Genomic DNA, 72,089 nt, shown 5'->3' on the forward strand with positions numbered 1-72,089 from the left:
ATGCCATTTGGTCTAAAGAATGCTGGGGCTACTTACATGAGGGCCATGACCGCCATTTTCCATGACATGATGCATCAGGAAATAGAGGTGTACGTGGACGATGTGATAGTCAAGTCCAGGACGCAGGATAACCACATCCAAGACTTGAGGAAATTCTTCGAGAGGCTAAGGAAGTATGACTTGAAGCTAAATCCAGCCAAATGCGCTTTCGGAGTTCCGTCGGGCAAACTTTTGGGTTTCATCGTAAGCAGGAGAGGTATCGAGCTAGATCCAACTAAGATAAAATCCATCAGAGATTTGCCTCCTCCAAGAACAAAGAAAGACGTAATGAGTCTGTTGGGCAGGTTGAACTACATCAGTCGGTTTATTGCCCAGCTGACAAGCACGTGTGAACCCATATTCAAGCTGTTAAGGAAAGATGCGGCGATCAAATGGACAACTGAATGTCAAGAAGCCTTTGATAAAGTCAAAGAATACCTTTCGAATCCCCCAGTCTTGGTACCTCCAGAACCAGGAAGGCCACTTTTCTTGTATCTGACAGTCTTGGAGAACTCTTTCGGCTGCGTCCTCGGGCAACACGACGTAACCGGAAAGAAGGAGCAAGCAATCTACTACTTGAGCAAGAAATTCACCGGCTACGAGGCCAAATACACTCTGCTGGAAAGGACATGTTGCGCTCTCACATGGGTTGCACAAAAGCTGAGGCATTATCTCCAAGCCCACACTACATTCCTCATAAGCAGGTTGGATCCCTTGAAATATATATTTCAGAAACCAATGCCTACTGGGAGACTGGCTAAATGGCAAATCTTGCTTACGGAATTCGACATAGTTTATGTCACTCGCACGGCAATGAAAGCCCAGGCGTTAGCAGATCATTTGGCCGAAAACCCGGTCGATGAGGAATACCAGCCATTGGATACCTACTTTCCAGATGAAGAGGTAAACACCGTAGAAGTGATCTCGGAGGAAGCTCATGTTTGGAAGATGTTCTTTGACGGAGCCGTGAACGCCAAGGGTATAGGGATTGGGGCAATTTTGATCTCACCTGCCGGTCAGCATTATCCCGCCACAGCTAGACTTCGTTTCTTCTGCACAAATAATACAGCTGAATATGAAGCCTGCATTATGGGCATACATATGGCAATCGATCAGGATGTCAAAGACTTACTGATTATGGGAGATTCTGACCTGATCATCCGGCAAGTTCAAGGCGAGTGGGAAACTCGGGATGTCAAACTTATCCCATACCGACAACATGTGGAGGACCTCAGCAAGCGCTTTACCTCAATAGAGTTCAGGTATATTCCGAGGTGTCACAATGAACTGGCAGATGCACTTGCTACTCTGGCTTCTATGCTACCCTACCCGGGCAACGCCCACGTCGATCCTTTGGAAATCCAAATCAAGGAAAGACACGGTTACTGCAGTGTAATCGAGGCGGGATCAAATACGCAGCCTTGGTACCATGACATCAAGAGGTTCCTGAAGACGCAAGAATACCCAGAGCATGCTACTGGAGATCAGAAGAGGACCATTAGGCGACATGCAAGTGGTTTCTTTCTAAGCGGTGAATTGTTATATAAGAGGACCCCGGACCTCAATCTCTTACGATGCGTCGATATCGAGGAGGCAAGAAAGATCATGCACGAAGTACACGCAGGTGTGTGTGGACCTCACATGAACGGGTATGTCTTGGCGAAGAAAATCCTTCGAGCAGGTTATTACTGGATGACCATGGAAAAGGATTGCTTTAGTTTCGTTCGGAAGTGTCATCAGTGTCAGGTGCACGGTAATTTGATTCATGCACCTCCCACGGAACTGCATCCCATGTCCGCACCTTGGCCATTTGTCGCTTGGGGCATGGACGTCATTGGACCAATTGAACCAAAGGCTTCGAATGGACACAGGTTTATACTGGTTGCCATCGATTACTTCACAAAATGGGTAGAAGCTGTCACTCTCAAGTCGGTCACTAAGAAAGCTGTGGTGGATTTTGTACACTCAAATCTTATCTGTCGCTTCGGTATTCCTGCGACTATCATTACAGATAACGCAGCGAACTTGAACAGTCACTTGATGGGGGATGTATGCGAGCAATTCAAGATAACGCACAGAAATTCCACTCCTTATCGGCCGAAAGCCAATGGTGCTGTGGAAGCTGCAAATAAAAACATCAAGAAGATTTTGAGGAAAACAATACAAAGTTCCCGACAGTGGCATGAGCAGTTACCTTTTGCATTATTGGGGTACCGCACTACGGTACGCACATCTGTGGGAGCGACTCCTTATCTTTTGGTTTATGGGACCGAAGCTGTAATACCGGCAGAGGTGGAGATTCCTTCGCTTCGAATCATTGTCGAGGCAGAAATCGAGGACAGCGAGTGGGTTAAGACTCGTTTAGAGCAATTGACGTTGATTGATGAAAAGCGGATGGCTGCAGTTTGTCATGGACAGTTATACCAACGAAGGATGGCTCGTGCTTACAACAAGAAAGTCCGACCCCGGAATTTCGAAGTAGGTCAGTTGGTACTAAGGGGTATTCTGCCGCATCATGAAGAAGCAAAAGGAAAGTTTGCTCCAAATTGGAAAGGCCCATACATCGTAAGGAAGACATTGCCGAGAGGAGCACTGTATTTAGGCGATATCGAAGGAAATGACCCCGACACAGCAGTAAATGCAGATGCAGTCAAGAGGTACTACGTCTAAATCATACTCCGGTGGTCCTGACACATTTGAAAATGGCGAAGGTTTTATTCCCCACTACTCCCCAAACACTACCCAATCCTCTCTACAAAAAAAAAGAAGAAGAAAAAAACAAAAAAAACAAAGAAAGAAAACAAAAACAAAATTTGATTGAGGCCTGAACTACGTTTGACTTGATTCCGAAAGGATACGTAGGCAGCCTCTCCCTGAGGTTCAGTCACACCAACAATAAAATCCCATCCACCCTGAAATTGAAAACCGGGGCACGTCGAGCAGTTGAGAAGTTAGTATCACTACCTCTCTTTACCAAGCACAAGCCTTCAAATCAATTACCAAATATGGTGGGGAATCAATAAGCGTCACAAACGAAGACCATCACACTCTGAATTGAGAGAGATAAAATGAGAGAGTCTCGGCGGTGAAAACCTTCGGGCACCACGAGGCGACGGGAGAAGAGAAACCAAAATGAGAGAGCTTGTTTAGTAAAAACTCGCAAAGAGTGCTATCAAGCGACGACAGGAAGAGAAATGAGAGAGGTCAGCCAGCGAAAACCCGCAAAGGGCGCTGTTGGCCGAAAAGAATGACGCCACCCCAAGAAAGTCTCGGCAGAGTGCCACCAGTTTGGAATCACAGATCTGTTCTGGTTCAGGAAAACACAAACTTTTAGAAGGTCAAACGTCCAGTCCAAAAAGCATGTCATGTCATTTAAAGCCATCTTTATCTTCCTCAGATAAGTCTTTCTCATCCCGAAAAGGTTATGCCTTTTCTGATTTGTTTTTCCCTTTCTTCGTTTTCCTTTCGAATCCCTTTCGCATTTTAACCCCGAGTTCAGGACACACCGGAAAGGACAGGTGGCAGGTTTGTTTGCACGGAATCCCGTCTCATGAAGGAAAGCACCTCATCTCGTTGATATGATTACCCAAACATGATGAATCATGACGTTTGATGGTGTTCCGGAGTAAAGGAAAAGAGAGAAATCTTGAAATCTTCCCCAGCAAGTCCACCTTCGGACAGATCCCCACAGAGTCTCCCCCTGTACAAAACCCCACAGAGTCTCTCTTTTTGTACAATCTCCCACAAAGTACACCAAGCATTAAAAAAAAAATCCCTGTTGGAATTTCATCAGCACATCCCCAGCGAGTTCTTTTGTAAATATTCCCCAACAAGCTTACCCCAACAAACCCTGGGAAGCCCGTTTTGAAACCAAAACCCAGCATACCCCATTGTACAGAATCCGCACAAAGAATCCGCTTTGTAAATATTTCCCCCACATAGCTTCCTCTTGTACAAGTTCCCACAGAACACCTTCAATAAAATCCCCGTTGAGAACCTTCAATCAAAACGAGACAAAAAGAAAAAAGGGCCTTACGAGGCAAATCATCACAGAATCTGGAAATACAAGCCTGAGCAGTCTAAAGGTTTCGCCATTCAATTCGAATCAATGGCGGGACTTCGCAACAGAAGTAAAGACGCAACGAAGCAATTGGGAACGATCAAGGTCACCAAACCGACCGTCATTTTCGAACTAACAATTGTTCTTTGTCTGAGAAGTTGAAACAGGTGTTAATCCAAGACAACCGTGCAAGAAGTAGGTGTCGCCCAAAGAAGTAGGTACAGGGGTACAAGAAACATTTTGGCAATAAGGAATTCACTCAAAAGATAAGTTCCCGCAAAACTCCCTTGTATCTTCTATTAAAACAAGAAAACTCAAAAAATGGATCGTGTAGTATTCTCGAGCTTTATCCCCAGCCAATCAGCATTAGGGTTTTAAACCCTAAACTGAATTTTCCTTTTAGTCAGCATTAGGGTTTTAAACCCTAAACTGAACTTTTTCCTTTCAGCCAGCATTAGAGTTTTAAACTCTAAACTGAGCTCTTCCATGCAATCAGCATTAGGGTTTTAAACCCTAAACTGAATTTTCCTTTTAGTCAGCATTAGGGTTTTAAACCCTAAACTGAACTTTTTCCTTTCAAGCCAGCATTAGAGTTTTAAACTCTAAACTGAGCTCTTCCATGCAATCAGCATTAGGGTTTTAAACCCTAAACTGAATTCTCCTCTTAATCAGCATTAGGGTTTTAAACCCTAAACTGAACTTTTTCCTTTCAGCCAGCATTAGAGTTTTAAACTCTAAACTGAGCTTTTCCATGCAATCAGCATTAGGGTTTTAAACCCTAAACTGAATTCTCCTTTTAGTCAGCATTAGGGTTTTAAACCCTAAACTGAACTTTTTCCTTTTTAGCCAGCATTAGAGTTTTAAACTCTAAACTGAGCTTTCCCATGCAATCAGCATTAGGGTTTTAAACCTTAAACTGAATTCTTCCTTTGTTCGGCGTTAGGGTTTTAAACCCCAAACCGAACCTCTCCCCAGCTAGCCGGTGTTAGGGCTCCAGCCCTGAACTGAGCATGCATATCCTCTTTCATCAATTTTATGAACTTCCTGGTGAATAATTAACGAAATTTTCCTAGTGAAACTGGGGCAGAAAATTTCGTTCGTTTGTTTGTTTTTTCCCGCAGGTCTAACCTCGAGCCACACGGATCGAAATGACCCATGAGATGAGTCTCAACTCAAAATCAAAGAAGAAAAAAGGTGTCCCAAGATTCGGATTAAATGGAAGGCGGATTGACTCCAGCATTTAATTAAGGTCCTGAACCCTGCCAGTCGCGCCTCACTCAGTATCCCAGAGATTAAACAGGTCACCACAACTCGCAAGCATCAAGATTCAGATCGGAGTCTGCAAGCAGAATCAGCTAAGACCCAAGATCAAGTCGTAAAAGAATCATAGATAGGAATCTTGTAACTAGTAGTTGACATACACACAAGTAGTTAGCTCAATTTCCAATTTCCATTTGGTTGTAATAAGGCAGTCAGTAACGTAGCAGTGACAACAGCAGCAGCAGTAGCAGCAAGCATTGCAATCCCATGGTAGTCCCAGCTACCAAAACCTCCCGAACTACATTGACCTGATTCCTGTTTAGCCCAGGATATGTAGGAAATCTTTGAAGCAAGATTCGGTCAGATCTTTCAAAAAATGCTTCATACGGAGTGGTCTATAGGCAAAAATCGCTCATACACGCTCACTTTATCTTTGCACGAAAACCCTTCGTGTTTCCGAACAAAGAGGGGCAGCTGTGAGCACGTGATTTTTGTTTTCGCACGACAATCGCTCCAAAAAGAAATAAAAAAATATAATTGGCCCTGCTGTACAATTTCGGATTTTCTGTGCGGCACCTTGTTGATTTATTTGTGACTTTGGCCCATTTTTATTTATTTACTTTATTAAAATAAAATTCAAAAATATATGTGTCCTGCATAATTCAAACCGTAATCCGGTCGTTAAATAGAAAATCATGAATAGGCATTTTCGTCCGTGATTTTATTTGGTTTGACTTTACCTGTTTTGAAATATTTTAGTGTGTGTGCAAATAATTGTATTGAGTGTGTATTTAATTTTAATTTGATTTTTTGGCTTAGTTTTGTTTTAAAATAAATAAGAAAAAGGAAATAAATAAATAAAAAAAATAATAAAAAAAAATAAAGAAAAGACCCCTTCCCTTCCGGACTTGGGCCAATTTTAACAAAATTGGCCCAAACAAACAGCCCAAGACCCAGGCCTGCCCGGTCCAGGCCACCTGATGCCCAGGACGTCCAAACGACGTCGTTTGAGTCGTGCCTGATCTGGGCCGTTGATCTCAGAGTGATCAACGGCCAAGATCAATTCCCCATAACCCATCAATAAACCCGACCCATCTTACCCGGACCGACCCCAACCCTTTACCCTTGAAACGACACCGTTCCACTTAAGCTATCAGATCCAGACCGTAGATCTAGATTGATCTAACGGTCGAGATCAATCCACCCATTAACTATATAAGGCCATAATCCTACCCTGCCCCCCCTATCTGAACCCCAACCTTCGTCCCCAAACACATCCCCTTCAAACCCTAGAGCCGCCCTTGTATCCCCCACCATGAAAACCGGCGGCATGAACGCCGGTGACCTCGCCATGAACACCATAGAACCCCCTCACCACCCTGAACATAGACCTGTTAACCGTTTGGTTCGAATCACCCCCCAGGTCCTCGAATCTTCATTTGAAGATTCGAGTCAAAACTCGATCTACACCAAACAACCCCAGCTTCATACCAGACACTCCCCGGACCTTCCTCGTGACCAAACCATACTTGGTTTGGTCCGAATCTAACCAGGGAAGCACGAATATTAGATCTGAGTTTTGAAACCACAAGGTCCCTCGTCACTGGTTCAAACCGGTTCAAACCAAAGAGGTTAAGGTCTGATGGACTTTAATCAAAGTGTTTCTCATTTGAGAAACACTTCGATTAAAGCCCGTTCAGCCTTAAGAAAGTTGTCCGAGTCCGAGTTCGAGGTTTTGATTTTTCAAGATTTAAGGTGAGTTTCTTTCTCTTCTTTATTTGTTTTGGCCCATTTGATTGCGTTAAAGTCTGTTCATGCTTTGATTTTGTGTCTTTGAATTTTGTCAACTGTGCCCCGTCCATTTGCCTGAACTTCTGTTTGTTTGAATAAGTCTTTCCATTTGCTCTGATAATGTATATAAATGTTGTGCAAGTAGCGGATTTTCAAGTTTGGACTGACTAATGACTCCTCGAGTGTATTTCTGCTTAGTCAGTATAATTCGAACCATGTTTAAATGTCTGATTTTTGGCTACGATTGTGTATGTTAATGCTAATATAGTCGAGTCGACATGTGTCGTCAATTAGTTTTCAACTGTCTGAACAAAGTAAATCGATTTGCTTCTGATGAACATTTGCCTTGAGCCAATTAAGAACCAGTTTTTGCTTACTTATAGATTGTTTGAATTGATCAGTTAATGTAAAAAGGATTGTTTATGTTTAAATTCTGAATTGGAAGGCATGTGCACTCGTGCACAGCATGTGCATTGGTGCACCTCATGTGCCTTGTGCACAGCCTGTTTTTCTGCTTAAGAAGGCTTTTAAGTTTTAAACAATTTGACAGCATATGCTGTCAGACATATTCTACTGCCCATACCTTGCTTTAAGTTTAAAAAAGTATTAAACCTTTTAAAAGTAAGTCTGTCAGGGAATGTTGATGGAGGTTATATACTTAAATAACTAATTGGGATCTGAAAAGGTAAAAGACACATGGGAGGGGTACTGTGACATTTGGAAAACAGGCTGTTAAAAGAGATGGTGTTGAGGCTTATAAAAGGAGACAGAATTGGGCAGGAGAAGGAGGGCATTAGGAGATAGACATAAAAAAGGGGATAGAATCAGAGGAGAGGGAGGATCAGACCTGAAAAAGAAAATATACACACACAGTGGGGGGATTGGGAACCTTAAGAGCTGAAAAGGAAAAACAAAAACACAGATAGAGAGAGGTTAAGGGATAGAAGCTATACAACCAACAATCAGAAACTTTTTCCTCCTATCATTATTGGTTTTCAGTTGTTCAACTGGTTCAGATCAAATTCTGATCCTTATGAAATTCCAGTTGTGTCCTTTAGTCGAGTGTTTTCATTGGTTTACTACTGGTTTGGTCTGTCTGGAGTTCTGATTCTACTCCACTGGGTGTTGCTGTTATTTGGCTATCGATTTCTATTGGCCATAGTTGCATTTCTGCACTCGAGCCTGTTCTTGCTGCTGCTATTTTGCTCACTATTGTTGCTGCATTTCTGTCCTGCTGCTACTGCTATTCTGCTTCCTGCTGTTGCTGATTTCCCTATCTTCTTCCTCTTCTCTTTGGCATTTTCAGCTTGTTTCCAGGTACACATCTCAAGTCTCACATTGGTGTAGCTGAATGTAACATTGAAAAAGCATGCATAGAAAGATTTGAAGGAGTTATAATCACCCGTTTACTGACTGCATTTTCATAAATGTTGTTAAGTTTATGTAAATTGTAGTTTGTAGCTGATAGAGAATACATTATTAAGTTTGTACTTGTTGATTTGAACTGTGGTGTTCGATTCGTTTATTGGCATACAGAATGTGAATGGAACTCTTGGAATGTGAAATTATTTAATGTGATTGTTAAAAATTAAAATTCACTCCTTCAGCATGTATTGAATAAGTAAGGGCAAATGACTATTAAAATAATGTGGTTTTGAACTGCCCGGTCTTCGATTTCTTTAGGCCTTTACAGGATTAGTTTTTATCGGCAGTATTCTTCAATAAGGAATCCTATTAACCCTGTTTAAGCAAGTTAATCTAATTTTTGACCTAAAGATATTTGTTCGGATTAAGTGTCGTATTTCATCAGAATAAGCGGATTTTTCTCTGTCAAACTAAAGCAATTTTCCATTGAAAAGTAGTGTTTTCTCTACTTTGTAAATAGTTAATCAGGTATTGGTAAGGATCCGGATTAGGCAAAAGTATATAGTTAAATTAGCATGTATCTTTTCTTCTAGTTTAGAGACAAATGCATTAGAAATGTAGCCACTTTAGGACGTCCTCTCTAAAATAGAGATGAGCCTCGCCGAATAAAGATGCAAAATTGCGGGGCCCTCAATAAATAACCATGATAATTATCTAGAATTCAGGATAGGCCATTTAATAAATTTCATGGCCTTCTACAAAATAATAACGCGTTAGACTCTTTAGGCGCGGCTTAATTAAATCATATTCTTAAATTCGGGTGCACATTGATGTGACCCAAATCCGAATCTCAACGGAGTCAAAATGTGTCGACGACCACGGGTGCATTGATTGTGACGTGGTTCGAGATGCATTTTCACGACGTTGCAATTCTATAAAAATAAATGATAATAATAAAAGCGGTTTAAACTTAATAAAAGCACATAAGTCACAACATGTATTTAAATCAGATATTTAGCCATTATAACAATTTAAGCGACCGTGCTAGAACCACGGGATTCGAGGGTGCCTAACACCTTCCCTCGGGTCAACAGAATTCCTTACTTAGAATTTCTGGTTCGCAGACTTCATTTGGAAAAGTCGAAAATTTCCTCGATTTGGGATTCAAGATAAACCGGTGACTTGGGACACCAAAAGCCAAACCTTTCCCAAGTGGCGACTCTGAATTAAATAAATAATCTCATTTCGAATATTGTCACTTAAATTGGAAAAACTCCACCCGCGTATCTAACCCTTCGGGGCGGGGCGCGCAAAAAGGAGGTGTGACAAAAATTATATACCATTATTATTTTTCTTATTGTAGCACCTCGAATTCTTTTGTATTACGAATTTCAAGCTCATTTAGAGTCTAATGGATATTTAAAATTTCGTTTTGCAATCCAAATATTGCTCAATGATAAAATTATACTATGAAAGAGTAGAAAATATTTGTACAATAATTTAAAGGTGTATGAGTGCATATAAGTATGTAAAAATACTTAAAGATATCAACATTAAAAGGTTGGAAAAAATTGAAGGAATTTATGATGCATCCGAGTTTATTCATGCTGTAGCGGCTGAATTTTATGAAGGAAAAAAGGCCATTTGGACAGAATACTTGCCCAAGGCTATCGCTGTAGTGCTAGGTTTTATCACTTCAGCCGTGAGTCGAAATATGAAACTTTAGTTTTCTAGGCCTGGCGCTACAACCGTGATTCTTGGGGCCACAATAATGTTCTTGTTTTATAAATAAAGAAGAAGCAACAACATAGAAAAAGCAGCAATCCACAGCAAAGAAGAAGCATCAATAGAGAAGAAAACGTATATGAAGTTACCAATATTGGGTATTAGTTAATTATTTTTAAAATTGGATACATATTAAATGACAGACTAAATAGGACGTCTCGTGAAATTTTTACCAACGTGTGTAATTTTTCTATTAAAAAAAAGGAAATTTTACATATTATAGCTAAATAATGCACCATATTTATTATAAACCAAAACACTTTAAAAATATTATGATTTATAGCTATTTTTTGTATTTTATAGCAAAATACAAATTTAACGTGTATTCTACTGTTAAGGCGTAAAAAATGCCATTTTGTATTTATCCGACAATCCCTCTTTCACTCTCTAACTCCATGATTTCTCTTGCTTTCTCTCTGTTAGTACAAATATGAATCCTTCAACAAGCGCACGCATTTCTCTCCACGTTTTCAAGCACGATTTTGTTCTGGCACAAATATTTCTTTATCAAGATCGAGCACTTGGTGGTGGACTCGACTGGGTTTTCTGAGCAGTGGAATCATAATCATAAGTGTCTCTTATTGTGCGCTTGTTGCCTTCTGCCGTCCTTTCGTTTTTAGTTCACTCGTGGTTTGTTTTTCAGCTGAAAAGCGTGCACCCTCTCATGTCTTCGACATTGAAGATTGGGTGGCTCGCGTGTTGCCTCATGTGGTAGGGATTCGTGATTGGTCGGCTTTCTACAAGAGTTTTGGACCTAAGGTTCCGTCTGGTAAATGTTTTTGCTGCAGCTTTCTGTTGTTTACCATTTCCTGTTAATGCGACCTCCTCTGGTGCTAGATCGGCGAATTTCTAAGAAGAGGGCTCCGGTGCCGGCGTTTCACCAAGCTATTGCATCGGCTGGGATGCAGTTTGCTTTGACCGAATCCGTTCGTGGAGGTCGTACTCAAACTCCATCGACGAGGGATTCCGCCCCTCAGACTGTTATGCGGGATGAGATCTCTTCCCGGCCAGTCTATCATTTTGTAGACGATTCGTCTAATGGAGAGGATTCGCCTTCGAGAAAAATGCGAAGGGTGGAGCTTGGGAAGGCCGTTGTCACTAGTATTGAATCGGAGGAACTCATTGCTCCGGAAGCAGCACCTGCACTTGCACCAGATGTAAGTGCCATTGTTATGGTGGATGCCGTAATGAAGAGGAGGTTTTCTAGGGCCGAGGAGGTACATGAAGGCGGGAGCCTGTAAGGACCGTGGAAGGTGGAGCGTCGTCGGTGGCCGGGGGAGATGGAACGGTACCTGTGAAGGACGACGGTTCTGGTTCGAACATCGACCCTGAAGAAATGTGGGCCTTCTTGGAGAGGAACACTCGCATGGAGGTAAGGACGCAGGGGCCCAACCTCCACGTAATCATCCCCATGGATTATGACCTTTTGGGTAACTCGGAATGGGCGGTGCCGTCCTTTGCCCCTTGTGTGCGGCTTCTGAGAACACGGCGCTACAGGCGATGACCGATGCTAAGTTATCGCTGAGTATATCTGGCATGGCCCTACGAGTAATTACTTTTTATTGTTAGGATATGTTTCTTACATGTAATCCGCTTATACTAACTCTTTTTATTGCATATCAGACTCTTATCATGGGGATTGAGCGTGAATGGAGGGAAGGGCGGAGGACGGCCCTCGTTAAAAAGGTGACTTACAAGTATAAGGAATACCATACTAACACCGAACGTTGGCCGATGTTTTTACCCAGGATAAGAGTGGAGGCATACCGCTTTCGTTTCGCTGAGTCCCTGTGTGCAGCCTGGATGTCCCTTCCGTATGTCGAGGGGATGGTGGAACAGTTGTTCTGACGTAAGGTTGATGTCTATCTCGGTTGAGGTGTGGGCCTGGTTGATCTCTTCGACTGTCGTTACGATGATCTTTCATTGGCTCTGACTGGATCGTCGTCAAGCGTTGGGTTGGGACGTTAAGGTCGTCATCGTCTGCTCGCACCTTGGCGCAGTAGGCGTTATGAATTTCTTCCCAAGTGGTGGGAGGGTATTTCAAAAGTCTGCTTACCAATTTCCTGGTCGCCCTCGACCCATTCCTCTTCAACCCGTTTTGGAAGGCTGCTATTGTCACACCTTTTTTTTCTACCACCCCGGAAGGGGTATAAGGGAGTTTTTTTCAATTTAAGTGACAATCGAAACAGGATTTATTTATTTATTCAGAGTCGCCACTTGGGATAATTTATGGTGTCCCAAGTCACCGGTTTAGAATCCCGAATCGAGAAAAATTTGACTCTAATTATGGTCCGCGAACACAGAAATCCGGGTAAGGAATTTTGTTAACCCGAGAGAAGGTGTTAGGCATTCCTGGATTTTGTGATTTTAGCACGATCACTCAACTATTATTATTGGCCTAATTATCTAATTTTTACACGTTTTAAACTTATTGTACATTTTTTAACTTTTTAACCGCTTTCAATATTTCGGGAAAACTTCAAGGTTATTTAAAACATATCGTAAGCCACGCTACATGAAATGCACTCGTGGTTCACGACACATTCTATTTAACCTTGTTGGAAATTAGAATCGGGTCACATGAAATGTACACCCGAATTTTAGCAATTATAAATCACAACTACATCACGGGAACCGTACTCGTAACCATGATAATTGATGTAGCGTGCCTAAAGCAACTACGGAAATTCATTTTTTAATATCTAAGTTACAATATTTGTGAGGGCCATGGATGATCTAATTTATGGATGACACACCTCAAACCTTTTTCTTTTTAAAGAGAATGTATTTAACTATAGCAACTACAAATGTTAGCTCTTAATCTTATTTATGAGGGCCATGAGTTATGAGTCTTGTTTGGTATGACACACCTCAATTTATTTTAAAAAATTTGTACTTAATTAAAGCAATCTACGGATGTTCATGATTTTCCTAAAACTAATTATGATATTATTGCGAGGCCAAGAATTAGGGATTTAAAATTGTGGAACAACAGTATTCGGCCACTATATTGCAAAGAATCACATTTGGAATTGTATACTACGGCCTCGCCGCATTTTGAGATGAAATTTTGGAATCACTACAAATATGCAGCACTCCAGAATCAAAGCTCCCTTGAATTTCTTATTTGTGTATGTTATTGACTGTCATTGTTCAATTTATTAATATTTAATGGGCTGACAAAAATGAAACTTATATTTCAAGATTCTTGGCAGTAATCAAACCAACAAGAAAACTTGGCAACAAATTTTTTAAAATGAACCATTAACTCAAGCAATCCAAATCCAAAACCTAAAACGGCCCAATCATCTCATCTAAAAGCCGATATGGTAAGACAACCCATTATTAATCTTGCAAGTTCTGGTTTACATCAAAGATTATAAACGTTTACTCAATTCTAAGCCAATCTAATTTGAAACAAAACTATATCAATTAAATTATTTATCATCACAAGCTAAAGATCTCAAACTAAGAACAATTTACCACATATAAATTAAAATGGAAACAAGCAATATAAAAGTCAGCACATTAAACAGAACAAAAATATGCGCAAACTAAAGATTTAGAGTAGAAATGAACCTTAAATAAAACAATTTTAGATCTGTAATTATATGAGAAACTCGTGCAAAGGAATACAACGTCAACAAACTCACCCGAACCTCGACTCGAATCAGAACCTTGCGACGAACTCAACTCGAAAAATGGGGACAGTTTTGAGGTGACAATTTTCAAAGATGGGTGTTGGAAGGAAGTTCTCAGTAGGTTTTTATGTGTTGTGGTTATTGGTGTTGGAGAGGGTGAAGAAGAAAGCAGCGGCGAAGGGTGGTCGTTGGGTTGGTCGCCGGTGGTTCAAACCATGGCCGCTGGTTTACCAGATTCCAACGGAGGTGGGGCTGTGGTCGTTTAGACAGAACAGCGTCGCTGGTTGTTGCGTTTTGGTTGAAGAAGACGATGAATCTTGGCAGCTATGGAGGATGGTTGGCGGAGGGGTGTTCGGCGTTGTGGTGGTGCGTGGAAACAACTGAAGCGGCTGGTTCTTCCTCCTTTCTCTAGGGTTTTTTTTGTGTTCTTCTTCATGAAGAAGAAATGTGGTAATGAGTCCTTTTTTGTGAGGGTTCTGGTGTGCTCTTGTTGAAGAAGAAGAGAACTGATGGGGTCATTTGGGGTGGGGTGTGAAGAAGACGATCTTCCATGGGGGGGGGGGGTCATTTTTGTCTGCTGAAAACGGTGGATCAGATTTGCCCCTAAGTCTAGGATTTGTTTTTTTCTGTATTTTTCAGCTCCTTTTTTCAGATTTTAGGCGTTTTAGGTTAGTTTCCTTTAATAGGTTTAGGGTTTTAGGGTTATATTTAGGTTAAGGGATATGGGCCTAAGAATTATGGGTTAGGTCCAAATATTAGGCTTAAAAGTGGGTCGTTTAAGTCCAAATTTTATTCTTTCCTCGCGAACGAGACTAAAAATACGATCTCATTTATTAATTAATCCTACTTAAGTAAAAGAATTATTAAAATAAGACTGACCGTTAAAACAAAACTATTTTTGGCATTTTTCAAGATTAAAAATGACTACAAAACGTTAATGAAACTATTTTTTTGTAATTTTTATTTTCTTGTAATAAAATAAAGTAAAAGACTCAAAATTAGTTGAAATAACGATATTAGGCCTAAATTAAATATTACATGCTAAAATATAAAAAATCTTGGGGAGGGTCAAAAATCACATGTCTACAGCTGCCCCTCTTTGACTGGAAACGCGAAGAGTTTTCAGACAAAGAATGACTAGACAGGTTTTTTGTCCCGACCCTTATTTAAGGAGACCAAAAACTAAGAGGAAGGAGAATGTGATCGAGCCCTGGTATCTGAGCTGCCTACATATCCTTGGCTATAAAGGAATCATGCCACGTGTAGTTCAGAAGTGAGTGAGATGATGGAGTATACCGAGGTGGAGAGCCGGTCGAGGTGTCGTTCCGCCGAGGTTCCGGTCTGCGATCTTGTTATTACATCAAAATGAAAAAGACTAACTAAACCTGTCAACTATGAATTACAAAATTCATATCTATAAGTCTTCTGAAGTTTGATCTTGAGTCTTGAATGGTTCTTCATGCAGACTTTGGATTTGAACCTTGACGCTTGCTAGTTGCAGGTGCTAGTTCATTCTTCTTCAGCTTTTCGGATCAAAACCGGACATACCATGCTTGTGACTCCAGTCATGTCTTGGGCAACCCACATCTTTCATCAACTTCTGCATTTGGATTCACTTCTTGCCTTTCTCTCTTTTTTTATTCTGGATTGTGACTAACTTTTGTTGATCATCTCTGACTGTTGACTCGCATTCTTGCCGCGAGCTTCTTTTGTTGCTGACTTGAATTGCATTCTGAAGTGAATTTCCTTATTCTCTAGGTGGAGCCTGATTGCCAACATTTGAACTGCATTCCCTTGCTCTCCAGGTGGGCGCCTGATTACCAAAACTTGAATTGTATTCCCTTTGTTACTTTAAATTGTTTTCCCTTGAAACCTGTGCTATCTTCCTTTGAAACTTGAATTTATTTCCTTGTACTCCAGGTGGTTGCCTGATTGCCAAAACTTTAACTGTATTCCCTTGCTCTCCAGGTGGACGCCTGATTGCCAAAACTTGAACTGTACTCCCTTGCTATCCAGGAGGGCGCCTGATCGCCAAAACTTGAAATGTATTCCCTTGCTCTCCAGGTGAGCTCCTGGTTGCCACAACTTGAATTGTATTCCCTTGCTCTCCAGGTGGGCGCCTGATTGCCAAAACTTTAACTGTATTGGGACTGGAGTTATTTAAAAAGTGGGTATAAGTTCAAAGTTTTAAAAAAAATGAGTATATGTTAAATGGAGGCGACCAAATAGGGCGTCCCGTGCAATTTTTACACTATTAGCTCGGTGAAGAGATCTTGTGAGAATTTCAAATTGTAGGCCTTTTCTACACGAAATATGGGCTGTGATATAAATTTAATATGTAAACAAAATATGTTACCAAAGCGCAAGATAGAAATTGTTTTAATAGTTAAAAAAAAAAAGACTTCTATTTAATATTCACTCCATTTTAATTTATGTGAACATATTTCCTTTTTAGTTTGTGTAAAAAAAAAATGATCCCTTTCCTTATTTAGAAATAATTTAAATTTATGAATGATTTATAGCCACACAAAATATATGTGCCTCATTTTGCGCCACAAATTTAAAAGTTTTCTCTCTTTTCTTAAACTCCGTGCTCAATCAAATGGATTCACATAGGGAGTATTACATTTGAAAGCCTATTACACAAGAACAACCAAACACAAACACATCATCAACTATCTAAACAACTTCAATAGAAAGATCTATTGAATCATTAATAGTCTCTTGACCACTAATCTATAAGAACCAAGAATATTCATTTAAAAATAAAGAACTCTTTTCATGGTCATGGCAGAGAACTAGTAGGGAAGCATGGCACCAACAATCAAACCAGTGAAGACCTTGGGGTTCAAGATATCGATGGTTGAAGTTGCAGCCCGACTCTCAAAAGCACCAAACAGGGCCAGAGACACAAGTGCAACCCCATTTACTCTCCAGGATCCCTTACCTGAAACGTGTAGTCTTAAATAGCTACCGTCCTACAAATAGTCCTCGGCGAAGGTCAACCTTATGCACTGCCAAAAAGAGAAAAATCATCACCATTAATGGAAGGAAAAAAAGGCAACAGAGTAAAAGACATCCCACATAGTTTGATAGCTTACCATCGTGAGCAGGGACCCATATAAAATGGCGCCATCGAAACTTTAGTTAATGGCCTGTGAGACGAAATATCTTCTCCCCGGAAACGAGAGACTTTTAGTCTGACAGAAGAGGGGTTCTTAATATATTCGAAAGCACAAACATTACCTACTTTTAGGTGATTTTCTTCGTCCAACCACTTGTAAAAAAGGCATATTGCTGTCCAAATTTGCATTTTACTGACCAAGAACCCTTGCCTCGCATAGTTTTGAAAATCTATCGTTCTGCCAATACTTTCTGGCAAAGGCCAAATTTAAGGACTACCAGAAAGAGAAACATTACTAAAAAAATCACAGAGTATAAGAATGGCAACAGACTCACCTAACCAACTTGTTTTCCTGTTCATAACAACGCCTTACAACGACGTCATTTTGAAATTGTATTTTTTTCTTGAATGGCTTGGTAAAAGTTCAACATCTATTTAATTTAACAAGTTATCTGCTATAATAGAGTTCACAATTTTGTTGAATTTTACAAACAATATTTTAATAAAGATTTATTTAATACATTAAACAATTTAGCAAATATAAATTGCTTGCTTGTGTAACAAAAGAGTTATAAACTAACTAAACAACAAATGAGTTAAATACTAAAATAAATTGTCAATTGAAAAAGAAAAAGTCAACTAAACAGTAATAATGAAATGGCTTAATAAAATATGCTAAGAGTCAGGAATATGAATCAATAATACTCCATCCAAATTCCCATTTGAAAGTAGAAAAATGGCTTACTGAGATGTCATTTGAATAGCAAACCTCCAACAAGAGAGAATGCTATCGATCAGATCCAAACCATCAAGTAATAAAAATAAGTGCCACTTAATAAACTGGAAGGATAAGTGGCTGCCAAATCATGCCTTAATCATTGCCGGACCACTTAACATAGGTGAAGACGATCATACACTTTCAAATTACATTAACTGCAACATCAAAATTCACGTCTAACTATACCAACAAAGCCGAATTGTCCATTTACCGATAGTAGTCACTGTATGGCACATTCTTTACCTATCTTTTTTATGTTTAATACTTCATTTTCCTCTTAGAATAATCTATTATTATCTCTACTGTGGTTCTGTTCTCAATTTATTTGCCAATATGTCTTCAGCCTGTTCAATATCCCTGCACCTCAGCCTATGTTTCCTTCTATAGTTATTGTGACCTTTTAACAAATAACATGCACATTGAACGACTGCTTTGCGAACAACTCCTAGAGAAAATATTAACATGCAATTGTCTGGCATATAGCAAAAGTATCTTTCTTTTTTTGGATACTCTATCTGAAGAGTAAATTAAACTTGAAACACTAAGCAGCTATGGGAAGTACATTCTCCATTTTTTAATTTCACGGTGGGCACATATAATGGAATTGTCTTTCACCTTCATATCATTGAGATGGTTAAAAGGAAGTACATTCTCTATTTCTTTTTCAAAATTTTGCAGTGGGAACATATATCGGTAACTGTATTTGACCTTCATATCACTGAGATGGTTACAAGCCAGGCTTACAGTGAGAGATGAACATAAAAACAGCGAAATCCTTGCGGATTAGCATAAATTTTATGATATTAAAATGTTTATTCGACAAAGTTTTGACCTTCAAACAGTAAAAAATAATATGAAATAAAGAGGAACAAGACAGAGATCTTGATGTCCCAAGCTGAATCTATACCTTCCTGTCTTTGCCCATCCAAAATTTGAGTTGGTTTTCAAGACTTCGCACACAAGTTGAAGAAACCAATAAAATATTTGGAGCAACTTGTAAACTTATCTGTACTTCTATTTCTCTGGTCTATCCCACAGAACCAAAAAAACAATAACAGAACCCTACAGGTTCTCCTTTTTATAAAGAGATTTTGCATCTTCCTTTCATCTCTATACTCATAAAAATAGTCCACCTCAAAAAACATAGTATAATGGTATGTCTAAGAAATTACTAACACCAGTAATATAAACATTTCAATAACAAAAAAGTTTAATTATTAAAATTTTCTACTACAAACAAAACATCTATAGTGGAGGCAATAGATATTATACTCATAAAAGATCATGTGTACCTCGAGTTTTCTGGAGCTAAACTTCCCAAAAGTATATTGCTGGCTTGAGTTCATTTCCCATAAAGCTGGCAAATCCTCTTCTGGCTGAGTACCGTAACAGTATTAACCTTCTTCTATTTTAATATCCATTTGGGTACGACAAAGAGCTCAATCACCAATCAGTATCTATTTTCAATATGATCCAGTATTAAGCAAGGAATATGATTCTTTTTCCTTTTTATTTATACGATCTAATTGGATCCATATCTTCTTTGAGACTTAAAACAACGAACAACAAAATCTTACTACTTCTTTTTTGGGGGCATTTCAATCCCATGGTCAATTGTACTAATAAAATGTTATAGCAAAAATAATTGTCATGACCCAGAATTCCCACCGTCGGGACCGTGATGGCGCCTAACATCACTCGCTAGGCAAGACAATGTTAGAGTTTTATTGACCATTTTCCTTTACATTTTATTGATTAAAATTTACAAGCTAGAACAAGTATAGTGCTCATAAAAGATCTTGCATACCTAGATTTTCTGCAGCTAGACTTAACCACGCCTCCCAAAAGTATAGTGCTCCTCTGAATTTAATTCCCATAGAGCTGGGAAGTTCTCTTCTGGCTGAGCACCACAACAGTCACACTTTCTTCCAAATTGCCCATATCTAATTGGAAATCTTCAGTTGGTCATACTAATATTTAATGATGTTAGTCACGTGTCTAATGACTATGATTGAACATCATAGTGAAAGCACCTCTCGACCTCCCAGAGCAGGCACAAAAAGAAAAACACAATCAATCTTCTTTTCAGCCGATGGAAACAAATCAAATTGCAAATGCAATAGGCACCACTGCAATTATTTTTGAATAATGATTAAAATCAAAGAAATTTGCAAATCTCTTTAAGAAACTATCATTCTTTTGACCATAAAAGGTCCTTACATGAAATTTGGAGAATTACATGTTGGTTAATGAAAACACATCATAAGCAAAAATGCTAACTTTCTGAAAGGCCCTAAATCACCAAAAGAGAGGGGGAAAAAAGTAAAATTACGCAATTTGCCTTAGTTTTTTTTGAAATTATGCCAATTTATATAATCAAAACCGGAGTAAAAAATATGGCATCTGAAACCCAAGAAGATACTCAAAGCTGAATAATTTCGGGACGAAAAAATAAATTACCGTCAAAATCGACTACAGTAGTTCAGTTGCACAATTTACCAGCCTCGATCGCTTCTTTTTTGAGTTTCCAGATAGCAGTCTGATATTTATCATAGTTGTCCGTCATCAGAGAAGTACATTTCTACCTGTGGCCAAGTTCCACCATGCTAATACTCGTTAAACGATTAGGCTGATCGACCACCGCCTAAGAACAAATTAAATTTACATAAATGGGCCTAAGTAATAATAAAACCTAAGGGCATAAATGTAATTGCACCTAGAAGGAGGATGACTTATTCTCGCCGGAAACTATAACTTAATTCATTACTATCTCTGTTTCGGACTCTATTTCTTTTTTTGTCCGTTCAAAAAAAAAATGTCCTCTTTCTAAATTTGATAATAATTTAGCTTAAATTTACAATTTTACCCTTAATGAGAAGCTTTTATAACCACACAAATACTCTGAACTCCTTTTTGACTTGTTTAGGACCACAAATACCGAAAATCTTTTTTTTTTCTTAAAGTCAGTGCCCGATCAAACAGATTCACATAAATCGAAACTGAGGCACTATTACACTGCTAAGTTTAGTTTAGAGACGACAATATAACAAAGCTGGGGGATTTGCATCTATACCCGCTTTGTGGGTCACGTTTTAACTTGTGTTCGCTTTGGAAAAAAAGACTGCAAGCGTACCCGCTTTTCGCGTAACTTTAGCATACGGGGCTGAAGTAGCAAAGGCAATCACACAAAACTTCAGCATTCTAGTAGACGGGCCTGAAGTAGCAAGTGTGCTAAACCAAGTGCGCTGAAGTTTTTGTTTGTAATTGCTGAACTTAAGCATAGTAGCTGATGTTTTGTTCTCTATTTGTTGAAGTTTTTGTTTGTAATTGCTGAACTTAAGCATAACAGCTGAAGTTTTGTTCTCTATTTGCTGAAATTTTTGTTTGTAATTGCATTAAATAAGCTGAAGTTTTTTGTCCTGGATTAATTGGTTTTGTCATTAAGTTTTTTCAAAAACTTCAGCAGAAGATGCTGAAATTATTTAGTTCATTTATAAAAACTTCAGCACTAAATAAGTTGAAGTTTTTTTTGTCATGGATAAGTTTTTTCAAAAACTTCAGCAGAGATGCTGAAGTTATTTAGTTCATTTGTAAAAATTTCAATACTATATAAGCTGAAATTTTTGAAAAAACTTTCTAACATACTAGCCAGATTGAAACACTAGTAACTCATGGTTCAATTTTCTTAACACAGGATTATTATGATGTCTGTACCCTACTAGTGCAGAAGCTATATTGTAAAAACAAATAAAGGATGAGCAACTCATAAAGGGAAAGACACAATACAGAAAGCAAAAAGAAGAAGAAAGAGAGAGCGAGAAGCTTCATAAAACCCTCGTCAACTTGATATACGAGTCATCAGGATTCAACATATATCTGTATTACTGTATATTCATAGCAGTACCAACAACAGTAGAAGAAAGAAGAAGAAGAAAATGAAGGAGGAGAAATGAGACTTAAGTTGTTCAAAAAGTGGGTACAAATTAAAACTTTATAAAAAAATGGGTATAAGTTAAATGAACAACAAAACAGCAGGCCGGTGCAATTTTTACAACAAAGCCGCACGCCACTACTGGGCTCAGCTAAACATAGTTAGGTCTACTCACTCCACTCGCCACCATTCCCTGCCCCTCCTTGCGCAACCCAGCATAGTGTCTTGGGTACGCCTTCCTTTTTTGTGATTCTTTTTCTATTTCTTTTCCCCTTTTTGTTTCCTATGTTTGTTGGTTTATTCTCCCATTTGTCGAAAGTTTTGTTTTCTTTCTGAAGGATGCTTCTTCTTTTTTTGGGCTTCAGAAGTTAATTATGTATGTATACATTCGCTTAAATTTTCAAAATTTTTGCTGAAATTGATTTGCTTTCCCTGTATTTCCATTACTTTCTATGTACCTTTCAGCCTCTCTCTGTTTCTTCTCCACTCTATTATTCTTTTTCTCTCATTATTATTAGTACTTTGTTTCTATAATTTTTAGTTTATTGTCCCATTATTCCGAAATTTTTATCTTTCTCGCCAAAAGTGGTGCTGTTTTTTTCTTTTTTGCTGCTGCAGAAGTCAAGTATATATGTGTATTTGCTGAAATCTTCGAACTTTATAATGAAAATTCATATGCTTTAGCCCTATGTTGCCATTGCTTTATGCACCTGCCAATCAATTTATGTGTATTTGCTGAAATCGAACCTTTTAATGGAAATTCTTATGCTTTAGCCCTATGTTGCCATTGCTTTATGCACCTGCCAATCAATAAACTTTTTCCCAATTCCCAACTACAAGAGGCGCCTATATGAACGATTTATATTATTTACGGAAAGGCTTCTCTTTTGTCTGTGCTTGAATCGCCTATACATATCAGGCGCCTGTAGAAGTTAAGTCTGCCAACTTGATAAGTGTGTTTGATTACGTTAGTTGGAAAATACATAGTCTTCTTTTTAAAGTATTTTTCGTCTGAAAATTAATAAGCATGTGCCATAAACTGCATGTATCTTAGCCTAGCAACTCAGAAATGAATTTGGACACGTATCTAAGGTTGGACCTGAAAGATGAATGTCCTGAATTTTAAGAAGACTAAAAGGGAACATGATTACAATCCGACGTAGAATGAGGAAATATTTTGTGTTACTGATGTTTATGTATAATATGGCTATATGAATATATCTATCGGGTCCAATTATATCGTTTTTGTTACTAAAATTGGATTAATCAATTGTTTCTGTTATGGCAGGATAATGATCTAATGATTCTTGTCATTGGCATGAAAGATCTCTTTTATTATTTTGCCATTAATAGCCTGTTAATATCTTATACATCCATATATTTCAAACTTCAAATTTGTCAAGAATATATATGTATTTATTGTGTTACTAAATGTGTAATTATTGTATGACGTGGCTTGGGTTTTAGTTATTTTAGATTAAGCTCTGAATCTGATAGCCGAAATAGCCCCAAACAAATAATTGTCCATCGAGTTGTAAAAGGGATTACTAAGTTGTGTAACCTTTTTTTCCCTTGATTTTCCTATGGGGAAACCAGAAAAAAAAATCAACTGCAGGCAACATAAGAATTAATATAAATTCGCGTGGTTGGTTTGAGGATTTTGCATTACTTCCTCTTTCCCATTTTGTTTATAATTGATGATTTCTGCATGTCTTTCTTGTTTTATTTTAATTTTTGAAGTTCAAAAGGAGTGTTCTCACTGAATAGAAGGATACTAGGGTTATACATTTTCTTTGAATTTGTGATTTTCTTGCATTCAGATGGTTGGATAATCACTGGTTGGTAAGATTGATTGCAAAGACATCTGATTTCTACAGAATGGCTGCTGTCAATGGCTCAAGTGACTTGTCTTCAGAGATGGAGGTGGATGCATTTAGACGCCTCTTCCCTTTGCGCTATCATGAGTATCATCTTCTTAAATCTGTCCGACCTGATGCCCGAAAGCTTGGAAGTGCTAGAGATACAACACTTGCACTTGGTTTGACTAATCATCATTTCAACTGATCAGTTTAATTATATTTTTTTTTTCAGGAGTTGTCCAAACTTAAATCTGTAGTTTCACTGCAGGTGCCGTTGCCTCTGCTGATGGATCAGCACTAGCAAAGATTGGATCCACTGTAAGTGTATCCTTTGTATCATTGGCTTCTTAGTCGCTCTATAGGAGCTTCCATTTTTCCACTCAAAATGCTTCTAAGTTGATTGGTTATCTTGCAATCGCAGACAATGCTGGCTGCCATCAAAATGGAAGTCATGACACCGACAGTGGAATGTCCAGATGAGGGATCCATAGGTATAAAAAAAACCTCTCATTTCTCAGCTCTTATTATTCTTTTACCCATATATTTTCTTGATATAGATACGATTTATATTGTGAATACAGCTATCGAATTTCACATGCCTCCCATTTGTTCTCCCCTGGTTCGGCCTGGTAGGCCTGCAGAGGCAGCAGAAGTAATTTCGAAGCAGCTGTCAGACACTATCTTCAGGTATATAATAATAGCTTGCAGATGCCCAAAATGTGGAGTCTAATATTCGTCATCATCTAATTCTTTTGTGTTAGGTTTTTTATAATGACCATGCCATATGGTAGTTACTGCTTTGTTTTTACAATTCTCCGAACCTCTGATAATCTAATACAGCAACATAGGTTATATTTTAAGGTCCAACTAAACAATTAATGATCTCGCAGCAAACATAACAAACTAAATGGGAAAAATACTCCTGCTTCAGGCATCTTGTCCGTGTTTCTTTCTAATCTTGGTTGGGCGATACTACTTATTGATAAATAAATAGTAGCTATTGTTACCTGAAGAATTTTCTGAAAGAAATTTACGTCACAAGAGTGAAGGTTTCTTATCTCTGGCAACTACTACGGTATTGCCAGATAACCAGAAGCAGTCTCTGGAGAACTTTACGTTACAATAGGGGAATTCTTCTTCTGATTCCTCCTATGAGAATTTTGGAACATAATCACCGTTCGATCAACCATGCCAATCCCACATTAGTTGGTGGTCGGCCGTATGAATGATCTGAATCCATTCGCTCTGTTTGGAACTTAATCATAACTGTTAATACTTCTCTGATGAAAATATTTATGCCAAGAAGTATCTCTGATGTTGAGGAAGTCTCTAAATTTTCTATTGTTTTTCTAAAGGTAGAACTAGACGTAAGAGAGAGATGCTTTGATTGTTAGCTTCATATTGTAGCTCTGCTCTTGCTCTTGTTTTATCTTTTTAATATTTGTGTTTTCTTCACTTTCTGATGAGTATTCCTGTACAATCTCCTCAATAAGCAATTCAAATGTTTGCAGTTCTGGCATGATTGACTTAAAAGAGTTGTGCTTGGTTGGAGGAAAAGCTGCATGGATGGCTTACCTGGTAACAAATCTGAAGATCTTTCTTGTGTTCTTGCATTTTTCTCATGTTCTGTAGAAAAAGGAAAAGTTTGTCCCATAATTGTAAGTTAATTGGAGAGTAACTCCGCTGTGATGTCTCTCAGCATGTAGATTTGGACTATACGGTTGTTAGTTATTCATCTTTGGTCTTCAAATCTTCCCCACCTTAATATTTCTTCATTTTATGCTAATAACTATGCGTTTAGATTGTATGCCAAATTGTTGATATTTATTCCTAGGGCACATAATATTTACAGGACATATACTGTTTGGATGCTGATGGTGCCCTGTTTGATGCTGCATTACTATCTGCAGTTGCTGCCTTTTCGCATTGTAAGTTTGCTATCACTTGGATTCTTTTTTAAAGTATTCCTATATGATTACTCGTCCAGTCAGAGACAACAATTTTGTATTTTGTATCCCGTTTTTGGTTTTGAGATTGGAAATGAACCACATGTTAAATGCACTATGGGAAATAAGATTATTTTAAATCAAAGGTTAAACAGGGTAAGAAAAGAAGATGGTTTCTGCGATAAAGGCAGAAAATACTTTATACTATCGACAGACAACGGCAAATCCAAGCTTCATCAAGAAGAAAGAACATGAAAAAAGAGGACCAGCTGTCCAGCACAAGTTATTAGAGCAATTATCAAGTATGGTAACGGAGCAAAGCTGTCCAATCTCTACAACAGTCTGGCCTGTGTATGTCATGTAATAAACCTTGAGGAAGGCCAGTCTTGAAGAGAATAAGAAGAAAGAGGACAAACTGTTCTTAGTTTTAGCAATATATCAAAAGAGCAATCGTTTCCACTTAGTTTCGGTTTGTTAGAGGAATACCATGCAATTAATTTAGGAAACCATTCGTGAGAAGAGATGAAGGGATGAAGAAGAATGCACGCGTTAGGTGAATTTCATGGAATGGTTCCCGATGTTTGAAATAGTTGATCAATTACAGTGCTCAGGACCATAGTGCTTCCATTTCCCTTATGCCTCAAGAAATTAAGCTCCAACATAGAAGAACACAAAATTTTCACTCCAAACAAGTTTCGAAGCACCTAATTAAGCTACCATCCTTCCTCATTTGATGACCCAGCGATCTCTGTTGTGTAAATTGTCTCTCCAAAATATTCTTCCTTTCCTTTGTAGAAGATAGCATATTTTTGGACACTCAATTCTATTCACTATACCTTGAGGGAAGACAATACAAATAGTACGGGTATACTAGAAAGATAAGAATGCATGAGTACAACTGCACTACGTTAAATGTGTTCGCAAGGTGTGATGGTGGACTGTCTTGATTGAATCTGGGTGTATTGTGTGTACATTCCTTAAGTGAACGGTGGGTGCTTTACCTCTTAATTGTTCAGTATTGTCCGCACTGGGCTATTTTCTAAATTGCTCAAACTCTTCAGTTTGATGCCGTACCCGTGTCAGCAGGACGTTGGTGTGGGTGTGGGATCTCTATCGGATTTGGTCAACCGATTTTGGGTACTTTGACCAAAATCGAGGGAGAAATTCGGGACATGCTATAATTTTTGAAATCAAAACAAAAGCTAGTGTGAATTTGAAGAAATGGCTTGTATATAGAAATTTCTATGTTATATACTCGGATTCTCTTATTGATCAATATTTTCTCGTTTCTCGGAGTGCCTTGTAAGTTTCCACATAATATCTCATTATTTAGACATTTTTGTAACTCTAGTTTTAGATATTTGAATTAATTTTAGTCGAATCTCCGCACCCGTATCCGTACCTGGATCCATACCCCCGAATCTTAAAATTTTGATCATGAAGGATCGGACCTCTAGATCCATACCTGCATCAGGCACCCGCACTCGGTCCGAGCAACTTAGGTTATTTATAGCTGTACGTGATTAATTTGGAAAAGTTGATTGCTATATGATCATGGGATTTTACATAGAAATTGGATTTCTTGCAGTGAACATTCCAGTTGTGTCTTTGAATGATGATGGGCGAATAGTTCTTGTGTCTGAGGACAATGTCAGAGGGAAATTGGAGAAGGAGCCTGTCAATAAAGAGAAAAGAAAACTGAAATTGAACTCTCCACCATTCTCCTTAACATGCATACTTCACAAGAACTACATCTTAGCAGATCCTACAGCAGAGGAAGAATCTATAATGGAAACAGTTGTAACTGTGGTATTGGATTCATATTACCAGCTTGTTTCACTTTATAAGCCAGGTGGACCAGTTCTTGCCCATACATCAGTTATCCAGGTTAGGTTGCGTCTTAATCCTTATGCTTGCCTAAACCCTTAAACAAAAGAAAAGTTCCATTACTTACTAACAAAGATTACATACCTGATCTGCATTAAGTTAGCAATTGATCTTGGAAACACTTTTTTACTTTCATTCCATGGTTCCTTATTGATCTGCATGATCTGAAATGGTTTCTAAGATATTCCTGTAAATATTAGTTCAAAGATGCTATCTTGACCACTTTTTACAAGAAATGCTCATTATGTCTTCAGGATTGTGTTGCGCTGGCAAGACGTAGAGTGAAAGAGCTTCAGAATGTATTGAATGAAGCTATTTCGGATATGGAGGTAGACTGAAGGAGGATTTCCTTGCACCATAGCATTCAACAGGCAGCTGGTTTTGACTTTAGGATTGCCTGCCTGTACTCAAATATTATATAATAGAGGTCACTTGGAACTTATCGAAAAAATGCATTAGAAAAGGTAGCTCTGGTAGCCCTGGCTGCAGGAATTTTGATTAGCCAATATTTAGTGGGGAATTGCTTATTAATTATTTGTTAATTCTCTTAGTTGTTTCATTTATATCATTTGGCTCAAGCGCGAGTTATAGCTATACCATTTCCCTGATCAAGTGATAATTCAGTCACCAGGTTTATGATGGCAACCATTTGGATCCAATGGTTAGAATTAGGCTTTGGGTTAGTTATGAAGTTAAAGTTTAACTACAAGTGCTGTTGTGGAGTAAAATTAGTTGTCATAGTGCATGGCTTGGTGTTGCGGAGTGCAGCTTTGATCTGTAAAGACTGGTTTGGGCAAAATTTCTGTTCATTATACCCAACCCCCCAACCCCCCCCCCCCGGACTCCTTTTTTTATTTTTAAATATTTGCACAGAACTTTGGTCTGATTTGGTTGATTCTGAAGAAATTAAAAGGTTGCTTAGTTTGATGAAGTTGCAGCCTGTGTTGTGGGTTAACATTCTCAACTATAACTAATTTTGCATTTATATTGTGAAATTTAAAGAAAGAATTATTGTCAGTTACATATCAATCAAAAAAAATTATTGTCAATTACAATAATTTCAGTGGACTATGTTACAGAATTGGCAAGAAAAAGAAAAGAAAGATTACAAAGTGACAGCTTCCAAGTCATTTCAGATTTTCATTTTACACTGCGTTAAAATTTGATTTGTTAATGGTGTAAATAATTGACCAGCTTCAAGAAGTTACCCATGTTATTGCCACATGCTTAATGTAAACATTTGCCAGTTAAAGTTTAAGTGATTCACCATAAGCAGATAGCTTGTTTGTATTCTTTCTTTTATTTTCTTTTCTTGTCATCTTGTCTATGTTGATTTAACTGGACCCATTAATATTCACATGAAAAAATATCAACTCCTTTTCACAGACACAAAAAGAACTACATTCAAAAAAGAAAAAAGCTTTTCAATCTCACTCTTCATGATCCACATGACACACTCCTAATTTCTCATTTTCCCATTTGGCCATTTCATTGCTCTAGGATCAAATCAGCCAATAAGAAACCAAGAAACTTCATCAAATTGATGGCCCCAACAGATAGCATATATAAGGCCGACGTGTACACGTTGGGCTAATACTGTTCTTTTACATTTTATTTCATCACTTTCTTTTGTATTTAACTATTATGTTAATGATTCTTCCAATCAGTTAATGAGGAGAATAGTGACATCGTAAGTTGTAACGATTAGTTTATATATAAAATATATCCTCCTGTTGCCAAGTGTTATTCTGTCTCTACACCAACTGAGAAAACCAATATTTTTCATAAATTTCCCTCTTCAAAATACAGTCTCTATCTCCATACATAAATATAAACTCGAAACCTTTGAATTCACTAGAGAAAGAAGAATAAGAGGACAGGGAAGTTGAATAATCTTTTACAAACACATTCTGTAGTATAGGACGTGCAAAATTTCATAACCACATTTTGATAAAGTTTTTTCTTTTTTTTTTTTCCCTCAGTTTGTGTGGATATTCTTTTTTGCATTCTCTCTGTGACATCAAGAAACAAGAGAGTGTGATTTTGTGATTTTCCCTATTATGGCTTCTTCTTTGGTTTCATTACCAATTAATTACATTACCAAAACCAAAAGTAGAACAACTTTCATCCATTTCTCAATAAACATTACTTTCTTCATACATTTCTTTCCAAGAAAATCAATCCAACTTACTCAAAATCATCCAAGAAATTCCGATGTGCTGCTATTGGCCATGGGATTATTCACACACACAACCCCAGAAGTTGGCAGAATTGTACCAGAAAATACTCAGGGCATTGTCACTGTCAAAGTAGTCTTTTTTTTGGAACCCCAAGGAAACCCGGAGCTGCTACAGCCTCTGTGTTGCGGAAGCCAAATGTATAGAGTGTGAATAAGTCACAACTACTATACCAAAAATTATGACAGCCACCAAATAATAAATAAGACAATAAAGCAATAATAAAGGGAACACCAGAATTTACGAGGTTCGGCTAATTTTGCCTACTCCTCGGACACAACCAATATTTTATTCCACTCCAAAAATACAAGTGAAATAATACTAAAGAGAGAAGATACAAATGCCTTAAACAGATGAGAAGGCAAATGAGAGGTGTGTTTCAATCCTAAACATTAGGCCTTCTTTTATAGGGGAAAAATCCCCCCAAACTTAACTCCCAACCAATGTGGGACTTTGGCATTTTGCCAAACTTCAACAAATCTCCACCTTGGCAAAATTCCACATTTTCAATTCTCTCTCAATAACAAATTTTGGTTGTGTCTTCATCTTCAATCTTCAGTGTTCAACAATGTTGATCAAATCCAAACAATGTTGAAACTTGACCGCAGTCACCACCTTTGTCAGCATATCAGCAGGATTCTCTGTAGTATGAATTTTCTTCACTGTGACTCCACCTTCTTCTATGATTTCTCGTACGAAATGATACCGAACATCAATGTGCTTCGTCCTTGCATGATAAACTTGGTTCTTCGCTAATTGAATAGCACTTTGACTATCACAAAAAATTGTGATACCTTTTTGTTCAACACCAAGCTCCTTTAGCAATCCTTGAAGCCAAATTGCCTCTTTCACAGCATCTGTAATAGCCATGTACTCTGCCTCTGTTGTAGACAAAGCAACTGTTGACTGCAAAGTAGACTTCCAACTAACTGGTGCCTTTGCAAAAGTAAACACATAACCAGTAGTTGATCTTCGTTTGTCCATATCACCCGCAAAATCTGAGTCACAATATCCAACTACAAACTGATTGTCTTCCTGCTCAAAAACTAACCCGACATCTACAGTATTATGAATATACCGTAGAATCCACTTCACAGCTTGCCAATGCTCCTTCCCTGGATTGTGCATATATCTGCTAATAACTCCAACAGCTTGTGAAATGTCAGGCCTTGTGCAAACCATTGCATACATCAAGCTACCAACAGCATTTGCGTATGGTACCTTTGACATATACTCTCGTTCAGCTTCATCCATTGGCGACATAGTAGTACTTAGCTTAAAATGGGAAGCAAGTGGAGTACTAACTGGCTTAGTCTTGTCATCTATGCCAAAACGTTGAAGTACTCTCTTCAAATATTCCTTTTGAGATAAACAGAGTTTCTTTGAACGTCTATCTCTAATTATCTCCATGCCAAGAATTTTCTTTGCCTCACCCAAATCCTTCATCTCGAACTCCTTCTTCAGTTGAATCTTCAACTTATCAATTTCTTCCGAATTCTTGGAAGCTATCAACATATCATCAACATATAGGAGAAGATATACAAAGGAACCATCTTTAAGCTTGTGCAAATACACACAATGATCGTATTTGCTTCTCTTGTACCCTTGCCGTAACATAAACTCGTCAAATCGCTTGTACCATTGTCTAGAAGATTGTTTCAATCCGTACAACGATTTTTCAAGTTTGCACACCATATTTTCTTTTCCAGCAACTTTGAATCCTTCTGGCTGAGTCATGTAGATTTCCTCCTCCAAGTTTCCATGTAAAAACGCAGTTTTTACATCCATCTGAACTAGTTCCAAATCCAATTGTGCTACCAAAGCCAACATAATTCTAATGGAGGAATGTTTTACAACTGGAGAAAACACTTCATTGTAATCAATTCCCTCCTTTTGAGCATATCCTTTGGCCACCAATCTTGCTTTGTAGCGAACATTTACTTGGTTAGGAAATCCTTCCTTCTTTGCAAATACCCATTTGCACCCAATTGCTTTCTTTCCCTTCGGGAGATTGGCCAATCTCCATGTATGATTCTGATGAAGGGACTGTATCTCATCATTCATGGCAATCCTCCACTTATCTTCTTCTGAACTTTGAACAGCGTCTTTATAAGTAGTAGGAACATCATCAGCTACAATTGAGGTTGCACAAGCAACCGTCTCTATGAGACGAACAGGTTTCGTTATTGTTCTTTTTGGCCTGCTGGTTGCTATTGATTCAAGTTGTTGTTGAGATTCCTGAGTTGGAATCTCCTCTACTGGCTCTCCTTCCAGAGGGTAATCTTCATTTGTTTCCTCCTCTGCTTCTTGTGTAGGAAAAATAAATTTTCCCTCAAACTCCACCTGCTTAGAAGCACCTTCATTTTGTTTGGTATCTTCTGTTACCTTATTTACCATAGCAAATTCATCAAAGGTAACATCTCTGCTGAATATTACTTTCTTTGTCATAGGACACCATAAGCGATATCCTTTGACTCCAGAAGTAATTCCCATAAAAATAGCCTTCTTTGCCCTTGGATCCAATTTTGACTCCGTCACATGATAATATGCAGTTGAGCCAAACACGTGCAAAGAGTTATAATCTACAGCAGGTTTTCCGTACCATTTTTCAAATGGTGTTTTGCCATCAATAGCAGCAGATGGTAGACGATTAATGAGGTGGCATGCATATGTAATTGCCTCAGCCCAAAATTCTTTGCCCAAGCCAGCATTGGACAACATACACCGTACCTTCTCCAGCAAGGTCCGGTTCATACGTTCTGCCACTCCATTCTGTTGTGGTGTATGTCTAACAGTGAAGTGTCGGACGATGCCATCATTTTCACAGACCTTATTGAAATGATCATTTTTGTATTCACCTCCATTGTCTGTGCGAATACACTTGATCCTCCTGCCTGTTTGATTCTCCACCATCGTCTTCCATTTGAGAAAAATTCCCAACACTTCATCTTTGTTTTTCATTGTATACACCCACACTCTTCGAGAAAAATCATCAACAAAGGTTACAAAATAGTGCTTCCCACCCAATGAAGGTGTTTTGGAAGGACCCCAAACATCAGAGTGTACATAATCCAAAATGCCTTTAGTATTATGGATCGCTGTACCAAATTTAACCCTTGTCTGTTTCCCTTTGACACAATGCTCACAAAACTCCAAGTTGCAAGCCTTTACTCCTTTTAACAATCCTTGATCTGATAGAGTTTTCAAGGATTTTCCTCCAGCATGTCCCAAGCGCATGTGCCATAGCTTGGTTGCTTCTGCCTCTTTGTCGTCACTGGATGTCACTGTCGCTGTCCCAATAACTGTACTGCCACGATAGCGGTACATATTATTATTCTTCCGATTAGCCTTCATTACCACTAGTGCACCGGAGCATACTCTCATCACTCCATTTTCTGCAATGATTTTGAACCCTTTTGATTCTAGGGCTCCCACAGAGATGAGATTCTTCTTCAAATCCGGTACATATCGAACATCTATCAATGTTCTGATCATTCCATCATGGTTCCTTAATCGTATTGAACCAATGCCATATGAGGTAAGAGGGCTGTTATCCGCTGTGTGGACGACTCCATATTCTCCTTCTTGAAATTCCACGAACCAGTCCCTGTTGGGACACATATGATAGCTACAAGCCGAGTCCATCAACCATATGTCTGAAGATGTTGATGACTCTGTTGTAACTAATGAGAAGTCTGAATCATCACAATCAGCTACATTTGAATCCATAATGGCCTTTCCATTGTTATGTTTGGCCTTATTCTTCAACTTCGGACAGTCTTTCTTCCAGTGCCCTTTTTCTCGACAAAAGGCACATTCATCTTTGCTGGGTCTGGATCTTGACTTGGATCTTCCCTTCTTTGTCCTCGTTTGATTTTGAGGACGACCCCTCACAAATAGTGCTTCTCCTTCTCCGCCCTTCTGTTTTTCTCGCTTTCTTTGTTCATAGCTGTACAAAGCCGAACAAACTTCTCTGAGAGAAACTTCGTCATTTCCATGGAGTAGAGTAGTTTCAAGGTGCTCGTACTCATCAGGAAGTGACGCCAACAACATCAAGGCCAAGTCACCATCATCATAAGTTGTATCCATATTTTGCAAATCTGTAACCAACTTATTGAAACTGGTGATATGTTCATTCATCGTGGTACCAGGAACATAGGTGAAGTGAAACAGTCTCTTCTTCATGTACAATTTATTTTGACTGTTTTTCTTCAAAAATTTATCCTCCAGTGCTTTCCATAATTTACTTGCAGAAGTTTCCTTTGTGTATGGATATTTCTGCTCTCTAGCAAGGTAGGATCGAATGGTACCGCAAGCAACACGGTTGATAATTCTCCAATCTTCTTCTCCAATAACATCTGGTTTCTTTTCTTCAATGGCCAGATCTAGCCCTTGTTGAAAAAGGACATCTAGAACCTCGCCTTGCCACATCCCAAAATGTCCGGACCCGTCAAATATTTCGACCGCAAATTTCGCATTTGACACAATTCTTGTCATAAGCGAAGATGCCAATGATGACGTATTGTTGACACTTGATGTAGATTCTTCTTGTTTATTGTCTCCCATCTTTGACACAAATATTATTTAATAGCTGACGACACAAATCAAGATTATTTCCTTTCTGGTGTGGAAGATCAGACTAAGCTGCAACCACAGAGCATACTCAGACAGAACCTTGACTCAGTTACCAAGATAAATCTTTTCTGATGTGGAAGATCAGACTATGCTGCAACCACAGAGCATACTTAGACAGTACCTTGGCTCTGATACCAATTGTTGCGGAAGCCAAATGTATAGAGTGTGAATAAGTCACAACTACTATACCAAAAATTATGACAGCCACCAAATAATAAATAAGACAATAAAGCAATAATAAAGGGAACACCAGAATTTACGAGGTTCGGCTAATTTTGCCTACTCCTCGGACACAACCAATATTTTATTCCACTCCAAAAATACAAGTGAAATAATACTAAAGAGAGAAGATACAAATGCCTTAAACAGATGAGAAGGCAAATGAGAGGTGTGTTTCAATCCTAAACATTAGGCCTTCTTTTATAGGGGAAAAATCCCCCCAAACTTAACTCCCAACCAATGTGGGACTTTGGCATTTTGCCAAACTTCAACACTCTGCTCTTCGAGTGAGCACTCTGTGCGCATTGGGTAAACCCCTACTGTGTAATAGCCTGCAAACCACACAGGGAATGTAAACTGCACTAGGCAAGCCCTATGCGACATGCTCGACCCAGAAAACATTGAGGAAGATCGATCCAAGGTCATCCGTAGGATGCCCGCCCTCCAAACCAACTGGGCCATCCCCGAAGGGACCTTTATTTCTTTCTTGCACTTTACATATTGGGTTGGAAAAAGAAGAGCTGTTTAGGAGGCTAAAAATAATTTTTTTCCCTTCCAGTTATCTATGAGATAAGTGTTTAAATGATGTGGTTAACATTGTAGAAGCATGTACACCTGTGGTAATTACAAACATCTCAAGGAAATGCTAACCAATAGCTTTAATCTAGCTTGTATGTTCTTTTAATGATTGATTTAATGTAGAAATGGTAATATAATGGTCAAAACTACTTGCAAATATGATTAACATGGAACCCTCTCTTAGACAAGTGGAGAATAACTTTTGACCATAGGTAGAATACTCATCTGTAGATTAAAAACATCTTGATTTTTATAACAGTCCCTTCAGCTATTACTTGGATTCTGATAGCTTCCATTAGTACATAAGTTCCATAAATTGTTGACATGACTATTTCAACATCTTTTTCAGCATATAATGCTGGACTCTACAAAGGTCTTAAGCAGCTAAGTGAGCTCATTTCGTCGTACCAATCACTTAAGGACACAGGTCGCGGCCCTCAGATAGTGAACTTTATCATCGGTACTGCTAGACAGTGCAATCTCGGCAAGGATGTCCAGCTTCCGGAAGAAGGTAAGGAACAACAATATACCCAGTGTAATCTTACAAGTTGGGTCTGGGGAGGATAGTGTGTATGCAGCCTTACCCCTATCTTGTGAAGGTAGAGAGGTTGTTTCCGATAGACCCTTGGTTCTAGCAAGACACACTCAGTAGAAGGTAAGGAAATATCAGCCAAAGAGACCTTAGCTTGTGGCTGGTAAAGTGTACTCTAAAATTATGGAGATCGAGTCTCGTCTCCTGCCATGTGGCCTTCACATCATCAGAGAGCCTCCGACAACAATGGAGGCAGTTGCTACCCTTGTTAACATAGCTGCGTTGGACGGTCCTGAAGATGGTATTGTTAAGTTTGGCAGAAATGTTTGTCCCACATCGGTGGGAAAAGAAGAGTTGGGGGGATTTTCCCCCTATAAAAGAAGGCTTAATGTTTAGGATTTAAACACACCTCTCATTTGCCTTCTCATCTGTTTAAGGCATTTGTATCTTTTCTCTTTAGTATTATTTCACTTGTATTTTTGGAGTGGAATAAAATATTGGTTGTGTCCGAGGAGTAGGCAAAATTAGCCGAACCTCGTAAATTCTGGTGTTCTCTTTATTGCTGCTTTATTGTCTTATTTATTATTTGGTGGCTGTCATAATTTTTGGTATAGTAGTTGTGACTTATTTACCCTATATACATTTGGCTTCCGCAACAATTGGTATCAGAGCCAAGGTACTGTCTTAGTATGCTATGTGGTTGCAGCATAGTCTGATCTTCCACATCAGAAAAGATTTATCTTGGTAACTGTGTCAAGGTTCTGTCTTAGTATGCTCTGTGGTTGCAGCTTAGTCTGATCTTCCACACCAGAAAGGAAATAATCTTGATTTGTGTCGTCAACTATTAAATAATATTTGTGTCAAAATGGGAGACAATAAACAAGAAGAATCTATATCAAGTGTCAATAATACGTCATCGTTGGCATCTTCGCTTATGACAAGAATTGTGTCAAATGCGAAATTTGCGGTAGAAATTTTTGACGGATCAAGATATTTTGGGATGTGGCAAGGCGAGGTTCTAGATGTCCTTTTTCAACAAGGGCTAGATCTTGCCATTGAAGAAAAAAGACCAGATGTTATTGGAGAAGAAGATTGGAGAATTATCAACCGTGTTGCTTGCGGTACCATTCGATCCTACCTTGCTAGAGAGCAGAAATATCCATACACAAAGGAAACTTCTGCAAGTAAATTATGGAAAGCACTGGAGGATAAATTTTTGAAGAAAAACAGTCAAAATAAATTGTACATGAAGAAGAGACTGTTTCACTTCACCTATGTTCCTGGTACCACGATGAATGAACATATCACCAGTTTCAATAAGTTGGTCACAGATTTGCAAAATATGGATACAACTTATGATGATGGTGACTTGGCCTTGATGTTGTTGGCGTCACTTCCTGATGAGTACGAGCACCTTGAAACTACTCTACTCCATGGAAATGACGAAATTTCTCTCAGAGAAGTTTGTTCGGCTTTGTACAGCTATGAACAAAGAAAGCGAGAAAAACAGAAGGGCGGAGAAGGAGAAGCACTGTTTGTGAGGGGTCGTCCTCAAAATCAAACGAGGACAAAGAAGGGAAGATCCAAGTCAAGATCCAGACCCAGCAAAGATGAATGTGCCTTTTGTCGAGAAAAAGGGCACTGGAAGAAAGACTGTCCGAAGTTGAAGAATAAGGCCAAACATAACAATGGAAAGGCCATTATGGATTCAAATGTAGCTGATTGTGATGATTCAGACTTCTCATTAGTTACAACAGAGTCATCAACATCATCAGACATATGGTTGATGGACTCGGCTTGTAGCTATCATATGTGTCCCAACAGGGACTGGTTTGTGGAATTTCAAGAAGGAGAATATGGAGTCATCCACACAGCGGATAACAGCCCTCTTACCTCATATGGCATTGGTTCAATACGATTAAGGAACCATGATGGAATGATCAGAACATTAACAGATGTTCGATTTGTACCGGATTTGAAGAAGAATCTCATCTCTGTAGGAGCCCTAGAATCAAAAGGGTTCAAAATCATTGCAGAAAATGGAGTGATGAGAGTATGCTCCGGTGCACTAGTGGTAATGAAGGCTAATCGGAAGAATAATAATATGTACCGCTATCGTGGCAGTACAGTTATTGGGACAGTGACAGTGACATCCAGTGACGACAAAGAGGCAGAAGCAACCAAGCTATGGCACATGCGCTTGGGACATGCTGGAGGAAAATCCTTGAAAACTCTATCAGATCAAGGATTGTTAAAAGGAGTCAAGGCTTGCAACTTGGAGTTTTGTGAGCATTGTGTTAAAGGGAAACAGACAAGGGTTAAATTTGGTACAGCGATCCATAATACTAAAGGCATTTTGGATTATGTACACTCTGATGTTTGGGGTCCTTCCAAAACACCTTCATTGGGTGGGAAACACTATTTTGTAACCTTTGTTGATGATTTTTCCCGAAGAGTGTGGGTGTATACAATGAAAAGCAAAGATGAAGTGCTGAGAATTTTTCTCAAATGGAAGACGATGGTGGAGAATCAAACAGGCAGGAGGATCAAATGTATTCGCACAGACAATGGAGGTGAATACAAAAATGATCATTTCAATAAGGTCTGTGAAAATGATGGCATCGTCCGACACTTCATTGTTAGACATACACCACAACAGAATGGAGTAGCAGAACGTATGAACCGGACCTTGCTGGAGAAGGTACGGTGTATGTTGTCCAATGCTGGCTTGGGCAAAGAATTTTGGGCTGAGGCAATTACATATGCATGTCACCTCATTAATCGTCTACCATCTGCTGCTATTGATGGCAAAACACCATTTGAAAAATGGTACGGAAAACCTGCTGTAGATTATAACTCTTTGCACGTGTTTGGCTCAACTGCATATTATCATGTGACGGAGTCAAAATTGGATCCAAGGGCAAAGAAGGCTATTTTTATGGGAATTACTTCTGGAGTCAAAGGATATCGCTTATGGTGTCCTATGACAAAGAAAGTAATATTCAGCAGGGATGTTACCTTTGATGAATCTGCTATGGTAAATAAGGTAACAGAAGATACCAAACAAAATGAAGGTGCTTCTAAGCAGGTGGAGTTTGAGGGAAAATTTATTTTTCCTACACAAGAAGCAGAGGAGGAAACAAATGAAGATTACCCTCTGGAAGGAGAGCCAGTAGAGGAGATTCCAACTCAGGAACCTCAACAACAACTTGAATCAATAGCAACCAGCAGGCCAAAAAGAACAATAACGAAACCTGTTCGTCTCATAGAGACGGTTGCTTGTGCAACCTCAATTGTAGCTGATGATGTTCCTACTACTTATAAAGACGCTGTCCAAAGTTCAGAAGAAGATAAGTGGAGGATTGCCATGAATGATGAAATACAGTCCCTTCATCAGAATCATACATGGAGATTGGCCAATCTCCCGAAGGGAAAGAAAGCAATTGGGTGCAAATGGGTATTTGCAAAGAAAGAAGGATTTCCTAACCAAGTAGATGTTCGCTACAAAGCAAGATTGGTGGCCAAAGGATATGCTCAAAAGGAGGGAATTGATTACAATGAAGTGTTTTCTCCAGTTGTAAAACATTCCTCCATTAGAATTATGTTGGCTTTGGTAGCACAATTGGATTTGGAACTAGTTCAGATGGATGTAAAAACTGCATTTTTACATGGAAACTTGGAGGAGGAAATCTACATGACTCAGCCAGAAGGATTCAAAGTTGCTGGAAAAGAAAATATGGTATGCAAACTTGAAAAATTATTGTACGGATTGAAACAATCTTCTAGACAATGGTACAAGCGATTTGACGAGTTTATGTTGCGGCAAGGGTACAAGAGAAGCAAATACGATCATTGTGTGTATTTGCGCAAGCTTAAAGATGGTTCCTTTGTATATCTTCTCCTATATGTTGATGATATGTTGATAGCTTCCAAGAATTCGGAAGAAATTGATAAGTTGAAGATTCAACTGAAGAAGGAGTTCGAGATGAAGGATTTGGGTGAGGCAAAGAAAATTCTTGGCATGGAGATAATTAGAGATAGACGTTCAAAGAAACTCTGTTTATCTCAAAAGGAATATTTGAAGAGAGTACTTCAACGTTTTGGCATAGATGACAAGACTAAGCCAGTTAGTACTCCACTTGCTTCCCATTTTAAGCTAAGTACTACTATGTCGCCAATGGATGAAGCTGAACGAGAGTATATGTCAAAGGTACCATACGCAAATGCTGTTGGTAGCTTGATGTATGCAATGGTTTGCACAAGGCCTGACATTTCACAAGCTGTTGGAGTTATTAGCAGATATATGCACAATCCAGGGAAGGAGCATTGGCAAGCTGTGAAGTGGATTCTACGGTATATTCATAATACTGTAGATGTCGGGTTAGTTTTTGAGCAGGAAGACAATCAGTCTGTAGTTGGATATTGTGACTCAGATTTTGCGGGTGATCTGGACAAACGAAGATCAACTACTGGTTATGTGTTTACTTTTGCAAAGGCACCAGTTAGTTGGAAGTCTACTTTGCAGTCAACAGTTGCTTTGTCTACAACAGAGGCAGAGTACATGGCTATTACAGAGGCTGTGAAAGAGGCAATTTGGCTTCAAGGATTGCTAAAGGAGCTTGGTGTTGAACAAAAAGGTATCACAATTTTTTGTGATAGTCAAAGTGCTATTCAATTAGCGAAGAACCAAGTTTATCATGCAAGGACGAAGCACATTGATGTTCGATACAGTGAAGAAAATTCATACTACGGAGAATCCTGCTGATATGCTGACAAAGGTGGTGACTGCGGTCAAGTTTCAACATTGTTTGGATTTGATCAACATTGTTGAAAACTGAAGATTGAAGATGAAGACACAATCAAAATTTGTTATTGAGAGAAAATTGAAGATGTGGAATTTTGCCAAGGTGGAGATTTGTTAAGTTTGGCAGAAATGTTTGTCCCACATCGATGGGAAAAGAAGAGTTGGGGGGATTTTCCCCTTATAAAAGAAGGCCTAATGTTTAGGATTTAAACACACCTCTCATTTGCCTTCTCATCTGTTTAAGGCATTTGTATCTTTTCTCTTTAGTATTATTTCACTTGTATTTTTGGAGTGGAATAAAATATTGGTTGTGTCCGAGGAGTAGGCAAAATTAGCCGAATCTCGTAAATTCTGGTGTTCTCTTTATTGTTGCTTTATTGTCTTATTTATTATTTGGTGGCTGTCATAATTTTTGGTATAATAGTTGTGACTTATTCACATTATATACATTTGGATTCCGCAACAGGTATTTCTTTCCTTCCATCTATATTAGCAGAGACAGTTGGAAGGAACATAGAGGATATCTACAGAGGAAATGATCAAGGTATTTTACGAGATGTGGAACCGCTACACCAGATAACTGTGGTGTCACATGGAGCAATTTCAGCATCCGTAGAACGTACCACTAGCAACAATGTCCCTAATAAGCTGACCTCAATTCTTGGTTTTGGTATAAATGATCCATGGATTCAATCAACCACAGCAGTAGTAAAAGGATGGAAAACCCTGTGATAGACCAAGGTGTGAACAAAAAAAGAGCAGCCCGGAGCACTAAGCTCCCGTTATGTACGGGATCTGGGGAAGGGCCGACCACAACGATCTATTGTATGCAGCCTTACCCTGCAATAATCTGCAAGAGGCTGTTTTCACGGCTCGAACCCGTGACCTCCTGGTCACAGGAAAGCAACTTTACCGGTGATAGACCAAGGTGTGAAGACTGTTAATTAGTTGCTTTAGGACTGCAATATTTATATTATTTTCCTGCAGTTTGTATTTTCAGTTTTATTAGGAGTTAACTATCATGGTCAGTTCCATGACTTAAAAGTAGGGTCATGATCTATTTTAGTTTTCTTTTTAGGATATGTTTTAAGAACCTGTCTTTCTACAGAATTAACTGAACTCTTTGTATGCTAGTTTCTCTAAGTCATCTTCTTAATTTTAGTTCTTCATATTCTCCCTGCTTCTTGTTGTGTTTAAAAGTAGACACTGGCTTCATCGTGTTTTGCTGTCATTTGTGCTTTAAATCTAACAATTGGTATCAGAGTTTTCGTCTTAAGGGATCTGTGATCAAGTTGGAGAAGTTATGGATGCTGAAGTGAGTTTCTCACCAATTGCTCCGCCGGTCTTTGATGGAGATAGCTATCACATCTGGGCAGTACGAATGGAGACATATTTGGATGCTTTGGATCTCTGGGAAGCTGTGGAAGAGGATTATGAAATTTCAGTCCTACCAAATAATCCCACCATGGCTCAGATCAAAGCACACAAGGGAAAGAAGACAAAGAAATCGAAGGCCAAAGCATGTTTATTTGCTGCTGTATCGCCAACAGTTTTTACACGGATAATGTCTCTGAAAACTGCAAAAGAAGTATGGGATTATCTCAAGGAAGAGTATGCTGGAGATGAGAGAATAAAAGGTATGCAAGTTTTAAACTTAATTAGGGAGTTTGAATTGCAAAAGATGAAGGAATCTAAATCAGTTAAGGAGTACTCAGATAGACTTCTGAATATTGCAAATAAGGTGAGGCTACTAGGCTCTACACTCGCAGATTCAAGAATTGTTGAGAAGATTCTTGTAACAGTGCCTGAAAGGTATGAAGCAACAATTACGACCTTAGAATACTAAGGATTTGTCAAAAATTAGTTTGGATTTGTCAAAAATTAGTTTGGCAGAGTTGCTAAATTCCCTGAAAGCTCAAGAGCAAAGAAGGCTCATGAGACAGGATGTTACAACAGAAGGGGCTCTTGCTGCTAAGCACCAGGTTGATGGTAAAAAAAAAATAAAGAAGAAGAAGAAGAAGAATCAAGCGTCAAATGAAGGAGAAACATCAACCAACAGTAAAAGTAAGGGAGGAAGTATGAAGAAAAACTACCTCCCTTGCCACCACTGTGAAAGAAAAGGTCACCCGCCATTCAAATGTTGGAGGAGACCTGATGCTAAGTGCAAGAAATGCAATCAACTCGGACATGAAGCCGTGATTTGCAAAAATAAGGCCCCCCAACAGGAAGCAGATGCTCAAGTTGTTGATCAAGAAGAAGAGGATCAACTTTTTGTTGCAACATGCTTCTCAAGTAAGAGCTCAACGGATTCTTGGTTAATTGATGGTGGTTGCACTAACCACATGACTCATGACAGGAGCCTATTCAAGGAGTTGAAGCCCACTAAAATTTCCAAAGTTAGGATCGGAAATGGTGACCATCTTTCTGCCAAAGGAAAAGGAACCATAGCTATCAAGACAAATACAGGCACAAAGTTCTTTATGTACCTGACCTTGATCAAAACTTGCTAAGTGTAGGACAACTACTTGAAAAAGGATTCAGAATTTACTTCGAAGAGCAGCACTGTCAAATCAGTGACGTGGCTGGACGTGAAATTTTCAGGTTGAAGATGAGAGGAAGGAGTTTTCCTTTCGATCCAACTGAGAAGGAGCAATTGGCTTATTCCACCGGAGCAAGTGTAACTGAAATTTGGCACAAAAGACTTGGCCATTGTCATCTACAAGCATTGTTGCTATTGAAGAAGGATGATATGACAAGAGGGCTACCAACTCTAGTTGATCATTTACCAAGTTGTCAAGCTTGTCAATTTGGTAAGCAAAACAGGAAGCAATTCCCTGAAGCATCATGGCGGGCTTCTCAAAGGCTGCAACTGATTCACACAGATGTTGCAGGACCTCAAAGAACACCCTCCTTAAAAGGTAGCCTCTACTATGTTATTTTCATTGACGATTATACAAGATTCTGCTTGATTTTCTTTATGAAATACAAATCAGAGGTGGCTAGAATTTTCTGGAAGTTTAAGAAGATGGTGGAAAATCAAAGTGGTTACAGAATCCAATCCCTACGGTCTGACAATGGAAAAGAGTATAATTCTGAAGAATTCAACAAATTTTGTGAGGAAGCTGGTATTGTTCATCAGCTCACTGCTCCATACTCTCCGCAGCAAAATGGAGTTAGTGAAAGGAGGAATAGGTATATAATGGAGATGACACGGTGCATGTTGCATGAAAAAGAGCTGCCGAAAAGCTTCTGGGCTGAGGCAGCTAACACGGCGGTATTTCTCCAAAACCGACTTCCCACTAAAGCATTGCAGAATAAAACACCATTCGAGGCTTGGTATGGATTCAAACCTTCACTAAGCTTCATTAAAGTATTTGGTTGTGTTTGTTTCTTTCATGTGCCACAAGTAAAAGAGACAAACTTGATAAAAAAGCAATTCCTGGAATCTTTGTGGGTTATAGCTCATTCTCCAAAGCCTACAAAGTTTATGATCCACAAACAGGAAAGATGATCGTCAGCAGAGATGTGCACTTTAATGAGGAAGAAACGTGGGATTGGGAGAATAATCAAATTCCAGTCAAAGCATCAGCAAAACAAGCATCTGAACAATGGGAAAATGAGTTAGTGGATCATCCTCCAATCCGAGGTACAAGATTACTTTCTGATATCTACCAACAAGGTAATGTGGCAATTTGTGAACCTGCTGGGCACGAGGAAGCACTTCAAGATAAAAATTGGAGAAATGCTATGGAACAGGAGATGTTAATGATCAAGAAGAACAAAACCTGGGAGTTAGTTGACAGGCCAAATGATAGGAAGGTCATTGGAGTAAAATGGGTGTTTAGAACCAAGCTTAATTCTGATGGTTCTATCAACAAACACAAGGCTAGGCTTGTTGTCAAGGGGTATACTCAGATTTTTGGTGTTGATTACTCAGACACTTTTGCTCCAGTAGCTAGGTTGGATACTATTAGACTGTTGCTAGCAATAGCAGCACAAAAAAGCTGGAAGGTGTTCCAGCTAGATGTCAAATCCGCATTTTTAAATGGTATGTTGCAGGAAGAAATCTATGTAGAGCAGCCAGAGGTTTCCATTGAGCAAGGACAAGAAGAAGTTTGTCTTCTTAAAAAGGCTCTTTATGGCTTAAAACAAGCTCCAAGGGCTTGGTATAGCAGGATAGATGAACACTTGTTGAGTTTGGGATTTGTAAGAAGTATGTCTGAAGTTACCCTTTATGTCAAACATAAGGGAACTGATCTTCTTATAGTTTCTCTTTATGTTGATGATCTCTTGGTGACAGGGAACAATGCGTGCCTGGTTGAAGAATTTAAGAAGGAAATGATGCAAGTTTTTGAAATGACAGACCTTGGGCTAATGACATACTTTCTGGGAATGGAAATCAAGCAAGGTTCTGATGAATTTTTTATCTGCCAGAAGAAGTATGCAAGGGAGATACTTAAAAAATTCGGCATGGAGAACTGCAAGGCAACAAGTACACCTATGAATTCAAAGGAAAAGTTAAGCAAAGAGGATGGGACTAATAAAGTTGATGAAGGAAATTTCAGAAGCTTGATTGGATGCTTGATGTATCTCACTGCTACAAGGCCGGATATTCTATTTGCTGTAAGTCTTTTGTCTAGATTTATGCATTGTGCTACTGAGATGCATTTGAGAGCAGCAAAAAGAATTATACGATACATTAAAGGTACTGTCGACTATGGTGTCAAATTCAAGAAGTGTCAGAATCTCAAGTTGTATGGATTCTCAGACAGTGATTGGGCTGGATCCTTTGACGATATGAAGAGTACATCTGGATATTGCTTCAGCCTAGGATCAGGGATTTTTTCTTGGTGTTCCAAGAAGCAAGAAACTGTGGCACAATCCACTGCAGAGGCTGAATTCATTGCAGCAACAGCGGCAGTAAATCAAGCCTTATGGCTGAGAAAAATACTGTGTGATTTGCATATGGATCAAAAAGATAATACAGAGATTTATGTTGATAATCGAGCTGCAATAGCTATTTTACATAATCCAGTGTTCCATGGGAAGACTAAACACTTCAACATTAAGCTTTTTTTCTTGAGGGATGTACAGAAAAATGGAGAAGTGATTCTTGTTTACTGCAAATCTGAAGACCAGCTAGCAGATGTGTTTACGAAATCTCTTCCTGCCAGCAAGTTCGAGTTCCTGAGGCAACGACTTGGAATTTGCAGCTCCTAATGCAAGGAGGAGTGTTAATTAGTTGCTTTAGGACTGCAATATTTATATTATTTTCCTGCCGTTTGTATTTTTAGTTTTATTAGGAGTTAGTTATCATGGTCAGTTCCATGACTTAAAAGTAGGGTCATAATCTATTTCAGTTTTCTTTTTAGGATATGTTTTAAGAATCTGTCGTTCTACAAAATTAACTGAACTCTTTGTATGTTAGTTTCTCTATGTCATCTTCTTAATTTTAGTTCTTCATATTATCCCTGCTTCTTGTTGTGTTTAAAAGTAGACACTGTCTTCATCGTGTTTTGCTGTCATTTGTGCTTTAAATCTAACAAAGACAGCAAGAAAATTGGGCATCAAAAGGACAGATGCTTTGAGAATGTTGGTTATCCACCCAATTGGAGGAAGAAAACGATGAAGTCAGAACTTTACGCAGCAAATTCCAACATTATAAAAGAGTAGGTTATAAATATGAAGACGAGCTCCATCTCCAGTTAATTCCTGACTTCTCTGGCATGACTCTGCTGCCATAAGAATTCATTTCTTCATCGTTTGTTTGTCATTCCCCTTCTTATAGTGGAGTTTACGTTGCTGAGTGTTTATTGGATATAAATGAATTCCTACTGGAATCTGTGAATGCAATGGATATCATTAATCTTGGTTAACTTGAAGGCCAATGAGAGAATTGCCAAAGCCTTTCTTATAATCAGAAAGGTATGTTAGTATACTGTATTTGTAAAATAATTCTGGAAATATAAATAAATATAAACAGAAATGGACATAAACATAAATGACAGAAAACCAATTCGAGCCCACTGAATTCACAGTGTTTCTTTAAGGAATTTAATCCCCTCCTAGTACCCAAGGTTATGGATTATTTCCTCCCAGGATAGAACGAATTACACTGGTGTAGTGGTACTTCAAACCCCAGTGTTTCAGCGAACACAAAGTTCGGTAGCAAATCACACTTACTATTGTTTTGTTTGATGCTAAAATTATGCAGAAGAAGGAGGAGAAATTCAGAATTCGTAGTGAAATTCTAAGCAGAATAGTGTTGTATTTATAGCCAAAGTTGGGCTAAAATCTGAAAAGGTGCAACTCTTCAAAATAGGTGTTTCTGCAAAACGGCCACATCATAAATGTCATTACATAGATGGCTATTTACTCAACAATAAAGAGGGAAAATTGAAGAGGGTAGTTAATTTTCTGTTACAAAAACAGAAAAACGGATTGGATTTAATATTTAATATTAATATTCTGTTATTAAAATAAATATTTAATAACATTTCTGTTAATATTTTACTATTAACAAATAAATTTGGTCCAAAAAGTTAATCAATCAATCGATCATTTGACCAAATCCAAATTCAAATCCAAATCTGAATCCAAATCTGAATCCGAAGCCAAAGCCGAGCCAAGCAAACGACGACGACGACGACGCGAGGCTTGCCTTCTTCTCAACTCTTTAAGAGCTAGAAGAAGAGCAATTGCTTATATACCCATAAAAAACATCTTCCTCTTCCAATATGGGACAATGTCCATTTACCAAGGGGGAAACTTAAAATTTCACTCAAAAATTTCATTTTCCTCCATTTCCCATTCACCCTCTTTTAAGTATTTAATATATTAATTAAATACATAAAAAACCAACAATCCCCCACATGAATGAGGAATGACTATATCACGGAAGTATGCATGAAAAACTGTGAGATTCGCAAGTAAAGATTAATTGCATCTGGATAAGTAGGTTTCCCTTTGAACTTTTTCGTAGTGAACTTATGTCGGATATACTCGATCAATCGGTAGATTTGATATCTTTGAACCGTCGAACTTTGGTGTATACCTAGACAACCACAAGTCACACAACCAACCCTTAACCGTCTTTGGTTCTTATTGTTGTGTTCGTTTCAGCCATGGACACCGCCTGGTTTCATAAGTGCGTAGAGAACTGGCCTTACAAAGTTTTCCTTGAAGCGGGTAACACTTCACACTTACAAAGGTGATTCCTAAATGTGTCATCCCGTAGATACACTATTTGATATACCCCGTATCAAAATTAGAAATCATTAAAAAGCCTTAATGCTTTATCCTTGGTATTGAACATTGCCTCATCACGAGAATGGACCAAAAGTTTAGTTGACAATGTTGAACCTCATTAATGACTTTGTTTGATCTCCTTGAACTTAGATCTTGGGATCTCCAGTCTTCTAGGTAGAGTTACCGCCACTATGACTTGTCTCGGCCACAGTCCCATTCCCCTTGATGACTTCTCAACTACCTCTCTAGTTAGGCCTTTTGTAAGTGGATCCGACACATTATCACTTGACTTTACATAGTCAATCGTGATAATTCCTCTAGAGAGTAATTGTCTAACGGTTTTATGTCTTCGTCGTATATGACGAGATTTACTGTTATACATAACACTCCCAGCCCTTCAAATTGCCGCTTAACTGTCACAATGTATGCATATTGGTGCCAACGGTTTGGGCCAAAATGGAATATCTTCCAAGAAATTCCGGAGCCATTCAGCTTCTTCACCAGTTTTATCCAAGGCTATGAACTCAGCCTCCATTGTAGAGCAAGCAATACAAGTTTGTTTGGATGACTTTCAAGATACCGCTCCTCCACCAATAGTGAATACATATCCACTTGTGGACTTGGAATCAGTTGATCTGGTGATCCAATTTGCATCACAGTATCCCTCAATGATCGAGGATATTTACTGTAGTGCAAAACAAAGTCCTGGGTATGTATTAAATACCCTGAAACTCGTTTCATGGCCATCCAATGAGATTGACCAGGATTACTCGTATATCGACTCAATTTACTTATAGAACAAGCTATATCTGGTCATGTACAATTCATGATGTACATTAGGCATCCCAACACACGAGAATAATCCAATTGTGACATGCTTTGGCCTTTGTTCTTTGCTAATGCAAGATTCATGTCAATTGGAGTCTTTGTAACTTTAAAACCCAAGTGCTTGAATTTTTCAAGTACTGTCTTAATATAATGAGATTGTGACAATGCCAGATCTTGAGAAGTCTTATGGATCTTAATTCCCAGAATTAAATCAGCAACTCCCAAATCTTTCATATCAAACTTGCTAGTTAGCATACGTTTAGTAGCATTTATGTTGGCAATGTCATTACTCACTATGAGCATATCGTCCACATATAAGCAAACAATGACTATGTGATTTGGAACATTTTTAATGTACACACATTTATCGCATTCATTTATGTTAAACCCATTTGACAACATTGTTTGGTCAAATTTCGCATGCCATTGTTTGGGTGTTTGTTTTAGTCCATAAAGGGACTTAACAAGTCTACAGACCTTCTTTTCTTTACCTAGAAACACAAACCCTTCAGGTTGTTCCATGTAGATTTCTTCCTCCAACTCTCCATTTAAGAAGGCCGTCTTAACATCCATTTGATGAATTTCAAGACCATAAACTACAGCTAACACTACTAACGTTCGTATGGACGTAATTCTTGTAACTGGAGAGTATGTATCAAAATAGTCAAGACCTTCTCGTTGTCTATACCCTTTGACCACAAGTCTTGCCTTATACTTGTCAATAGTGCCATCATCTTTCATTTTCCTCTTAAAGATCTATTTAGAACCCAAAGGTTTATTTCCAAGAGGAAGATCAACCAATTTCCATGTATGGTTGTTCAGTATAGATTCTATTTCACTATTGACTACCTCTTTCCATAACAATGATTCCGAAGAAGACATAGCTTCTTTAAATGTTTGAGGCTCATTTTCCAATAAGAAAATCACAAAATCTGGTCCAATTGAAGTAGACGTTCTTTGACGTTTACTACGTCTTGGATCCTCCTGGTTAAGTGTACTTTCTTTTGTTTCTTCCCGAGGTCATTTAAATCCTTCACCAATCGACTCACATTCCTTTTTATACGGATATATATTTTCAAAGAACTCACTATTATCTGATTCTATAACCGTATTATTATGAATGTCGGAATTTTCTGATTTATGAACCAGAAATTGATATGCTTCACTATTAGTCGCATATCCTATGAAAACACAATCAACGGTTTTCGGTCCTATTTTTACCCTTTTGGGTCTAGGAACTTGCACTTTTGCCAAACACCCCCACACTTTAAAATAATTCAAGTTGGGCTTCCTTCCTTTTCATTTTTCATATGGAATGGATTGTGTTTTGCTATGGGTTACTCGATTTAGTATTCGGCTAGCCGTAAGAACGGTTTCCCCCCACAAGTTCTGTGGCAAATCAGAACTTATCAATAATGCATTCATCATCTCCTTTAATGAATGATTCTTTCTTTCTGCAATCCCATTGGATTGGGGCATGTAAGGGGTCGTTGTTTGATGAATAATTCAGTATTCTAAACATATTTGTTCAAAAGGAGATTCATATTCACCACCCCTATCACTTCTTATTATTTTGATTTTCTTATTAAGTTGCATTTCAACTTCATTTTTGTATTGCTTGAATGCATCTATTGCTTCATCTTTACTATTAAGTAAGTAAACATAGCAATATCAAGTACTATTGTCATTAAAAGTGATGAAATACTTCTTTCCACTGCGAGATGGTATTGACTTCATGTCACAAATATCTGTGTGAATTAAGTCTAAAGGATTTGAATTCCTTTCAACTGACTTATAAGGATGCTTAACATACTTAGATTCCACACATACTTGACATTTTGATTTGTCACATTTAAACTTAGGCAATACTTCCAAATTAATCATTTTCCGTAAGGATTTATAATTGACATGATCCAAACGTATATGCCATAATCCATTTGACTCAAGTAAGTAAGACGAAGCTGAAATTTTATTATTATTTTCAACAATCATTATATTCAGCTTGAAAAGGCCCTCAGCGAAGTAACCTTTTCCTACAAACATTTCATTCTTACTTATTACAACCTTATCGAAAACAAAAACGCATTTAAAACCATTCTTAAGAAGAATTCCAGTAGAGACTAAATTCTTCCTAACCTCAGGAACATGAAGGACGTTGTTCAAAATCACCATTTTGCTGGAAGTCATTTTGAGAAATATCTTCCCACATCCTTCAATCTTGGCCTTTGCAGCATTTCCCATAGAAATTGTCTCATCAGGTCCAACAGGAGAATAAGTAGCAAAAGCTTCTTTAACAGCACAAACATGACGAGTGGTTCCAGAATCAATCCACCACTCTTTAGGATTGCCCACCAAGTTGCATTCGGAAAGCATGACACATAAGTCATCAACATCATCATGCTTTTCAACCATGTTTGCTTGACCCTTCTTCTTGTCTTTCTTCGGAGCACGTCACTCTATAGATTTGTGTCCGATTTTTCCACAGTTGTAGCAGTTTCCACTGAACCGCTTCTTGCTTGGGTTGTATTTCGGTCCAGAAGCCTTCTTCCTCTTTTTGTTCTCTTCAACAATATTTGCTCCCATTATTGTTGAGTTCCCACGACCTCTCTTTTCAGTAAATTTATTGTCCTCTTCGATTCTCAACCGAACAATGAGATCTTCAATGGACATCTCTTTGCATTTGTGTTTCAAGTAGTTTTTGAAGTCCTTCCACAAAGGAGGCAATTTCTCAATCATTGTTGCTACTTGGAATGCTTCATTGATGACAAGACCTTCAATGAAATTTTTGTTAGTAAAAATACTAAGATTACTACTTTAAACATCAATATTAATTTGATTTATACCTTCAGCAAGGAGATCGTGAATAATCACTTGCAATTTCTAGACTTGGGTAATAACAGACTTGCTATCTACCATTTTGTAGTCCAAAAACTTTCCAGCAACGAACTTCTTCAACCCGACATCTTCGGTTTTGTATTTCTTTTCAAGTGCAGTCCACAGTTCTTTTGACGTTTCCACACCACTGTAGACGTTATACAAAGCATCCTCCAACCCGCTTAGAATATAATTCTTGCACAAAAAATCTGAATGCTTCCATGCCTCAGTCACGAGAAAGCGTTCATTTTCTGGAGTTTCATCGGACATCACAGGAATATCTTCCTTGATGAACTTCTAGAGATTTAAAGTAGTCAAGTAGAAGAACATCTTTTGCTGCCAGCGCTTGAAATCAATCCCGGAAATTTTTCGGGTTTCTCCGCAATGCCAATACTGCCGGTGTTGTTCAACTGGTTGAGGCATTGGCAGTCACTATTAGAACAACTTGGTTTCCGTTATCATTAGTCATTTCTGTAAAAGAATGACACAAACGTTAAAATCAGGTAGATTTTAATCTCCAATAGAGTACAAAACCACAAAGGTTTTACTCTCCAGAAATAATAAGTACAAATACAGAAAATATATTAAATTCCTTAAGCTTGTTAGTATACTATATTTGTAAAATAATTCTGGAAATGTAAGTGAATATAAATAGAAATGAACATAAACAGAAATGATAGAAAACCAATTCGAGCCCACTAAATTCACAGTGTTATGGATTATTTTCTCCCAGGATAGAACGAATTACACACTGGTGTAGTGGTACTTCAAACCCCAGTGTTTCAGTGAACACAAAGTTCGGTACCAAATCACACTTACTATTGCTTTGTTTGATGCTAAAAGTATGCATAAGAAGGAGGAGAAACTCAGAAAATCGTAGTGAAATTCTGAGCAGAATAGTACTGTATTTATAGCCAAAGTTGGGCTGAAATATGAAGAGGTGCATCTCTTCAGATTGGCTATTTCTGCAAAATGGCCACAACATAAATGCCATTACATAAATGACTATTTACCCAACAATAAAGAGGGAAAATTGAAGATGGTAGTTAATTTTCTGTTACCAAAACAGAAAAACGGATTGGATTTAATATTAATATTCTGTTATTAAAACAAATATTTAATAATATTTTTGTTAATATTTTACTATTAACAAATAAATTTGGTCGAAGCTGAAACCGAAGCCGAAGCGATCCAAGCGAGTGACGACGACGCGAGGCTTGCCTTCTTCTCAACTCTTTAAGAGCTAGAAGAAGAGCAATTGCTTATATACCCATAAAAAACCTCTTCCTCTTCCAATATGGGACAATGTCCATTTACCAAGGGAGAAACTTAAAATTTCATTCAAAAATTTCATTTCCCTCCATTTCCCATTCACCCTCTTTTAAGTATTTAATATATTAATAAATATATAAAAAAAAAACCAACAAGGTATTTGATAGAATTGTTGAAGCCTTCTTGTAACCAATTAGAGAACATGTTGATGCATGAGCTAAGTTACAACAAAACAAATTAAAGTCCATATCAAAGTGTTGGTCTGTATATTCAAAGTAAATCACAAAAATAGAGCTCTTCTTAAGATCATTCAAACCTTTCTATGCTCTATAAAATCTATGGCTTTCAGAAGCTCATTACGACGAAGGGGTTTAGGTAAGTAATAATCCATTCCAACTTGAAAGATCTTATATGTCTCTTCCTTTGTTGTATGTGCTGTTAAAGCTATGATGGGAATTCGAATTCCATAACGTGCCTCTTCTTCCCTAATGCATTTAGTTGCTTCAAATCCATCCGTCACAGCTATCTTCCAAACAACAGAACAAACAAGGATATAAGTTATATGACTTGCCGTCAGTGCACGTAGATTTTACACTATCAGTGTAGTTAATGTGCTATAATAAGTCATCTGCTCTATTTTTCAAGTTTCCGGATTTGGCTTGTTATAAGCAGTTACCAATTATTATAGGCCAACTTATTCACATAATTGCTTATGATGGTTTCCCTATTACCTCTTTATAATGAAGAAGTCTAACGATCTCTGTTTTTTTTTTTTGAAAAAATCCCTATAGCTATTTTTTATTACAAATGAACAATAGCATGCTTCAGCAGCAAAGAGGGAACTCAGTAGTTCAGGTACTCCCACTTTTTTCTTTCAATGTTCCATAACATAAAGTAGTCGATTCTGGGAAGAAGGTAACTAGTTAATAAAATTAGAAAGGAAAAATAGTAGCATATGCAATCAACATTTTAAATGAGTATCTACTAGTTGGACTTCCAAAAGTAGTAACTTATGCAAATGACATCTCAATGCATTAAAAGTTTATCTTAAATCACAATCAATTGCTCTTAGCAATTCAGTTTTATTTTTAATACAAAAATTTAACATTTGCCATTTTTGAACAATTCAATAAAAATGTTAACCTCTAGTGAAGTCCTTTTCTACCTATATTTATTTCTTGGATCCTCCAAAAGTGTCATCGCATCCATGTCTGATCCTCCAAATATTATGCATTTTTTTGAAAGATCTGACACACGTATGACCATATTTTTGGAGGATCCGAGTAACATGGTCTTTAACCAGAAGAATGAATATGAATCATATCTTACCTCACGATCCATGAGAATATAGTCAACTGGTAGTGAAGGAGTGGATGGTGTTATGTCGAGGAAGAGGCAAACCCGAAAATAAAGAAGATAAAGAACACCAATTTTTAACGTGGAAAACCCTTCAAATCGAAGGTAAATCACGAGATCACAAAGATCCAAAAGCTCCACTATAACAATAAGAGGGTCACAAAAGTTTTCCAAATTTTGTTACACAACAAGTGCCAAACACGGAGCAACAATAGCAACAACTAATCAATTGAAGAAAGAGGAGAATCCACAAAAATGAAGTTGTCGTCTGAGGCTCGAAATCAGATGCTACGAGCCACCAAAACCGATCTCCACCTTTCAAATCAAAGATCAAAATGTTATGAGCACTTAGTCAAAATATCAACCCTATCCAACAGTTAACGAATCGGAAAACTTGATTTGAAGTTGGCTGGTCGGAATAAAAATCTGCAGCAAAATAAATACTTTTCGTCTCTCTTCTCTCTTGATGAAAGCTCTCTCAAAAACCACTCTTATGTGCTTAAGTCTTTCAAATACTTGTATCAATGAGCATAGAATAATTCTCCAAGGTTGTCCTATTTATAGATCATGAGTGGTGCTTTCTCTTATGGCCAAAAGCCACTCAAAACAGGAATAAACACCGAATCCAATTTCGAATAGGAATGAAAATAAAAAAAGAATAGGATTAGGCCATTGAGCCTTTGGATAGACAATATGGGCATGTGCCCAACAAACTCCCCCTCTAGTCAAGGGGCCAAATGTGTCTTCAAGTAGAGAAACTATTGACAGGCTTCATGCCTGCCAATTTTCTACAAAACGCATGCTTATCTGCAAGCTTAACTACGAAGTCCTCAGGATGCTCCATATAAATCTCCTCATTTAAATCACCACGAAGAAAAACAGTCTTGGCATCCATCTGCTCAACTTCTAAATCTAGAATTGCGGCTAAGCCTAGAACCACACGAATAGAAGACATCTTGACAACAAAGGAGAAAATTTCATCAAAATCAACTCCTTCTTCTGGCCAAAACCTTTACCAACTAATCTTGCCTAGTATTTAGGCGCAGAGGTATGATTATCTTGCTTTATTATGGATATCCATTTGTTAGATAAAACTCTCTTACCTTTCGGTAATTTCACTAACTTATTTGTGCCATTCTCATAGAGTGACTTCATCTCATCTTCCATGACTTCGATCCACTGATCTTTGTAAGTATTTTGTATGGCTTTATCATAATTCTCAAGTTCTCCCATGTCAGTGAAAAGTACATACTCATCAGGAGGATAACACATGGATGTTTGCTTCTCCCTTGTAGATCTTCTAAGAGAGGTTTCAGGAGCATTCAGTAGTTACCTGAGAAGGAATTGGTTGCTGATCAACCACAACTTCATCAACTGAAGCATCCATAACATCTACACCATGATGATCATTTTGATCGTGATCAGTATCTCCATCATTGTCTTGGGTTCCTTCATGTGCAATAGGTGCCTTAACAATAGAAACTAGATCACTATCAACTAAGCTCTCATTATTCTGAGAATCTATCTTTTCAGCTTTGTTAATATCTTCAATAGTCTAGTCTTCAAAGAATATTGCATCACGACTTCTAATAAGTTTATTGTCAACTAGGTCATAAAAACGATACCCAAACTCATCTTGACCATAACCGATAAAGATGCACTGCTTAGTTTTGACATCCAGTTTGGATCTCTCATCTTTAGGAACATGCACACAAGCTTTACACCTAAAAATTCTCAGGTGATCATAAGAAACATCTTTGGCAAACCAAACTCTGTCTGCGACATCACCATCCAAAGCAACAACATGAGACAAATTGATAATATAGGCAATAGTGTTAAGTGCTTCTGCCCAACATGTATTTGGAAGTTTAGCCTTTGAAAACAGGCATCTAACTCTTTCAACTAGAGTTCTATTCATCTTCTCTGCCAAACCATTCAATTGAGGCGTCTTGGGCAGAGTTTTCTGATGATGAATTCCTTGTTCCTTGCAATAGTTATCAAAGAGACCACAATATTCATCACCATTGTCAATGCGAATACATTTTAATTTCTTCCCCGTCTGTCTCTCAGCTAAGGCCTGAAATTCCTTAAACATGCCAAGTGATTGATTTTTAGATTTCAAAGGATACACCTAGAGCTTACGAGAATGATCATCAATGAAGGTCACAAAATAAAGTGTGCCACCTTTTGAATTTACTTTAAAAGGACCACACAAATCAGAGTATACTAGCTCCAATAAATCGGGTTTTCTTGAGAGAGGATGGCTATGAAAGAAATCCCTTTTCTGTTTGCTAGCTAAATAATAGATACACCTTTTCAGCTTTACTTGTTTTACTCCAGAAAGCAAATTTTTCTTAGCCAAACACATAATTCCCTTCTCGCTCATATGACTCAATCTTCTGTGCCACAATTCTGATAAAGTGTCACTTTCCACCAGATTTATGGAGTCATTAAGAATAGATCCATGTGTCACATATAAATGACCAGACTTGACTCTTCGAGCCACTACTAACGAGCCCTTGGTGAACTTCCATTGGCCATTAAAGAGGGTATTATGGTAACCTTCATCGTCCAATCTTCCTTCGGAGACCAAATTAAAAGGGAAGTCTAGAGCCTGCTTGACATCTTGAAGAACTAACGTTGAACCATTACCAAACACCTTAACTTCACTGGCATTGCCCATCTATAACACTCCGGAATCAACAAGAGTATAAGATGAGAAAAATCTTTTCTTGGTATGACATGTGAGGTAGCTCCAGAATCTACTATCCAGCTCGTCTCATGGGATACCAAATTGATGACGTTTTCATCACAAGCAAAAAGAAGGTCATCTTGAACAATAACAACAACATTGTTCTCATTATTTTCAACTTTCTTTCCTTCTCTATTGTCTTGCAACAACTTGCGGCAAAACCTTTTGATATGTCCTTTCTTTCCACAGTGGTTGCATGTAATATTATGGTATTTGAACCTTGACTTACTTCTACTTTTACCTCTATTCCTCGAGCCTCTTGTTCTATCTCTCCCCCGATCTTGTGTAACCAAGATATCTATTTGCGAGGACGAACCTTGAGATTTTATCCTTAATTCCTCGTTCAACATACCACTCTTGGCATATTCCATGGTCACCTTACCTCCAGGAGCTGAATTTATCAAAGAAACACGAAGAGTTTACCAAGAGTCAGGTAGAGTATTAAGAAGCCACGGTCTTTATATCTCATTATCAAAATTAACTCCCATTCCAGACAGCTGATCAAGGACGCCCTGAAAATTATGTGATCAGGTATAGGGCTGCCTTCCTTGTATTTAAAGGTCTTCAATTGCTTTAGTAGGAACAACTTGTTGTTCCCAATTTTTGAAGCATAAAGAGTCTCTAACTTTTCCCACAATGATCTCGTATGTGTCTCGTTCACAATATGGTTGCGAACATTATATTCTTCCCATTGTCGTATATATCAACATACTTGTTGGTGCTCGAAATCCCAATCTTTATCAGCTATACTCTTGGGTTTATGAGCTGAAAAAGGGGTAGATGCATCTTCTTCACGAACAACAAATCTTTCATCTTGCTTCTCCAAATATTATAATTTCTCCCATTTAAACATACCATCTTGCTCATGTTCACCTCCATTCCGTACCAACCGGGATAAATAACCAAGGCTCTGCTACCACTGTTATGTCGAGGAAGAGACAAACCCGAAAATAAAGAAGATAAAGAACACCAAATTTTAACGTGGAAAACCCTTCAAATCGAAGGTAAAAACCACTAGATCACAAAGATCCAAAAGGCTCCACTATAAAAATAAGAGGGTCACAAAAGTTTTTCAAATTTGGCTATACAACAAGTTCCAAACACGGAGCAGCAATATCAACAACTAATCAATTAAAGAAAGAAGAGAATCCACAAAAATGAAGCTGTTGTTCGAGGCTCAAAACAGATGTTACGAGCCACCAAAACCAATCTCCACCATTCAAATCAAAGACCAAGATGTTATGAACACCCAGTCAAAATATCAGCCATATCCAACAGTTAATGAATCGGAAAACTTGATTTGAAGTTGGCTGGTCGGAATAAAAATCTGCAGCAAAACAAATACTTTTTGTCTCTCTTCTCTCTTGATGAAAGCTCTCTCAAAAACCACTCTTATGTGCTTAAATCTTTCAAAGACTTGTATCAATGAGCATAAAATAATTCTCCAAGGTTGTCCTATTTATAGATCATGAGTGGTGCTTTCTCTTAAGGCCAAACGCCACTAAAAATAGGAATAAACACCGAATCCAATTTCGAATAGGAATGAAAATAAAAAAAGAATAGGATTAGGCCATTGGGCCTTTGGCTGGACAACATGGGCATGTACCCAACAGATGGTCCTATCTGGCTTTGATCTCTAAGGCCTTTGCAAACATAAGCTAGAGCTTGTTCACCATTTTCACATGTGTAAGTATTTGCACCAAGCTGAGAAACTATGGTTCTGCAAATCTTAAGTAGTAGTTCATTATCCTCTACTACCAAGATTGTCCTTCCTGCTAAAGGTAATCTATTACTAGATAACATCAACAGAAACATCTTGTATTTCTCCTTCTAGGCATGGACTTCTAGACCTCATTGGAGTATTCAGAATCTTGATTCTTGAAGTTCTTTCCTCCCTTACTTCTTGTGTAATGGTTGGTAAGATTGTATCTCCAAACTCTGCTACAAATCCGAGGACATGATATAAACAAGAACCATGTAGTGGTTTTGCCATGACTACATCTATAACTGTTGAAGGTAGCTTATCCTCATCTATGCCTGGTTTATCGAGCCAAACAACTCGAAGGGAGATATTCTTCGGGAAGTCCTTTCGAAATTCAGCCATAACACGACTTATTTCTCGCAATGGTCCAACACTTGTGTCAATTATGATCAAGATGAATCTTATAACTGCACTCTTAGAATAAAGTCCTCTACCCCTCATCTGAATGGATGGGATATAATCATCATATGTTCCATCTAAAGCACTAAGGGGAATTTCCTTTGATTTCCCTAAAGATGATGAGTTATATGACAGAAAGGTGATTAATTTCCTTTTCACCTTCTTGAGAGTAGGAGAAAACTGGTCGAGCCACTTCACAACATGTGCCCTTAACCCTATGTTTATCATGAATCTATGAAGAACTTTTCTTCTTTCCTCCTCCCTAATGAAAAGAATGACATCGGATCCTTCTGGTTTCTGATGGCTACTGATACTATTAATTGCTTGATGTTTTTGAACATGAGACTGACATGCTATAAGAAAAATGTTGCATCGAAAGCAATTGCCCTTTTCGCCAATATCATTATCAATGATACCTATTTCACCTCCCATTAACCGAACCTAAAAAGCAAGAAAGAAATATGAGATATGAGGTAATAAGTTCATTAAATTCTTTCTGAGGTAATAAGTTTATTAAATTATACTTGTAATGCTTTCTGCTTTAGCAGAAACTCGTTTACATGTAGCTGAACAAATTCTTGAGTTTTCATGCATACCTTTGTTGTTAGTTCACACATAATTAAAGGACGTTATATATTGGCGATGTTTCTAGTATAATGAAAGTGTAAACTGAAAGCTGGTAGTCCGGTGCACTAAGCTCCCGCTATACGCAGAGTCCGGAAAAGGGTCGGACCACAAGGGTCTATTGTACGCAGCCTTACCCTTCGTTTTTGTAAGAGGTTATTTCCACTGCTCGAATCCGTTACCTCCTGGTCACATGACAACAACTTTGCCAGTTACATCAAGGCTCTCCTTCAGTATAATGAAAGTCTCTTGGAGAAATATGAGTACTAAAAAGAGACTTCAATACCACTGATAAAACAAGAAATTAACCTGAAATTAATAGGAAATTCTTTAACCTTTAGTGTGTGTGTGTCTATGTATCACATATATGAGGTGCAGAACACACTGACTCATTCTGGATGGTGTATGGTAAAAGACATGTGCCAAATACTGAATAATGCCAAGCCCCAAGCAGGTGCCTGCTTTTCCATAATTAGGAGTTGTCTCATTCACTTGAACATAATTCTCAAAAACTGATTTATGTTTCTCTTTAGGAATTCCTTTCCCTGTATAAGATACACGAATATTAGAAGGGTGGTTAGTTAAGGAATTCAAAAGGTAGTTAAGACAGTTAGTTGGAAATTCAAAAAGTAGTTAGAGTTAGTTAAAGTTGTTACAAGAGTTAGTTGGAAGATGTTAGTTGGAAGAATCTGTTAGTCGAAGAAATCTATTAGAAGCTCAATCATTTCATAAAATGTAGTAGATATAAATACATTTATAATCAACAAAGTTACATATATGAAAAGGTAGTTACATATAACTCTAACTACTTCTTCTTCTTCTCTCTTTCAACATTGCGATCCTCGAGTTAGTTAACATCCTGCAATCGCATAACATTGGTATCAGAGCTTCCAATCTTTGGAATCATGGCAAAATGTACTCGATCAACTGATAACTCAATTGAAGAACCATCTGATTTGCGTGAATTGATGCAGAAGTTAGTTGCAGATATTGGGTCTTTAGATGGAGGGGTCTCCAATCTGAGACGTCTGGATCAGACTGTTCTAGAACTCAAAGAACAGTTGACTCATTCTGGTGAAAAGACATCCATTTCCTATTCTACTCTACCTTCTTCTTCTTCTTCTTCTTCTTCTTCTTCTTCTTCCTCTTCTTCTTCTCTCTTTCAACATTGCGATACTCGAGTTAGTTAAACTCCTGCAATCACATAACATTGATATCAGAGCTTCCAATCTTTGGAATCATGGCAAAAGGTACTCGATCAACTGATAACTCAATTGAAGAACCATCTGATCTGCGTGAATTGATGCAGAAGTTAGTTGCAGATATTGGGTCTTTAGCTGGAGGGATCTCCAATCTGTGACGTCTGGATCAGATTGTTCTAGAACTCAAAGAACAGTTGACTCATTCTGGTGGAAATCGAAGGGATAAGACTCATACACAACATGAAGGCAAACCATCTAATGAAAGGTCACCAAGAGAAAAGTGCCCTGCCAGTTATAACCATCACAATTTCAATTTCTCGACATGGTCGAGGATGGAATTCTTGAGGTTTAATGGTGAAGATCTGAAGTCATGGCTATTCAAAATTGAGCAATTCTTTTCCATGGAGAAGGTGCCTGCTGAAGAAAGAGTGGAGGTGGCTGCAATGCCGTTAGAAGGCGAAGCTATACAGTGGCATCTAGCATTTATGAGGTATAGACAATATCTCCAACCATCTACATGGACTGAGTATGTAATGGCAATGGTGGAACGATTTGGAGTCGACTTTGATGATCCTATGGAGGAAATTAAGAAAATTAGGCAAACTAGTACTGTCAAGGAGTATCAAGCTATTTTTGAAAGAAATCTCACAAGAGTTAATCTGTCACAAGAGAATGCCATCAGTTGTTTTCTTGGTGGACTGAAACATAAGTTGAATATTGCTGTAAAACTCACAAATCCCACAACCTTATCCTAGGTGTATAAGACTGCTAGGATGCAGGAGGCTTAATTAGCTGCTATTAGACAACCTCCAATAGTCAGCTATGCATCAAACAATGCTCCCAAAAAGATCATGGATCAAAGGAACAATAGCAGGCCAATGTTACCAACTCCTAGCCAAGGTAATGTTGGGACTTCTAAAGGATTCAATAGAAGAACATTAAGTATAGAAGAAATGAATTAAAAAAGGGCAAGTGGGTTATGCTACTTCTGCAATGAGAAGTATGTACCTGTGTATAAGTGTAAGAATGCCAAACAGATATATGTATTGGAACTAAAGGGAATGGAGGATGGACATGACATAGAGGTGGAGGGTGAACTGATACTATAAGAGGAAGAGTTCAATCAACTAGAACTAGCTCAACCCATAGAGTAGATGGAGATTTCTATCCATGCTCTAAATGGTTCTTTAGGCTACAGAACTCTGAAGGTGACTGGGTATCATGCTAAAAAGGCCTTGAACATACTGATTGATACTGGGAGTTCACATAATTTCATAGATTCTAATTTGGTTCATCATTTGGGATGTAAGATCATATCAACTACTCCTCAAATAGTAGCTGCTGCTAATGGAAATATGATGGTGGACAGAATGTGTACCATCACATGGCTGTTGCAAGGTGCTGAGTTTTCAGCAGAATTCCTATTACTACCACTAGGCTCTTGTGGGGTAGTATTAGGAGTGCGATGATTGCTAACTCTGGGAGATATAAAGATGAATTTCAGGAAGCTAACCATGGAGTTTTGGTATAAAGGGAGAAAACATCTTCTGAGAGGAGTTGGCAATCAAGTCATGGTTCAAGAAGCTGGAAAAATAGCCAAACATATAGGTAGCACTTCTCAGTTATGCATGATTCAAGTAGTGCCTATGGAGAGTGTCGGAGAACATTGGCATGCATTTAAGGCTAAGGAAGAACCTAAAACAAACATTAGATTAGCTCACTTGTTATCTGAGTATTCTAACTTATTTGAGGAACCTACTAAACTACTTCCTTCTAAAGGTGTATTTGACCATAGAATTCTGTTGCATAAGGATACTGAACCTGTAAATAAAAGACACTATAGGTATCCTTCTATGAAAAAGAATATCATTGAGGCCTTAGTACAACAGATGCTTGATCAAGGCATCATACAACCTAGTTGTAGTCCCTTTGCATCACCAGTGGTCTTGGTAGGAAAAAGGGATGGCACATGGAGACTTTGTGTAGATTATAGGGATCTGAACAAACATATTATGAAGAACAAGTTTCCCATTCCAATTGTGAAATACTTGTTAGATGAGTTAGGGGGATCTAGAATTTTTTTCTAAAATAGACGTAAGGTCGGGCTACCATCAACTTAGGATGGCAAAGGAGGATGTGCCCAAAACTGCTTTCAGAACTCACTTAGGTCATTTTAAATACCTGGTTATGCCTTGGCCTCTCAAATGCTCCTGAAACTTTTTAGGGATTAATGAACTCTATCTTTCACAAGTTTCTTAGGAAACATATGCTGGTTTTCTTTGATGATATACTAATCTACATCAAAACTATGGAAGATCATTTCATTCACCTAAGGTCTGTCTCTGTGGAGATGATGAAGCATCAATTATTTGCTAAGAGGAGCAAATGCTTCTTTGGAGTCCACAAAATTGAGTATTTAGGCCACTTTATTACAACTGAAAGAGTCTCTATTGATCCTCACAAAATAGAAGCTGTGAGGAATTGGCCTACACCAACTACACTCAAGCAGTTAAGAGGATTTCTAGGCCTAGCTGGATACTATAGGAGGTTTATCAAGAACTTTGGTATGATTTGCAAACCATTAACTGAATTGACCAAGAAGAGCAATTTCAAATGGTCATCAGTTGCTGATGCAGCTTTTGCTGAATTAAAAGAGGCACTTACTTAGGCACCTGTCTTAGCTTTACTTAATTCCAGAAAGACATTCATTGTGGAGACTGATGCAAGGGGTTATGGTATAGGGGCAATACTCATGAAAGAAGGGCATCCAATAGCCTTTATTAGCAAAGCTCTGTCACATAGACATGCTGCCTTATCTGTCTATGATAGGGAGTTATTAGCTATTGTTCATGCAGTTTCTAAATAGTCACAATACCTGCTAGGACAGAAGTTTATTATAACAACCCGACCTGTCGTTTTGAACTTTTGTACTTTGATCGCCAGTTCCCGGGCATGACTTGCCCCGCGTAACGTATTATGACTGATGTAGATTGTTGGTTTTGGTTTTCAAGAAAAATCGGAATGAATTTGAAGGAACAGTCTCAGTTGAAAGCTTTGAATTTGAAAGGTTTGACTAAGAGTTGATTTATTTGTATATGAGCTCGGATCGGAAATTTTATGTTTGGATAGTTTCGTTGGGTGATTTATGACTTAGGAGCGCGATCAGAATGCATTTTGGAAGTCCGTGGAAGGATTTGGCTTGAATTGGCAAAGTTAATATTTTGGCAAATTCTGGTTGATAGGTGAGATTTTGATTTGAGGGTCGGAATGGAATTCCGAGAGTTGCTGCAGCTTTGTTATGTCATTTGTGATGTGTGTGCAAAATTTCAGGTCATTTGGTCGACTTTTTGATCGAATTCAGATTTCAGAAGTTTTGGAATTCTTAGGCTTGAATCTGAGGGTGATTTGATGTTTTGATGTTGTTTTGAGCGTTCCGAAGGTTGGAACAAGTTTGAATTATGTTATGGGGTGTGTTGGCATGTTTGGTCGGGGTCCCATGAGTCTCGGATAAGTTTTGGAAGAGTTTTTGGAAGATTTTGCCGTTTTGAGCATAAGCATGTAATGATCCAAAGATCCATTTTTAGTTCTAGAGATCGAAATTTGATTTAGAGACTTTCGGAATTTTGATAATGAATTATAGGATTGATCTGGAAAGTTTGGTCTAATTTTATCAAGTCGCGATTGAGTTTTTGACACGGAACATGAGTTAATTGTTTAACGAGCGAAATGGGTATTGAACTAAGCAAATGAGCTCCGAATTGAGTTTCGACTGAAGGTCTATGTTCATATTATTATTTGTGACTCATAGGAACAAGAATCATCGAATTCCGAGTTCGTATGATGGAGTTAGATCCTTTTAAGTGAAAAGAAAAGCTGCTGCAATTTTCTGGGTAGTTTCTGCATTTTTTGCACATGTGAACAGTGACCTCACCTACGTGAATAGTCCGTGTATAGTACCCCATGAACAATACCGTGTACAGTACCCCCGTAACAGTACCGTGAACAGTACCCCCATGAACAGTACCCCCGTGAACAGTCGTGAACAGTACTGGACAAAAATGTTAAGTTCTGGAAAATGGGACTAATACCATTTTCCATTTTTACCAAATTGGAGCTCGGGGAGGTGATTTTTGGGAGATTTTCAGAGAAAACAACGGGATTCGAGGCATTCGGAGGTCGATTTGAGAGACAAAGGCATCGCGAGCTAGAGGATTAGCCGGTTCGAGGTAAGTAATGATTGTAAATACTGTCCTAAGGGTTTGAAACCCCGGATTATACGTCGTTGTGTTACTTTGAGGTGACTTGCACGCTGGATGACGAGCGTGGGATAGAGCACCGCTGGGGATTGTGACCTAGTCCATCCCGAACGAATATTTTAATGCATATTTGATAGTTAATTATTTGATATTATTATATTTTTGGGTTGTATGCCATGTTTGGGGCCTTGTGCCGACTTGTTGAGACCCTTAGGGACATTTTTACTATCTTTCCTCACTCTATTTATTTGAAAGCATATTCTCAGTCATGTTTTACCTGTTTATTGCTCAAATCTGGCTTTATCACTATATTCTTAACATGTGAAAATTGTTTTGGCTTGAGTTCCCTATTTTACTGAGATAGACCGATGGTCTAATTGTGAGATTGATAACTGAGAGTCTGATGGTGAGGTTAATGACTGAGAGAGGCCGAGGGCCTAGTTGTGAGGATTATATATCTATGGATCGGGCTGCACGCCGCAACAATGTGTGTGTGTGTATATATATATATATATATATATATATATATATATGGATTGGGCTGTACGCCGCAGCGATACTTATATGGATCGAGCTGCGCGCCGCAACAATATAGCGCTTGGGCTGTAGGAGCCCCTCCGGAGTCTGCACACCCCTAGTGAGCGCAGTCGACTATTTATATGGATCGGGCTGTGCGCCACAGCGATGCATGGATCGGGCTGCACGCCACAACAGTTACTTTGATTTCAGTTATTGTGAGAGATATACGGATCGGGCTGCACACCGCAGCGGTTACTATATGGTACCAATTGAGCATGAAGGCTGAGTGCGAGTACTGATTGGTAAGAGTTGAGTCACGAGTGACAGAGAGGCTATCCCGAGAGGCGATAGATATATACATGCATATGAGTGGTGTTTTGCCTGAGAGGCCTGTTTATGGACTTATTGATTTCACTCCTCTTAAAATGCGTTTCTATCGAATATGTTGATTTATTGACTGTTTTCACTCATCTTTATATTGAGCCTCTGTCGGAAAGTTGCACAAATGTTTTAAAACAACTTTTATTTAAACTGGGGTTTATGAGATGTTCAGAAATTAATCACTGATTTGACATTGGTTATTTCTACTGAGATTTTCAAGTTATGAAGTGTTTGTGATTACTGTTTTGCCCTCGGGGCTGTTTTATGAACTATGCTTTGCCCGTGGGGTTGATTATGACTTTAATCTCTATTATTATTTTAAATGGTATTGAACCCCTACTGAAACTGTTGGAAGATATTTCAAAGATGATTTTTACTAAAAGTTGGATTTTAAAAGGGAAGATTGACTCGTATTATGATTTGAAAGCTTGTTGTGTTTATTGAACCCACCGTAAATGTGGATTCATTGTTTCCTACTGCTCAGCCTTTATTTACTCTTATTACTTGTTGGGTTGGAGTACTCACATTACTCCTTGCACCTCGTGTGCAGATTCAGATATATCGGAACCCGGTAGCGGGTGTTGATAGCTCAGCTGCGGAGTCATCAGAGTTAGCAAGGTGGCTGCATGACGTTCGCAGCACCGCTTCCTTCCCCTCATTGTTGTTACTGTATTTGGTACATTTTTAGACTTTTGTGTATTCAGACCTTGATAGTTGCTCATGACTAGTGACACCCCGATGTCGGGCTGGTATTTTATTCTGCACTGTTATTCCAGGATTTTATTATGAGACATTGTTTAATTTAAAGACTTAAAAATGACTCTTAATGCTTAAAGGGTTAAGGTGAGTGTTGTGTCGGTTGGCCTTGTCTTCACGAGAGGCACCATCACGACCGGGCTGGTTTGGGGTCGTGACAAGTTGGTATCAGAGCCTAGGTTATATAGGTCTCACGAGTCATGAGCAGGTTTAGTAGAGTCTCACAGATCGGTACGGAGACGTCTGTATTTATCCTCGAGAGGCTGCAGAACCTTTAGGAAAACTTCACATTCTTAAATTTTTATCGTGCGTCCTTTGATTCAGCTTGAAATGTAACTCTTTGAATTCCTTCCACGCGTTCGTGTGCACGCATGAGCGCTCAGTATCAGATATGCCTTTATGGCTTGTGATTCCATGATCGAGGGGCGAGATACGATCTCTGTGTGTTGATTTTGGGCCAGTCTGGAGGACTTGAGGCCGGATTTTTGCGTATAGCTTGAGCACCGAGGTGCTGATTATGTGAGCAAGTATTTTTGAACTTATATGTTCGGTAGTGTCCCTATTAGCGGGAGTGATAGCTGGATAACTATGTGATGAGTATGTTAGTAATGCGAGATGTATCTATCTTTATTTGAGGTATAACCCCGAGTTATGGGTGTGCAAAGAGTCTTTTCATGTGTCCTAGTTGGGAGTGAAGTAAATTTCATGTTGCGGTATGAGTTCAGACTCAGGAAGACTAAGTGACTGCGTAATGGTTATGACGGTGGAAGGTATACATAAATGTTAGTTTAAGGCGAAGAAGGTGGGTTATCTCATGCGAAGTGTTCTGAGATTGTACGATCCTTATGTGTCTGTTAGATTTGCAAGTGAAGGATACGTGTTGCAACTTAAATTGGGTCGCTTAGTGAGTGGGTGTAACTATTGCGAGAGTGTAATGCGAGATTTGCAGAAGAGTTAAAATTCTAGATGATATGTGTTTTCACAAGCTTATAAAAGATTTGAGTTTAATCTCATTATGGTATCATGACATCAATAGAGTATAATCGTTATGAGTTATTGAGCGTGTATTGATCTATGGCTTCGAGCCAAGTGGAGGAGTCCGCTATTGAATAGTTGATTGCACGGTTATGTGCTCTAATGGTTCCAGTTCGAGGCGTATTTGTAAATCAGTTATGGCTCGAGTAAAGGAAATTTCAATAAAGGCTATGTTATGCTTTATGGGTGTACGAGAATCGGGGAATGACTTGAGTTGTGGTTGGTAACGAATGTTCGGTGCATAGAGCAGGAAGTTGCTTGGTTATATTGGAATGAGGTCACATTCTACAGTGTCGGAGTGCAAATGAAGCACAGGTTGTTCGGTTCGTTTAATCAATCTATCTGCGATTTGAGTAGAGTGGATGCCTCTAGAGAATGGTCCTATTGTGTTCAAAATTTTACATGCAATAATTGGAGGCTTTCAAGTTGTACTTATGGATAGAAACTGAGTTTTCCTTGGAAGATGTCAAGACTTGTGGTGTTTTCCATATTAATTGTGGGATTCTATGTATCAGTATCAGGAGGTAACGGATTTAGATCCGCAGGAAGTTCTTCAGAGCGAAGTATTTCGAATGTGGTGCTTTTGGGAATATTTAAGAGAGAATATCAAGTCGAAGATGAATCAGAAGGAAATTTAGATAGATGGGGTAGCTTGATAGTAGACCGAATCGGTATGGTAAGGATATGATTAATTTCTGGTGTGTGTTCGAGGTAATAAGTTCTTTTAGGTATTTTGCGGCGATGCTCTTAGGTTTTGATGGCTTGCTTAGCTTGATTGAGTTAGAAGGATTCAGTCCTGACAGGTCTGATTTGTGCAAAGGGAACTCGGAGAGTTCTTGATGGTTTTACCGTGGTTTGGAGATGTATATTTTCTATGGGAATGCGTACCATGGGATGTATAGTGATTTTCTTCTAGATAGAACCAATGGAAACTTCTTGATTGGTTGAGTACGTAGATGTTTGTGGCTCGGAAGGGATATGAATTTCTCGCGGTTATCTTAGAGTGGTACGGTTTATACGGTATGTTGGGTAAGACTAAGATTTTCATGTGTAAGGTCACAGTTCAGATTTGAATAGAAGGTCATAAATTCTTAGGGCTGCGAGCAGTTTCAGATAATTAGAGAAATGAACTTCAGATGATTTGAGAAGGGATCTACAGATGATTAAGGAAATGGTAATGCTAATTGAGGTGGTTTGACGAGGGTATATGTTCCAGAAAGAGTCAATGTGATTGAGTTGATGGTACTTCGGTAGTATTGCAACACTTCTCGTCAGGTTAGTTGCTGATATTCGAGTTTGCTTGGCAACACCGAAGAATCTTAGAGTATCTCTCGTGGGGTGATTAGGTACTAGAGGTGAGTTATATATGAGAGTGGCGGAATTGGGATCAGATATGGTAATTCATGTGTTTTATGGACTTTGAGATTGGGAGTTCTCATATATAGGTTAGCTTGTGGTTGTGGATGGCAAAATGTGGGTAAGTTAGTCAGATATTAGTATGTGCTATGATTCAGTCATTGTGGACCTTCGAAGGATTATTTATCTGTTGTGTGTAACTGGAGTTAATGTATGGTCCATTGGTAGACCTATATGGGATATGTGTCCGTCATCGAGACGGTTTTGTTGACTTCAAGTTGCTGTTGGCGAAGGATGTGTGGCTTTGGTTGTTTTGAGCTATTAGCAATTATGGGGATCTATGCGTTACCTTTCTATGTTGTGAGACGATACGATCTGTTGGTTATAGGCACCTATAGTGCGGTTCTATCGGAGTTTCATAATGGAAGTCGAGCAGGAAGAGTAATTTGGTGTTGCTCGGGGAACGACGTATCGGTTATGTCCTATCGGGTGTGCGTGGTGTATGTTATTTGCTTCACCGTGAGTATGATGAATTGCTTTTGTTCCAGATATCAAATTGTGCGTGGTTGTCAATTTCGAGCATAGTGACTTAAGGTGGTTCCACGTAGAGCAGTGTTTAAATAAGGTCGCGCATTGCAGTGAATATATGTGGAGGTATGACCTTGCAGGTTAGATTCGTGTGTTATGTTCCTGTGTTGTGAGACGGGTTCTCAGTCTTGTGTTGTGGTGGTACTAGTGAACTTGAGGTTCAGCTCTTTCATTTGAGTCATTTTCATGATTTGAGTATGTTCGGATTGTTGCATATTGATGCGTGTATTGTGCAAGTTGTGGCTTAGGTTTGTATAGATGCGTCATGTCACCAGAGTAATGTGCTGGTTTAGAGGAGATCGTTGGGGATCATTAATAAATACAAATGGATTCGATTTCAACATGTTTGATGGGTAAATATCGAGGTTCGGTTCAGAAATTTGCTATGGTCCTTGCCAAAGGAGAAGTAACCTTATGGATGACTGATCTGAGATATGGTTATGATTTATTGCGTGTTTCATTTATCATTGGTAGTATATGGAAGTGTTGGAATGAAACTTTAGTTGATAAGAGGTTTCTACAGGTATTCGGGTGTTGTGTGCAATTGCTGTGAATGGAAGTTATCGCTAATGTGTTTGAGTTACGTGGTATATCGGATAATTGCACTTGAGGTTGCAAGCATGGGTTACTTCAGCTAGGTCGGGTCTATTCAAAGTATAGGTGTAAGGTTTTGATCGTATTGATGTTTTCAGAAGTGAAAATGTGGTTCTATGGCTTATGGGCTAGATTGGATTGTGTAATTTTAGTTAAACGGTGTTATCAGACCTATATGAGATAGGGTGACGTGGGATCACCCCCGTTTATATGGATGGTAAGGTTATTCAGCGATTGGTAGGCTTTTAGAACAGCTCTGGGTACGTTCGAGGACGAACGTGTGTTAAAGTGGGGGAGGATGTAACGACCCGACCGGTCGTTTTGAACTTTTGCACTTTGATCGCCAGTTCCCGGGCATGACTTGCCCCGCGTAACATATTATGATTGATGTAGATTGTTGGTTTTGGTTTTCAGGAAAAATCGGAATGAGTTTGAAGGAACAGTCTCAGTTGAAAGCTTTGAATTTGAAAGGTTTGACTAAGAGTTGACTTATTTGTATATGAGCTCAAATCGGAAATTATATGATTTGGATAGCTTCGTTGGGTGATTTATGACTTAGGAGCGCGATCGGAATGCATTTTGGAAGTCTGTGGAAGGATTTGACTTGAATTGACAAAGTAAATATTTTGGCGAATTCCGATTGATAGGTGAGATTTTGATCCGAGGGTCGGAATAGAATTCCGAGAGTTGATGTAGCTTCGTTATGTCATTTGTGATGTGTGTGCAAAATTTCATGTCATTTGGACGTCGTTTGGTCGACTTTTTGATCGAATTCGGATTTCAGAAGTTTTGGAATTCTTAGGCTTGAATCCGAGGGTGATTTGATGTTTTGATGTTGTTTTGAGTGTTTCGAAGGTTGTAACAAGTTTGAATTATTTTATGGGGTGTGTTGGCATGTTTGGTCGGGGTCCCATGAGTCTCGGATAAGTTTTGGAAGAGTTTTTAGAAGATTTTGCCGTTTTGAGCATAAGCATGTAATGATCCAAAGATCCATTTTAGTTCTAGAGATCGAAATTTGATTTCGAGACTTCCGAAAGATAATGAATTATAGGACTGAACTGGAAAGTTTGGTCTAATTTCATCAAGTCACGGTTGGGTTTTTGACACGGAACATGAGTTAATTGTTTAACGAGCGAAATGGGTATTGAACTGAGCAAATGAGCTCCGAATTGAGTTTTGACTAAAAGTCTATGTTCATATTATTATTTATGACTCATAGGAACAAGAATCATCAAATTCCGAGTTCGTATGATGGAGTTAGAGCCTTTTTAGTGAAAAGAAAAGCTGCTGCAATTTTTCTGGGCAGTTTCTGCATTTTTCGCACGTGTGAACAGTGACCGCACCTGCGTGAACAGTACCGTGTACACTACCCCGTGAACAGTACTGTGTACCCGGTAAACAGTACCGTGAACAGTACCCCCGTGATCGGTACCCCTATGAACAGTACCCCCGTAAACAGTCGTGAACAGTACCAGACAGAATGTTAAGTTCTGGAAAATGGGATTCATTTTTACCAAATTGGAGCTCGGGGAGGTGATTTTCGGGAGATTTTCAGAGAAAACAACGGGATTTGAGGCATTCGGAGGTCGATTTGAGAGACAAAGGCACCGCGAGCTAGAGGATTAGCCGGTTCGAGGTAAGTAATGATTGTAAATACTGTCCTGAGGGTTTGAAACCCCGGATTATACGTCGTTGTGTTACTTTGAGGTGACTTGCACGCTGGATGACGAGCGTGGGGTAGAGCACCGCTGGGGATTGTGACCTAGTCCATCCCGAACGAATATTTTAATGCGTATTTGATAGTTAATTGTTTGA

General features: G+C 38.5%; 2 protein-coding genes and 1 long non-coding RNA gene across 12 annotated transcripts; 2 read left to right on the forward strand and 1 right to left on the reverse strand.

Annotated features, from left to right (window-relative positions):
• Positions 1 to 16,500: 16,500 nt before the first annotated feature.
• Positions 16,501 to 20,476, reverse strand: LOC104229104 (uncharacterized). Of its 7 annotated transcripts, none has more exons than XR_011404331.1 (3): positions 20,304 to 20,476; positions 17,043 to 19,786; positions 16,501 to 16,955 (listed from the first exon to the last, which is right to left on the reverse strand). It is a non-coding gene; the product is annotated as an uncharacterized lncRNA (long non-coding RNA). The 7 variants fall into 7 exon arrangements; XR_011404329.1 differs by having other exon boundaries at positions 17,043 to 19,972; XR_011404332.1 differs by having other exon boundaries at positions 17,043 to 19,219; positions 19,651 to 20,476.
• A 1,376-nt stretch (positions 20,477 to 21,852) lies between these two features.
• On the forward strand, positions 21,853 to 28,397 carry LOC104229120 (uncharacterized). 4 transcript variants are annotated; one of them, XM_009781707.2, is made up of 9 exons: positions 21,853 to 22,003; positions 23,652 to 23,812; positions 23,902 to 23,951; positions 24,055 to 24,124; positions 24,215 to 24,320; positions 25,145 to 25,211; positions 25,486 to 25,561; positions 27,168 to 27,466; positions 27,721 to 28,397. In XM_009781707.2, the coding sequence occupies exons 2-9, from the start codon at positions 23,653 to 23,655 to the stop codon at positions 27,802 to 27,804; spliced, it is 912 nt and encodes a 303-aa protein (XP_009780009.1). In that variant the 5' UTR covers positions 21,853 to 22,003; position 23,652; the 3' UTR covers positions 27,805 to 28,397. The 4 variants fall into 4 exon arrangements, with proteins under 4 accessions (XP_009780009.1, XP_009780016.1, XP_009780025.1 ...); XM_009781714.2 differs by having other exon boundaries at positions 21,913 to 22,003; positions 23,595 to 23,812; XM_009781723.2 differs by lacking the exon at positions 21,853 to 22,003 and adding an exon at positions 22,066 to 22,150.
• A 7,063-nt stretch (positions 28,398 to 35,460) lies between these two features.
• Positions 35,461 to 41,204, forward strand: LOC138883431 (magnesium-chelatase subunit ChlH, chloroplastic-like). Its single transcript, XM_070164118.1, has 2 exons — positions 35,461 to 35,647; positions 40,939 to 41,204. Exons 1-2 carry the CDS (start codon positions 35,461 to 35,463, stop codon positions 41,202 to 41,204), a joined length of 453 nt encoding a protein of 150 aa, XP_070020219.1.
• The last annotated feature ends 30,885 nt before the right edge of the window (positions 41,205 to 72,089 follow it).

Source organism: Nicotiana sylvestris, chromosome 12, assembly GCF_000393655.2.
Source record: "Nicotiana sylvestris chromosome 12, ASM39365v2, whole genome shotgun sequence".
Classification (NCBI taxonomy): Eukaryota; Viridiplantae; Streptophyta; class Magnoliopsida; order Solanales; family Solanaceae; genus Nicotiana; species Nicotiana sylvestris.

Bases quoted from the DNA above. Each gene is read 5' to 3' on its own strand.
- LOC104229120 (XM_009781707.2), top strand. From the start codon at position 23,653: ATGGCTGCTGTCAATGGCTCAAGTGACTTGTCTTCAGAGATGGAGGTG. The intron at 24,321-25,144 runs GTATATAATAAT...AAATGTTTGCAG, and splicing joins CTGTCAGACACTATCTTCAG to TTCTGGCATGATTGACTTAA. The intron at 27,467-27,720 runs GTTAGGTTGCGT...TTATGTCTTCAG, and splicing joins CCCATACATCAGTTATCCAG to GATTGTGTTGCGCTGGCAAG.
- LOC138883431 (XM_070164118.1), top strand. From the start codon at position 35,461: ATGACTATTTCAACATCTTTTTCAGCATATAATGCTGGACTCTACAAA. The intron at 35,648-40,938 runs GTAAGGAACAAC...ATTCCGCAACAG, and splicing joins TGTCCAGCTTCCGGAAGAAG to GTATTTCTTTCCTTCCATCT.